The following is a 72,089-nucleotide window of genomic DNA, read 5'->3' as shown; positions in this document are numbered from 1 at the left end:
TTTCTCCAACAATCAGTTCAAACATTCTAGGAGTCTCACCAAAATGTCAAGATCGCCAAGTAAGGATCATTCCAAGAATTCTTCAGAGAGTTTGACTACAGTTTTTCCAACATTGCTTTTGAAGTTCTTCCTGTAGTTTCTCTACAGGATTGTTTGAAAAAATCGCAGCGAAAATTATCCAGATTTCCTTTAAACAAATTAAGTGTTTCGCCCAGGTGTTTCTATAATGATTTCTCTTAATATTCCACAGGAAATTTCATGAGCAATTGAAAAGAATTCAATTGAGAAAATGATATTCAGGGTTTCTCTAAGAAGTTCTCCGCAGAATCTATCTGCATTTTTTTTCTTACATATAATTATTTTTTAGATTTATCTAAAACCCAGAAGCAACATTTCGCATTCCTTCAAAAGTCTCTCAAATTATTTTCAAATATGCCTAACTGAGAAATGTGTAAAGAATTCTAACATTCCTATAAAGCCCTTAGCGGAATAAGTTCAAAGATTTCCCGAGTGATTTGTACAACGATTTCTTAGAAAATTCAATAATTATTTCCCTAAGATTCTCCCAAAAATTTTACCAGAGGTTCATATAAGTATTTTAGAGAGATTATTTTGCAATTCCTTCTTTTTTTTACCAATTCATTTATTTAAGGCTCAATCGCGTTTAACGCTTTACGGAGCCGAGATTCATTTTTGTACTTTTTTACAATTGTTTAGCTTCTTAAGTACCAAGTTTAGTCCAAGTTTAGTTTAGTTTAGAAAAAAAGCAATTCCTTCTTGAACTTCTTAAAAAAATCAGGTTCTGAAAAAAATTCTGAATTCCTGTCGTAAAATTCAAGAATTAAACCGTAGAATTTCTAAAACTTGTTGACAATGTACCTCACAGAAAAGCTCAAGTGGTCCTTAAAGGATTTGCCACAAAAATTCTTATTCTTTTTTCGTTGTTTTTTTTAAATAGAAAATAATTGATGTCAAAACGGAATGTTTACAATTTGTGTCTAAAATCTTGGGTAATATTTTGTGTGAACACCGAAGTGTCTTGATACTATGGTAAACATATTGATGTAGAAAGAACGCATTTTTTCCTATCTTTAGAAATTTCTAACAAACTTTTTTGAAGGGTTCATTATCAATTATTTTGTAGTACTAAAGAAGTTTAACGCGAAAATATTGCTGATATTTTTAAGAACATTACCGAAGATGTATGGTAATTAAATTCGTAATGTAAGATTTTAACTCTTGGGGGAACTTGCATTTAAATCTTAGGGGAAACTTGCATTACTTTGAAAATCTGTTGAGGAATTTCTGATGGACTTTCAGAAATCAGGGATCATACATATGAGGGTTCTGTAATTTTTTAAAACTCCTATAATTTACCTTACCTATTCATAAATCTTTAAAGTACTCCTTTTTGGAGTATGGAAAGATTTTTGTACGAAGTTTCTCAAAGCGTCATGCTGAAAAGACAAAATGTTGAAGCAGGAAGATCAAGGTAGAGGTAAAGTACAGGATAGTTAAAATCTCTTTAATGAATTTACAAAAAAAAAAAAAAAAACAAATTTCTCAAGGAGCTCCATGAAAATCTTCTTTAGAAATTATACCTGAAATCTATCCTTCCTTGACTTCTGGTTTTCTAGAATTCTGACAGAAAACCTCTACAAAATCCGTATACTTCCTCGTATCGCACAAAAATTCAAACCAAGAATATGGATTTTGACAATAATTGGTAAAATTATTACTAGAGAAGTGTTCGAAGGAAGATCGATACAAATTTCTTTATGAATATCTTTCCCTTTTCCCAGTTATATTGTTACATGTTTCTCTACAGATTCCTTTTCCGCTATGCTAGTTTCGGAAGTAGAAGTTTTCCTGTGTTTATCAACAAATTTCTTCTGAAGATTCAAAGGCAAGAGACATTTAAAAAAAATCTTTCCGATTTTTGAATAATATGCTTCAAATCTCTAGAAAAAAAATATAGAAGAATTTTTGACGCAATTAGTGATGTATTTTGGAATCGTTTTTTTAAGTACTATTGATGAACCTTGCGGAAGAAATTGTTATAACATTTTTAAGAAAACTATTTAAGAAATTCACAGAAAATTTTCTAGTGAAACTTTCAGGAAAATATCTCATTATCAGATTTGACAGAATCAATGATTTTTTGGAGGAATTGCCAGGAAACTGAACTTTTGAAAGAGTAAGTAGCATTTTTTGAGTAAATCCGGGAACATATTCTAGAATCAATTTGCTAATGAAAAGTAAACTTAGGAAAAAATAGATGTCCACCAGGAGAAATTCGTTTTGAATGTATGAACAAGTCCCAAAATATATAGACTAATTTCCAAAAGAATTACAAAAGATATGAAGCCACCCCTCAATATTCCTCGAGGAGTTTGATTAAACTCCTCCCCCTGGCCCCCCCCTATTCCTACGCCAATGCCCATAATCATGAAAATCACAGTATATATGTTTAGACTGCGATGTTAGGATTATTGCTATCCTATGATTCTGATAAATTTCTAACATTTTTTAGAATAGACTACAGGCTACGGAAAAAGGAACATCGACTCATGATTGTTTTTATGATTCTTAACTCGAAGAATTTTTCAACACGTTTTCTATCAGTGGCTTACATAATATTGTTATGGCATTTAATTCTACAGCATTCAAAAAAGACCGAAATTTTAGCTTACAAGGATCTCGGGATAGAAATCTTCTAAAAAATACGTTAGCGCCACCTAACGAACCAGACTCAAACCAATTTGATCCATATCAGGAAGATTTCAACCATCTAAAATTGTTTGCCGAAAAACAGGTGACACAGTTTGGAATCAACTTCTAAGATTGCACTGAAACTTCAAAGACACATATCTCGCGAAGAAAGCATCCAACAACAGTGTACTTTTTATGTTGGCTTTGTGCACTAGCAGAAAGCTTAAAATAAGAAGATCAGAAACGTTTGCCAACTATTTCTCCAGTTTTGTGCCTTTGAAAACGTGAATAGGGGCACAAGTCGGCCATTGTGACGGCCATCTTTGGATTCCGAGATGTTTCACCTTAAATTAATTCCCTCATTACGCGTGGTGATGGCTACAGCGTAGCGTCACGCCATTGCCGGGCGTATTGTAGAGCTCCATCTTCGTCGGTCTTGAGCGAAACTTCTCCAGTTGCCCCGAACGTTAAGGGTCGCCAGGTCCTCTTCCACTGTGTACATCCAGCGTATTCGTGGTTTTCCCAGAAGCCGTCGACCTCTACCTGGTTCCCTGCTGAATATTCGCATCTTTGTACACTTGGTACAACTCGTGATGCATGCATATGATTGTGTTTCCAATCATGTAGGGTAGAAGCACCATACGCCAGTAGTAGCCGTAGTGGATTATACACCGTTTTACATAGCCAATCAGCATGAAACCTGTTGTGTTCATTAGATCACATTCATATGATAGAGCTACATTCATTTACTCGTCCAAATTGTTTCAAAACATAAGAAAAACAATTAATTTTTCTTATAATTTTAACTCCCATACACCTAATTTGGCCAGGGCACTCCTAATTTGGCCACACTTATGAGAAATCAATGCAATTGGCCAATTTAGGAACCGAAGTTAAATCTCTGGCCGAAACTGGTTCCGTTGGCCTACACTACCCGTCATAAATACGGACTCACTTAAATAAGGATTGCAACACTCAGCTGAATATTGAATCACCCTGAAAAGTTTAGCATCACCTCAAAACAGGTAATTTCACATTGCTATATCTCGAGATCCTTACCACTTGCAAAGAAGCGATTTGTTTGCAAGTTGAAGCAAAGTTGTTCATGGGATCAAGGACATCCGGAAAGCGAACAGCTTAGTTCGCGATTTTGCCCCTAGGTGGCGCTAGTGAGCTTGTAAAATTGAGCATTTCAAACTAGTTCTAGCTTGTGATCCATAAGAGATAGAAAGGGTCTTCGGCAAAGTTGCTCAGGGGTTCAAGGACATCCGGAAAGGGAACAGTTTAGTTCGCGATTTTGCCGCTAGATGGCGCTAGTGAGACCCGAACTTTCTATCTCTTATGGATCACAAGCTAGAACTAGTTCAAAATGCTCAATTTTACATGCTCACCACCTTGCGGCAAAATCGCGAACTAAACTGTTCGTTTTCCGGATGTCCTTGATCCCATGAACAACTTTGCTAAAGATCGCTTCTTTGCAAGTCGTAAGGATCTCGAGATATAGCAATGTGAATTAACCTGTTTTGAGGTGATGCTAAACTTTTTGAGGGTGATTCATTATTCAGCTGAGTGTTGCAATACTTATTTCAGTGAGTCCGTATTTATGACGGGTAGTGTATATTAATCAACGGGATTTTCAAAGCGAAAAAATGGTTTTAGCTCAGTTTTGATATTTTACACACATAATATGGATTGGAAGCTTACATTTGACATATTTGTAGTATAAATACGGCTTCCTATTTAATTTTTATTGACATTTTCTCTTAGGCTGGCCAAAACCGGTGCTTTTACCCTACCGTAATACGGGGTTATTTTGATAGTTTTTTCGAAGATGCATGCATGCTGTTTCTAATAATTACAATTTACATTTAAAAAATACTGTCATCCCAGCTATCGATTGTAGTTGATAGATTGCCAAAAAATTTATTTTGAATTGATATATAATTTTTCATATATTCGAAAGTTGGTTTTCTGTTTTGGGGTTACTTTGATAATGGAGTATAAATCGAACAAAATTGAGTGAATTACCGTAATTTCGGGTGAAATTGATCATATTTCTTACGGTTTTTCTGCTCTACTTTCTTGAATGTACAGGAAAACAAATACGACGATTAACCTTATTAACTCATGTACCAAAATTTTCTAACAAATGTGATGTTAGAAATCAGGGGATCCCATTTCGGGGTGATATTGATCACTTGTCAAAGTGAATAGTTTTGAAATCAACTTAATATGGGTCTCCTTAATCCGAATATGCGTGCCAAATTTTTAATAAGCCAATATATTTCGAAATAATTAATAATTAACTTTCATGATTACCGCGGAAAACGCCTAAATGTAGGCAATTTCCAAAGGATTTTCTTAACATATAACAAAAATTTAATTATTTCAACAAAACGATCAAGTTTATACAAATTTTGATGGTAAGACCTGTTTTAAGCATCCTCACAAACTTTCAGGCTAACACCATGTCCAAGTCCTTGTTTCGAACTAGAAGTTTATGGATGTCAATGTCAATGTCACCAAACATGGTTCTGGAATTTTACATTATTTTCATGGAAATAAACATTCTTTGATACAAAAATTCACTACACACAATTCGAAACTATTTAAGAAAAACACAGTTCATTTACTACAGGTTGCATTGATTTCGGTGCACTATTTGTAAGAAATAAAATCACGTGACACGGTGATCAATTTCACCCGAATTTACGGTACCCCGTCAAACGGGGTAACTTGCAACAGGGGTGAAACTTGCAACACTTCGACATTGAACCGAATTATCGTTTCGTTCAGCACTGAGTTGAATTATTATGATTTATTCCGCCATTTATTGACCTTAGGTATACAACAGAAGATTTTGGCAAGGGTTTGGGCATTTTTTTCTTTTTTAGTTGGTTTGCTGGAGGTGAAAATCATATTACACGTTGGGTTGTTTGAAATTCATGCTGAAAAACGTTCCTCGTACCACACAAACGGTAGAAATATGCCATTCGAGGCATTTGCTATCAATTACAGTACTTGGTAGTGTACAAATTGACAATATATAAGTTTTGATAATTTGATGCTTAAACACTATAAAAAATCAAAAACGTTTTTGACTACCCTTGTGGGGTAACTTGCAACAGAAATTTTGACCTCAATTGTTTGATATTTCTTGCCATTTGTTATCGACAACACATGAAAAGGCTAAATTGAACATACTATTTGTTCAGTAACATTGAAATTTATGTACCGCAACCAATTCAATACACGTTTGATACTAAATATTGGATAATTTACACGAATCACATTACTATTATATTTGGTTTTATTTCTTCATAAAAATAATGAATAATTTTGAAAATCTGTACTAAAATTAACTTTCTGATCTGCAATTGGGAACTTTCTCCATGAAATATAATGAAAGTTATGTCAAAACACCGACAGAGACCATTTTAAGACCTATATATCAATATGTGATATGTCGAATTAATTTAAATATTTATAAGAAAAATAAGTTAAGTGAAGTATAAGTGCAAGTACCATTGTATTTGTACAAAAGTTGCATTAAAACGTTTTAATGGCATTCCAATAACTGTCAAGACTTATGATATGCTAGAATTTCCCCGAGTGGACACCCTATGCAATGCCAATCGTTTTGGTTTAATACTCATAATTCAATCAATAATAATCAGTTTTCTAAGAGTAGAGTAGCCTGTCCCTGGTTATTGTCATGCTTTTACTTGAGCTTGAAGCTTGAGCTTGATTGGCCGCCCGTGGATGCACTCCAGTATCGCCAGATCAGCTGCACTTACACAAGGAACCAACCGAATGACTGCTTGGGACTAACAGGCATACTCAGTGTATAAGTGCTGGTGATCTTCTCTATTTTTAGGCAACAATGGCACCTGCCTCGTCAGAATGCAGACCAATGAGGGGAAGGGGTAGGAATTGATGATGCATTGAACTGGTACCCACGTAGACCGTATATTCCACTGCATCCACGCCAGTTCATGCGGGAGTGTATGGATTGGGGGAAAGGCATGGCAGAGAGGTTTGCTTTTGTGGTTAGCAGACTGCATATGTATCAGGCGTAAGAAAGGCGTGCGCGTGGAAGTAGGAAGCGTTAGGGAAACGGTTTCTTGTCCGTCTCTGGTTCTAGCGTTTGCTTTGAACGAATAGTTTGAATGTGATATATTTAGAATGAAAGATAGAAGCAAGTGAGAGATATACAACTACAAAGTACGAGGAAAGGGACGGGCCTGGGATTGAACCCATAACCTTTTGCATATGAAGCAGAAGTGGTAGCCATCAGACCACCAACCCCGTCGCCTGGTTATTGTCATGCATTTACTGCAGATAATTTATAAATGATCACGATAACACGATAAAGGTTCAGTTTTTAATAATTTACTTTAGGTAGCACTGTGTGTTGCATGTTACCCCACATCAGGGGTAGCATTAAAAATGTATACTTTTCGTCTCTCCTGATTCCAGAAAACCAAATATTGATAAAATTAATACCGCGTGGTATTCTTTACTTGGCGATTAAGGTATCAGATGGTTTTTGTTTCATCTGTATCTTTAAAATTTCCATCCATATAGCTTTGAAGTTGAAAATTGTTGCAAGTTACCCCGTTTGACGGTACTGTATTTTGTTTTCTTTAAATTTAAAGCGTGTCAAAAAAATGTTCAAGTGATTTTTTTTCACTTAGCTGATATGGGGTAACATTGATCTTCAATTAAAACAACGTCCGATAATATTAACGGACACTTAAGCCTTAACAAGATCACATAAAACCATTTTTTTTATTTATGAATTTAGTCATAAATAAAAAATATGGTTTTATGTGATCTTGTTACCCATTTATGATAAATATTATCATTTCTATATCGTACAAAAATAAATTTGAAAATATTCAACAAAACGAACAAATTCATACAATTTTCGATGACAAAATCTGCATAGCTGATCTCGTTTGGGTATCTGCTCGGACTCCCAGGCTGTCGCAATGTGTAAATTCAGGTTTAGAACTAACAATTTAAGAACAGCTTTCCCGGGAAGCTCACTAGACTGATAAGAGCGACGATGGAAGATTTGCAAAATTGTGTGAAGGGGCGAACATTCCAGTTCGTTTGGATCCCGCCGGGGACTACGACAAGGTGATGGACTTTCGTGCCTGTTGTTCAATATTGCGCTAGAAGTTGTTATGCGGAGAGCCGGGCTTAACAGCCGGGGTATGATTTTTACGAGATCCAGTCAATTTGTTTGCTTCGCGGATGATATGGACATTGTCGGCCGAACATTTGAAAAGGTGGCAGACCTGTATACCCGTCTGAAACGCGAGGCAGCAAAGGTTGGACTGGTGGTGAATGCGGCCAAGACAAAGTACATGTTAGTTAGGTGGGGCCGAGCGCAACAGGGCTCGCGTAGGTAGCATGGTTACGACAGACGGGGATACGTTCGAGGTGGTCGACGAGTTCGTCTACCTTGGATCCTTGCTGACGGCTGACAATAACGTTAGCCGTGAAATACGGAGGCACATCATCAGGGGAAGTCGGGCCTATCATGGCCTCCACAAGAAGCTGCGGTCAAAAAAGATTCACACCCGCACCAAATGTATCATGTAAAAAACGCTCATAAGGCCGGTAGTCCTCTACGGACGATGCTCGAGGAGGACTTGCAAGTACTTGGAGTCTTCGAACGTCGGGTGCTTAGGACGATCTTCAGCGGTGTGCAGGAAAACGGTGTGTGGCGGCGAAAGATGAACCACGAGCACCGAAAGAGGTGCACTTTGCGAAAAAGGACCACGTGATTATTGAGCTGAAATCGAATTCAGGTTAATTTCTGCGTTCATGAGTCCTCTCATGGCGTACGGGTAACGCGCCCTAACTAGAGATCAGGGAATCGTGAGTTCGATTCTCACTGAGAAGACGCGTAACTTTTTCGTAAAAACTTCACATCAGTTTGTCCATTTAATCCAATTGCAAAATATATGTAATGTTTAGCTTTCGGTAGTTGTCAAAATTATAAGCTTCTCATGACGAAGGACAAAATTGTACATTTTTTTAAATATCTTGAGTGTTCAAACGAATATTCTTACGGTTTTTATTGTGGTGTTTATTTGAGGCATCCTTTAGCAGATCATAATGACACTAGACATTAAAACACTGTTTTTGAGGTCAAAACCGGGGTGGCTCATATTACCCCCATTGCCCCTAATAAATAATCATAATAAATATACAGAAAACCTACTGATCATGTTCTTAATCTTCAAAAGCTATGTTGCAAACACATTGATGTTATCCGATCGGCTGGTCAATTAAAACTGAAAGATGATAGGATATTTGAGAGAAAATCAACCCTTTTGGCTGATAGAAGCAATCACTGCTAAAAAAAAATCCAAGAAATCGTACCTCTCCCTCTTTCATACGATTTAATGACTCAAATCATGTTGTTCTACTCACTCTTATTCGAAGCAAAACCTCCCTAATACCAACCTTTTAAAATGAAACCGTTAATCGGAAGGGTGAGTTACCCCTTTCTAATATTGTGTAAACCTAAAAATGCACGGAAGAGCATGAAATACAGAAACCAATTCACCTCAACAATATAATTCCACGTCTTTCCTAATATTTGGCTAGAAATCCTGAATTTGAGCTGATGTTATACTAACACCAAAATAAACATTGCAGCTAACCCTCTTGTAATATGTAAAATAAGTACATGAACAATGTTCTATTTAAATTATCAAAGCTTTTTAATTTCTCCTATGCATAAATTAAAACGAAAAGTTTTTAATTCGTGAAATGAAACAATGAAGGATTTAGCACCCTTTTGTTTTACAAAGATAAATAGGAAGCAAACAATTAGACCGCTAAATGGATGCATATGGTAATGGAGTGTTAATTATCAGAAAAAAATAATGACTAAGGAAAAACAACGGAACCAGGTATAGCCAGGCTTGATAGAAACTCCTCTGCGAGGCAAAGAGGAGGCGATTTTGCCGTTTTTCTGAGGAGAAAAAAATAAACTCAAAATTTTCAACACAGATCCTCAAGCGATTCGAGTGAGAGTGCAGAAAAATGCGAGGATTTTTTCAGACACTCTCTCTCTCTCGTTGCGATGCTCACCATCACTCACACTTCAAACGAACTCTCGAGTCTGCCGCCCGAACAGACAGTCCTCGGGGAGTTGTGAGAGCACCCTTTTTTGATGGAATTTAACTCGGTTTTTTTTTGTGCTGCTTCTTCCTCGCTCATTTTTCGTTGCCTCGCTGCTTAGCTTTTTTTGGCTCCCTCGCAAAGAGGCACTGGCAGCACGCTGCTCTAGAGTATGTCACCGAACTCTGATGATGTTGAGGAGAATTATCAAGCCTGGGTATAGCACACCACGTGTCCGGCGATACTTAACTACTTGGATGGCGTGCAGTTTGACACCTTTTCATGCACGCTTGTCCGCTTCAACGGCTTCTGATCGTTACCTGCCCTGTTTTTTTTTTATTGTGTAATACGTCGCCGAATGATAGAGGGGAGATTAATCGCGGTAGGCTTTGATAAGTGAAAAATTGAAACGTCATCATGCATGCACAGGTTGGTTATACGACCGGAAGTATTTTGTTAAGCAGTAGGCTTTTACCTGTAATTATGAACAATTTTATATTGATGCCATGATTGTCTTCAATAGTCTACCGTAGTGTTCTATTTTAATACTAGAATGATTAATCGAAAGTGCTGAAAGATTTAGTGAGAGTATTCGAAAAATAAAAATTGTTAAATTTAGAAAGATCAAACTCGATCCATCCCACTATTGACTAAGGTGAAAATCCGTCAAACTCGACGCCTGAACCTTGTGGTTTCCAGATGGCCACCCTTTCACTGACCGTAAAGGGCTTTAGTCGTAGTCGTAAACACCCACCCGGGTCGGAGACTAAATTATCGGACAGACAAACAACCACTCGCTCACAATATAATGAGCATGGAGAATGCAGCTGATGCATGCAAAATTGCATGCTTGGGACGAAGACTGGAAAAATATGATTTGCCTTCAAGAAACGCAAGACGTTCGATATTGAAAAATGCATGGTATGACCACTCAGTATAGTTGTACAAGCAAACACGTTACCTACTTCAAATGTAATTATAGGTGACACTGCATTTTAATTATCGCTAATTGAATCCAATTGTATGTGCCATGCTGAATAGATTTTATTTCATGCACCTAAGCAGGCTATGAAAGTCCCTCGGTGTGTCTTCAGCATGAAGGGTTTCGATATTTTACGTTAATTATGGGCTACTAGGATGAGCTGTCCTCTGCATGTTTGACCTTATCAAACGAGATCAATTTTGAATGTACTAAAATTCATCAAGTTGTCAATTGTAGACCATCCCATAAATGCCAATTTTAAATTAACACCCACACAATTGTATTTTCAAAATGAAAAGTACATCCCAAACGAGATTTAGTCATTAGGAATTGATTGTGCGCACCAACGGACAATATTGCAACATAACGACTACAAACCAATCATGGCCAACTGTGCACACAATTGATCTCAACGCCCATAAAATGTGGATGCCATAAACTGTCGGGGGACAAATTCTACAGAGCCTTGCTCGCGTCGGCATTTTCTATTTATTTTGCATGACTTTTTATTATACTGAGGAATTCGGATCTGTCTATCAATGTTTGGCTCCGCAGGCACCGCTCCAAAGAAGTGAGACACGTTTTCCATGCATAGAAGCGTCAAATTTTCACATCCTGTTCTAGCGACGAGGGGGAGCGAAAATATCAGTTTTTTGTACCGAGTTTTCCTCCGTTTCCTTTCCAACCAGACGTGTAGTTGTACAGTCGACTCTCCACATCTCGATATCGAAAGGACAAGGAGAATTCGAGACAAAGAACGATTTTTTTTATGAATACTAGATGCAATCAAAATTGACAATTAGTTTAATACACTCAACTCTCCTTCACTTGATATTCCGTAACTGGATAGCGAGATAGAGAACCAAAGTTAACGATCAACGCTCCGTCATCGTAATCATCGTCATCATCGAAACTTCAAAAGCAGTTTTTCTGTTCAAAACTGAAAATTATTCGATGAAAATGTGTTCACTGTGTTGCGGTTGGAGAATTGAATACAGTGAACACATTTTTTAGTAAATTTTCTTGATTTTGAACGAAAAAACTGCTTTTGAAAATTCCGAAATTGATGACGGATCCTGCCTCCTTAAAGTTGGTTTTTATGGCTATCCCGATTGCATTAGCATTGATTCTGTGTTTTATAACTCAAAACCTCCCTAACTCGAAGGCCCTTTCAATATGTGTTATGGAGTGTTGCCTGTAGTTGAACTTATTAAAACACCATACAACCTATAGTGTACAATACAGTTAACTCTCCCTTACTCGATATTCCGTATCTCGATATCGAGTTAGAGAACCATAGTAAAAGTTGGTTTTCATGGCTAACTCGATGGTCCCTTGTAACGTAGTTGCACTGCTTTTGTGTTCTGTAACTCGATACCTCCCTAACTCGATGGTCCCTTCAATATCGAGTAAAGGAGAGATGACTGTATAATTTTTTTTTTCTTTATTAACGTGAATTTTAACACTTATGGCTAGTTCTTCACTCTGACTGTATAATTTACACAACCTATTTACTTATTGTTGAATTTTTCAGACAAGGTTGTTTTCAATTTTTGATATTAAAATTTATTTTATGAAATGTTAAAAGTTATTTCATGAAAACCGATAATCTTGACATGATTTTTAGATTCAGGAGATCCAAATTGAGTTGTTAGGAAAATTAGAATTCTAAAATCTGCTTTGTGATGACCAATTTCGCCACCATGTACCATTTTCAATTCTTGATTTTAAGACTATTTTTATTATTAACATAACCAAAAGTTGTAAGATAGTGCCCGGATTACGGTACATTTCTTTCTATAATAAATCACTTGGAAAATATGGTACTGTTACAATCAAACCTATGAGCCTATACATGCTATAAAACGTTTGACTTTTACTGTCCGTCCTGTTTTCAAGTTGTCCGTGAGAGAGAGCGAGACAGCACCAACACACGGCGCACAGTAAAAGTCAAAAGAACAGAAGAATGTTTGGCACTTACAGAGGCTCATTGTATTTTTATAGTATTTTTCATCAGGGCTTTTTTCACCAGCATAATAATAAACAAATGAACGTCGTTTCGTGTTCGTAAATTGCTTTGCATCTTTTAAATCTGGTCTAGTAAGCTTTGATAATGGGTATGTCGACACGGAAAAAAGAACGGATATTAAAATCTATTCTTGTTGATCGAGACATGGAGAGTGAAATTGGGAGCAGAATTCGTCGCGATATGCAGAGATATCGAGATTTAGAACTTCGAGATGTACAGAGTCGACTGTATTTGCTAATACACGAGCTGGATATGACCGGTCACCCTCAATCCAGCTCGTCGTCTCATAAATAACTGTCACCTCCCCTGGGGTTGGTTGCATTGATCTGAACCACTGTACCAGACCGGAACGGAAGAGTGACGGGACCGACCGACCGACTCTCCCTGGGGACTATCAAAAAAGGAAAATTCTGTTGGTTTTAGCATAACTTGTTTTCTTATATTACCGAACTAATCTGCGTTGGATCAACGTTGTTGGAAGCGTGAAAAAATGTCTTGAGGAAAAAGCATAATAAGACGAAGAGTTCTTTTCCGGGTTGTGCCAAACGAAAAAGTTCCATGGCTTGCTACAACTAGGTAGGTGCTACATGCTGAGCTAGCACAACTTTCAATTTATATTTTTGTACAATCTGTCCCCTGCACAACTCTATTTCCCGTGACTAACTGGTTGTTACATTTACAGTGGGATTCCGTTTTTGGCAACATAGCCGAAATTTTCAGTTGCCAAAAACGGAACCGTGCCAAAATCGGAACCCATTTTTTTAATTTCAAGAATATCATTTGGACGTTGTTCCATCATCATTATGGAGCCAAAAGATGGCCAGACTTCCAAACGGTCCATTTCGAAGCAAATTTCCGTAGGATATAATTTACATCTTCCGTAGGATACAGTTATACATCTATAGACCGGTGATTGTGATAGGCGTTCCACACACTTTTTATTGCTGAAATATCATCATTTCGAATACATTAAAAAGAGTTATCTTCATTTATGTTTTGTAAGCGTTATAAATATTATTTGTAAACATGGGTCATGTAAAAAAAATAAACGCTTAAGTGACTTTTATTCAAGAACTAGACAATTACTCAAAAAACAGAAATGTATCACATTTTTTTATACGTTTTTACAAAAAAAAAAGTTTCAGGTGTTACAAAACTAAATGATTCTAGTTCAATAAAAGTTGCATAAAAGTTTTCATAGTAAGCGCATGTGACGAGCCTCACGAGATGTCTCATGAGACTCGCGCACTAAGATATATTTTGTACGTATCTGCATTCCGTGTCTCACATATTCTGTGAGCTGCGATATGTAATATCGCATGGCACACTAGCTTATTTAGGTATACATGAGAAATACGACACTCTACTTCCATAAACAACTGAAATCAATTGCTGTTCACAAAAACTATGTTGTTTTAGAACATCATATTAACTAACCCTTCAATAGGATGATATTACTTATAATTGTATTTTAGAAAATGGGCTTGGATATGAGTTCAACAGGAATTCGCAGGATCCTGCAATGAAACTCCAAGCGCCCGATAAGAATCTCCAAACGTCCGTTAAGAGCTACAGAAACCCGCTAGAACTCTGAAGTAGCTCGCTAGGAGTCTACAGAAGTTTGCTTAGAAGTCTACAGGATCTTGCTTAGGAGCCCAATAGAAATTGAAACCTATCGAAGATCTGTTAGGAATTTTGAAGATATCGCCTAGAATTTTAAAATTCCGCTGCGATTTCACTAAAAATTCTCAAGTTTTCGATCGAATCTGTTATCTTGCCAAAGATATTCAAAATACACTTAGAAACCCACAGTATTCCGCTAAAAATTCACAGGCTACCTTAGAAATCTTAGGAGTTTACAATGAATAAACAGATTTCGCACAGCATCCTCAATATACAATCTCAGGATTTCGCAAGAAACCCATAATGTTCGATAGGAATACCCAGATTTTCAGTATTTTCATGAATTCATTGAAAATTCTAAGAAGCCAATTTCAAAAACATAGGATCCCATAAGGATTTTCAAGAATCCAGTTAGAGAACTCTTAGACCCATTCACAGAGAACTCTTAGAACCAAGACACATTTTGATAAGTTCAAGCGGGCCGCATACTTGATTAAAATCTTGATAACTCTAGCCTGAGCAACATTGGTATAGAATGTTGGATCATTTCTTAAAACGGCGTACAGAGTATGTATCATATTCTTCGCACGGTTTAGTGACCTTAGGGACGATTCAAGTATGACGTCCATAATTTCTAAAGGTTTCTAAATCAACAACACCACCCCAATAAAATGGAGTTTAGACTTGTTGACACACATTTGTCATGGTGGCACTATGCGGCGTATAGAAGAAGCGGTTTGGTCGTTTATTTCTCTAGGTGTTAGCAAAGTTATGGATTATATGTTGATACTTCTAAAATGTACTTGAATACAAATGTACTTGAAATACGCAATTTATTTTATGAGATTCCATAAATTGTTGAGAGACAAGATGTTTGCTTGATTTGCTTCTACTGATATCTAAATATGCGATGCATGCAATTCCACAATAAAAAAATAGTGATATGAATTTAAAGACTATTTTTTTCTTGTGTCAATGCTGCTTTGTTCAAACGAGCTGTTCCAAATCTGAAGATAACTGACTTTTATAACTGAATCACCTACCGGCATACTCAAATGGGCTGGTCATACAGCGTGCATGCCTAAGGAAAGATGCTGTAACTCTAGTTGAGATACTCATAGAGATTAATTACCTCATGAAACGTTGCGACCACACGACCATCTATAATCAAATAAGCGCATAGTATACTCCTAAAAGTTGGTGAGATTTTGGGGAATGTTGGTAAAAATTGAGCTCTGATATGCGGTAAGCGTGAAGCTGGCTTGCAGTGCTGGAAAAGTTCGCATCACGAAGCAGCTCAGTGTATACTCAGTGTATACCAACGCATAACAAACATCACAGACTCGGGATCTGGCTAGGTGAGAGTAAGTCCGCACATGTCTGCTCGGGAGAACATGTCATAAGAAGTAGCAACGAGCTCGGGAGCGTTTACTCGCGAGTAACCGAGCAAGGTGTGATTTATTATGGTTTTGACAGACAAATTAATTGTATAACCATCATATCGACAGTAAACTACTAGTTTGTAGTCAAAAGTCCTTGAAAACCATAAATCTCGGAGGGGAAGCAGCTTTTTTCCCAAAAGCACAATATGACTCTGAGCAGCTCCGAACACGTTCGCGAATCAGTTTTAGCTTCAGTTACTCGGGAGCCGACAGATCCGAGTAAGCCAGCGCTCTGACGCTCGGGAGCGTTTGGTTTTGTTTTTGTTCCAGTTCAGAAGAAGTGTTCGCCACTTTCCATCACTGCTGGCTTGTTTTTCAAATGACTGAAACAATTGACGCAATGATATTTTCAAAAAATTCTAATTTGGATGATATTTAAAAATGTTGCCAAAAACGGGGGGTGCCAAAAATGGAGCATACCAAAAACGGAGCATGCCAAAAACGGAATACCACTGTATCTAAAACGTGGCAGGTGTATGTATCCGGAAAAACTTCAATCAACAGTTTTTAAGCAGCAAACTGATTGCAGTAGCATTGATGAAGTTTTAATATGAACATTCGAATCAAAGTAGAAACTTCGTAATCGATGAAAATAGATGGTAAATTTGTATTAAAATTTGACTGGGTAAACAAATCCTACAAGAATAATGCTCTCTGGATTTGTGCTCTTGAAAATTGAAGGTTTGGCTTCAATTTATCTTCACCAATGGTTCAATCAGGTTTTTTTAATATTAGCACAAGGAATCATACAGAGCTTCATGCATTTTATTTTAGCATTTGCTTATAGAATGCCTGAGAATATTTTTTCTATATAATTCTTGAATGATTTCTCCAGGTTCTTCCATGACTTTATAAGAATCTTTATAGGAAGTATTTCTTCAGCCAATCCAGAGATTATTGGAAGAATTTTCCAAACAAATATTCAAAGAAATGTCTCCATTAATTTCTGCAAAGATCAATTGAAGAATTAAAAACAAATAATAAATAAAAAATATTGTGGATATTCCACCAGGGATAATTTCAGGAATTTCCTAAAAAGTTCAGTGTTCCTTTGAATTTTGTCAAGAATATATCCATAAGTCAATGACTTGCTGTTTTCTCTTGAAAAAGATGTCACTCCATCAATATTCATGAAAGCTCTTTTAGAAATATATTTCATCAGCAATTCGTCAAACATTTTTTAATGTTTGCTGCAGTAATTCCATCTGATATGTTTATTGGAAACCCTGAAAAATTACGAATTCTAACAAGAATTTTTCTACGAATAAGTAATAAGTAAGGGTCACCAAGTGGCTCGGTAGCTTAGTTGGTAAAGCGCTCGTCTAGCATACAAGAGTCCTGGGTTCAAATCACAGCCGAGCACGTGGATTTTTTTTCATAATTTCACCCATAATTTGTCCATCTTTACCACGCGTAATGAGTTAATTAATTTAATAACCATGCGGATTGGATTACCGAACAGCTCAATATAAGCGTCAATTTAAGTATCTTTCGTTAATATGACAGGACAACAATTTCAATCACTTAAGTACAGTCGTCCCACCGCTATGGATCAATGTTTAATGAAGTTCAGAATTATTCAACACATAGTGTTGGAATGTCATTTTTATAACTCAGCTTGTCATCATTTTGGTCGTTTTAACGATTAAAATATCGAAACTAACAGAAAAACAATGTTTCCAAGAAATTTGATTGAAAACTATTTTTACCATCAGTGGCAGTGCTGGTAAATGTAATTAACATCACGGGACTTCGACAATTATATATTGTGATATCTTCCATCCCCATAGAAAAAGTAATGGTAATTTTTTTTAAATGAGCAGTTGACCATATTAGCGTTTGCAAAAGTTTTTGATATTTGACAGTACTTTCATTGAGTATCATTCATTGAGAAAATTGAAAACATTTCAGCTATTTTATTAAGGAAAAATTGAGAACTCGCTGAGGTACACATATTTTGGATTGTCATTGAAATGAGTCTGCATTAAAATAAAGAATTTATTTTTATACTAGTTTTAATACACTTGCACTTTAAAAATTTAATTATCTAAAATTGTTCTATTAAGAAAAAATAAGAATAGAAGAACAAAGCCAATTATGATTCGAAGAAGATAATAATAAATTGATATCAAATAACGACACTAAATACTGCGAAAACTTGATAAATGCGGAATTTTGAACTTTGCTCGAGTTATCTATTCAGCATTGCAAAACATTATGATAGAAATTTGCACATTTTTTTTCGAGAAGCTGCAATTAATAATTGTAGGGTACTATGAACGATTATATGAATATGGATTTCAGATAAGGTGATTCAAAAAGGAACGCAAAAAGTTTATAAACTTCCACCTTTTGAATTCTTGCCTGATTTCTATTTTGATCATATGATTGTTAGGCAGATATGGGAAATTCAAGCTTTTGTTCAATTTTCTCCACGCCGATATACGCCGCTGTCGCCGCTGTCGCCGCTGTCGCCGCTGCCGAAAATTGTCAATGGCGTGACGCCGATGGCGCCGCCGTCGCCGCCATAAAAATGCTCTGACGCCGCCGCCGACCAAAAATATTTCGGCGCACAGGTCTACTACGGACATGAAACGTGGACGATGCTCGAGGAGGATGGCCACGAACCGAGTATTGTGGCGTGAAATGTTTGATCCAGTGTTATCTGTTTAAGCTAAGTATGCTGTTTCGCTCAAGAAAAGTAAAGAAATTCCTTGACTGAAAGGGTCAAGAAATTTCCTACAGAGAGCCCCCTTTGAAGTGACATTTCTTCTCAACTGTGTACTGCGATCAGAAAAAAGTGATTTTCTTGACCATTTCTTGGGAGAAATTTTCCACGCATCGAGATAGGCGATTCCTTTTCTTGTCAGTAGCAAACCGGCCTTTAAGTGTTAACTAAATAAATGAAATGAAGCAGGTGAAATCAACTCACCTGTACAAATTCTGAACTGTTACGGCAAATGAAATGTAATATTTTGTTAACACAATATTAATAAATGCTTAATTTAGTTTTACCAAATTAGGATGATGCTGAAGAACAGCAGGCTCTGTCCCAGTTGGAACGTAACACCAAAAGAAAGAAACATAATTAAACATGACATAATTTGTACAAGGTGCCTATCGTTTAGCATTCATCAGAATGGATATAGGAAGTATTTAAAATAGTTGTACCTCATGGTCGGCAGTACCGTAATGTTCGAGTTTATGGACAGTATTCTCGACCCATTGTTGAATGGTACAATGAAGAAGTTCAATAGTTCATAAATATCGATCCAATACGGTTCTTCCAAGCCGGCGCATCTGCACACTCAATTACTGCCCTCGATTCTCGGCTGTCCCGCATCTTCTTTCGATCGAGCGGGGATTATTTGATGTATTTGGCGATCGGAATTTTATTATGTTAAACCCGCACACAGCCGGGACGACAAATTATCCCTTCTTCGGCAGTCAGTATGCAAACTATTCGCCCGTCACAATGCCCTACTGACTCTGAGTCTGCTCTGGGTGGCGGCGTCCCGATTCGTTCCCGTTGATCGTGCAATGGCAGACAGTTGGAATCGCTACCGTAAACCAGGGGTAAACTGATCGCTATTTAACAAAGTAACTCCGTTTTAGGGTACTAGCTTTTTTACAGTATTGCTTCTATGCTCAAAAACTGTGAATATTTGTATGGTAAGCATACCTTATAAAAATATAATAGTTGAGTGTCTGTGATCTCAACAAGTCATTCAGCATCCTTGAAATTAATCGCTATTTGGTACTGATCAATTTCGCCCCACTGATCAATGTGACCCCGGATTACGGTATCACCACCAATGGGGCCCCAGCAGCAGCTCCAATTGTTGCTCCCCAGGCTAGCAAATTGGCCAATTTTGTCCGACGTGGAAGTTAATAAGAGGCGACATTTTTCGCATCTTTCTTGCGCTTCCCTATAGCTACTTTCGCCGCAAATGTTTTCTCATTTATCAACAAACACGATAAAATCAGAAAAAGTTGAACTTCAAAAAATAGAAATATATAAAAATTGGTTGGTTGAATAAATAAAATGGATAATGTTAATTAATGATAAAATAAATCGTTTTTGCCACATCACATTTAAAGGACAACGTACTGTTAAAAATAATGCGAGCAATTTTGATAATGCATGATAATTGAATAACAAAATTTCTGTTTATCATTTAAGCAAAACGAATTCAGTTAAACACTCCCTTACTTATTATCTCGATATCGATTTGATATCATTTTGTCTCTCGATATCGAGTTAGAGAACCATACCAAATAGTATTAGTATAACACTACACATCAGAACTGAACTTTAACAGTATTTCTAGAACGAATCTAACCTCGTCAGATATTTTCTTTTTGAACGTATAAACGACTAGAAACCCACCATAGAAAAATGGTAAGCAATTGGTTTCACATGTTACAGTTATTCTATCGATATGCTTTTGACCACATAAGCATATTAAAACCATTAGAACCAAAGAATCAAGTTCAGTTGAAACACAATGTTCATTAGCCACCACACAAATAAGCAAAAAAATGCAGTTTGCTGGAAATGCAATCGCACGTTTTGGTCTCCCAAAAATATGTGTGTGCTTCTTGAGCTGTCGTTCCAGCAAAGAATGAAGTGGAACAGAAACAGATAGGGTGTCAAATTCCTTTAGTGGAATGCGCAAAATGTTGTTGGAATATTTGTCGGCGATCGGCTAGCCGAAAAAGGCACTATATACAATTTGTTTTATAGGTTTTTGGTGTAATCACTCATTGTGAAAGGCTGGTGATCACGTTTCACATGATAACATATGAGGAAATACAGTACTTTTAGCATTGAAAACCTGTGCGACAATGATTTCGATCACAGATTGTTTTAAGCGTTACATCTTTTTATTTGTACCGGATATCAATTTCTCAATCAGATTCTTTATCTTTAAATCTCTGAATCTGAGTCTTCATATCTGAATTCCTGAATCTCTGAATCTGAATCTCTGAATCTGAATCTCTGAATCTGAATCTCTGAATCTGAATCTCTGAATCTGAATCTCTGAATCTGAATCTCTGAATCTGAATCTCTGAATCTGAATCTCTGAATCTGAATCTCTGAATCTGAATCTCTGAATCTGAATCTCTGAATCTGAATCTCTGAATCTGAATCTCTGAATCTGAATCTCTGAATCTGAATCTCTGAATCTGAATCTCTGAATCTGAATCTCTGAATCTGAATCTCTGAATCTGAATCTCTGAATCTGAATCTCTGAATCTGAATCTCTGAATCTGAATCTCTGAATCTGAATCTCTAAATCTGAATCTCTAAATCACCTAATCGAAATCTGAATATCTGAATATGTGAATCTGAATATTTAAATTTGAATCTATGAATCTGAATCTACCGATATGGAACAATCTAGACCAGACATGTAGAGTCGTGAAAAAAGATGAATTTCACCCGAAAATTACAAAATTCTGCAGGCTAGGCTGTTCAAAAAGAGACAACTTAAGTTCTCATCCAATATCCACTGTCGCACATCGTAAAATTAGTCTAATTCGGGTACCATAAAATACAAATTGAATACTGAAAACAGGTGCACGGTCCTCAGTTGCACCATCTTCGGAAGTAGCACCTGAACGGAACGACCTAAAAACGGTGATAAATTACAGAACAAACAAAAACAAGCATCTTCTTGCGCCAGGCCATTCACCACCTTAACCTTGTCTGCCAATTAAAATTTCATTCCACCTATAATAAGAAACCCTACTCGATTAATTAACGACTTTCTATCCTTTACCTACATGTGGCTTGCTTAGCAACGCTACTTGTTAGAATTGATAAATTTCTAATCATTTTCGTCGCATTAAATTCACCACCGTGGTCAATAAATTTAATAGGACCAGGTTAGTGATGCGTTACCTCGTGTTACTAGTTATAGGAAAAACATGATTCAAATTACAGTTGCACATTTTTTTATATACTTTTCGAACTAAAACCTTGTTGAATGGTTGTACTCCTGATGTAAGTAAGATGAATCGTAGATTGCTGTGATGCAATTCAAAATGATTTGTACCGTAAATATGCACGCCTACTGCGCTGGCAAGTCAATTTTATTAGGTGTCCTATTTTCTCGTACCGAATTATGCCTAGTCGATAGAGCTTTCTCTTTCTCCATAATGCAACACCACACCATTAGAACATTCAAATATGTTCTGCAGATTCGTGTTATTTGCAAAATGACACCATTACGCTTATGCGAATATGGAAAAAAATAAAAGTTGAAAGCACCTCGATGCAGAGCGCCATTTCTACCATACCCTAAATTTAGCAAGGCTTGCTTTATAAATGTTCATTTTTTGCAGTAAATAGCTTCATTTTTAACATTTTTCTGTAAACTGCTGTATATGCAGTCGAGAAAAAAGTAATTTGTGTAGAATTAAATATATTTAGATCCATTTTTTCAAGCACATTTTGGAATTTCTAGAGTACACAGCTTACTTAGCTTAATCTTAAGGGAAACGAAAAAATCAATTATGTACACAAGCATAAATATAAAAAATAATAATATTTGGACCAGCAATACAACAAACCGCAGATTTTTATTCCCTCTGCCATTTCTTGCGTATTCCACCCCTATCGAAAGAGATCTTTTTTTTCTTCTTCCTACAACCATTTTAAGAGGGTGCGTATCTTCCCGCTGAGCCCGAAGCCCGAAGATGGTTCCAAGTGATTCTGCGGTCATGCCGTTTGAATAATAACTGTTTCGAGGTTATTTGATTGCCGATTGCCGCTGGTACCAGGGTTGATGGGCACTGCCGTTTTTTAGACATTACGGTTATCATTATTGCACTTCACGAGTCCCCTCTCTCCTGAGGACGACACCACATACAGTGGTCCATGAATACGTCAGGCTCTTCTGGGTATGCCCTTTTTATCCGAGAGGAGAAATAGAAAAAATGTCGCTGATGGGGTAATCAATTTCTTTAAATGCGTAGCATTAGAAGCACGTGACTTGGACGCAGCATGGAGTGGTTATAGACGGGTGCCAGTTGGAGATATTTCGGCTTTTTATTATTATTCTGGTAATGATAGAACATTAGCGATAATTGGATACGCAGTTCGCTTATGTTTATCGGGCACTTGAAACGACAGGCTATCGGAATGCAAAGGATTATGGATATTGGATAATTTAACTCGGCTTGTACGACATTTAATCTGATTTTGCAGATGGAATTTACTATGTAAATCGTCTGACCATAGTTAACCATGATCAAGCTATCATCATAGCAGGCTGACGAACAAAAAGGGCCTAGGATTACAGTAAACTTTCCATAACTCGATATTGAAGGGACCATCGAGTTTTGGAGGTATCGAGCTATAGAACACAAAACAAGTGCAAATACGATACAAGGGACCATCGAGGCAGCCATGAAATCCAACTTTTACGATGGTTCTCTAACTCGATATCCAGATACGGAATATCAAATAAGGGAAAGTTAACTGTAGTTATTTTCGCCACCTCCAAGAACATGGCAAATCATTGCACCTACCTTCAACATAGCCTTGTGTATAACCATAGAAGACACAAATCACAAATCGACCAAGATGGATGACAATTCTCCGATAAAACCGACGCCACAACCGTTTTCAAAAATGCGGAAGTTCTACCAAAAGCTTCTTGACGGACGGACGCGAAGTGATCGAAAGATGGAAGTAGTAATACGATGAACACAAGAATGATGCAAAGAACGGCACAAAAACGGAAAAAACAGGCACAAAAACGGGACCATTACCGAAGTAGTGAGAGCAAGGAGAAGTGAGTATGAAAGCGCTCTCCAAGACACCACTTTCAGAACCGTAAACCGGGGGCAAATTGATCATTATTTCACAACTTTTTGTAATGTTATTCGTTGGAATTCAAATATTGTCAAATTTATTTCGGTAAAATCAGTACTCCATTGATCTCTAGCAGTTTATGTAATCGGGTTTTTGTGAAATAAAATTTTACATATCATAAAATTAGTTTTAATATCAAAAATTGAAAATTACACAATGGGGCGAAATTGATCACTATATAATAAAGCAAATTTTAGAATGTAAAATTTCCCCATATACTAAATTTGGGTCTCCTGAATCCGAAAATGATGTCAAAATTCTTACAACTCGTATATATCATCATTTGATTGCAAAATTAAACTTTGTAAATCTGCATAATACGCCTAAATGTATACAATTTCTCTTGAAATAAGCACGTTACTCAACAATAAACGGTTTTATACGCAAAAAACTATTCTTGTAATGCTATACGATTTTAAAATGAGTTCATCACTTCACACTGAAGCTTACACAACATTTTTAACACTCATAGTTTGCATGCAGGCTTAGCACCAGCAGATTGTTTAGTACCGACATTTCCAACAGTATTGCTAACACCTTCAAAAACTGTGAATATTTCTATGCAAAACTGACCATAACAAAAATAAAATAGTTTAAAATCATCATGAGACGTCTATAAACTAGAAAACATTGAATGTCTGTTATGCCAATGAAGTATTAACCATCCTTGAAAGGAAATGCTATTTGGTGCCGACTTGATCAAATTCACCCCAGTGATCAATTTGCCCCCGGATTACGGTATCTAAAACCTTTAGCAAATGAGTTCGTGGAGAGTTATCAAACAAGTTTTATCGACGACCACTCAAACGGATCAGATCTTTTGAAACATTTCTCTTGGATTTTTTTCTGAATTAACACTAAAACAATTACTGCTTCAAGAATCTTAAGATTTGTTACAGTTCACTAAAATTCTTTTATAGATTCATCCTGAAATTGCTTCAAAAATTTCTTTACAAACTTCTTTAAAATACATCAGCAATTTCTTCAGGAGCTCTTATTGGAATTTCTTGAAACTTACATTGATTTCTCAAGGCAAGCTTGTTTAGAAGCTCCTTCGAAAAATTCTTCTCGAATTACTTTTGATGTGTTCTGGCAGCCCTGCCGCCCCGATGAGAAGTGAGCCGTGAGTGACAGTTGATAGTGAGAGGTGAGAAAGAAAGAGAAGGGGAGATGACAGATGTCTTAAAACTGTCATCAGTAAAGTAGATGTAAATAAAAACAAAAACAGGAAGAAATAAAGGTGACTGAAAGGATTGAATAGTGCGCGAATTAGTTGAACGATAAATTACCGGTAGAAATACTAGAAAATAGGCGAGAGTTGTTAGTGGAAAAAAGGTGTTGGATGATTGCAGGACGTTTCGAGGTTATTACAGCCTACTCAACGTAATACAAACCTTCTGGACAATTTACTGGACAGACGAGAAACGAAGCAACAAGACCATCAGTACAGACTGTAGGACAGAGAGACAACATACGCACGAACATTGAGTAAGACGATCGGGTTTGAACATTGTACCACTGGAAGAATTAAGTTTAAAAAAAGACATAGCTAATCGCTTGGGACAGGAAAGCCAACAGAGACGAAGGCAAACTAAAATTTTTGATCTACCCGTAAAAAGGTTGAATTGCAAAAACCGTTTGTTTTAGCCGATTTGATCCGAACAAAATCAAGCGGTTGGTATCACGGTGAAGCAACTGTGCGACCATTTAGAAGCTGCACGACTGACCGACCACCTCAGTAACCCGATGCTGGTGCAGGAGTTAGTAGACAAGCTGCCGCCAAGCTACAAGCTGGACTGGGTCCGGTACAAACGGGGCAGAGTGGACAGTCCGCTGAGGATGTTCACGAACTTTGCCACTGACATTGTGTCCGACGTCTCCGAAGTGGCGGAATTCACCACACTGTCGATGAACGACCGGGTGCGGCCTGGGAAGGAGAATAATCGGAAGAAGGAGTTCGTGCATGTGCACGAGTCTGAGCCGAAGCGAAGTGAAGTGAATCGTAGCGAGGTGGCCAGCTGGCCTTGCTGGATTTGCAGGCGAACCGATCATCTGATTCGGAACTGCGAGGAATTCAGGCGAATGAACATCGCAGAGCGTCTGCGAGAAGTCGAGAGGCAGAAACTCTGTGGAGTCTGCCTCAACAAGCATAATGGGAACCGCTGTCTTTCCAAAATCCGGTGTGTGATGCGGAATTGTCAGGGAGCTCATCATCCTCTGCTGCACCGGGTAGAAGAATCAGTGCAGCTGCAGAAAGCGAAATCGGACTGCACGGTGATTTTCCGGATGATGCCGGTAACGCTCTACGTCGGCAAGCGACAGTACGATACCGTCGCATTCCTGGACGAAGGATCGTCTGCGACTTTGGTGGACGACGTGGTTGCAAAGCGGCTGAAGGCAGAAGGTACACTCGAGCCGTTGATCGTCACGTGGACCGGCAACATCAACCGGTTTGAGAACGAGTCTCGGAGTGTCGAGATGATGATGTCAGCGAAGGGTTCGAGGGAGAAGTTTCCGCTGTTCAACACACGAACGGTGTCTGAGCTGCAGCTTCCGAAGCAGAATGTTCGGTACGCAGAAGTGGTGCAGCGGTACAAGCATCTAGCCGGGGTGCCGACAAAGGACTTTCCGTACGGGGTACCAACGATTCTCATCGGTTTGGACAACCTTCATTTGTTCGCTCCGTTGGAGTCACGTGTAGGGAAACCGAACGAACCAATCGCTGTACGCTCGAAGATGGGCTGGACGATCTACGGTTCCGAGAAGCGAAAGCCCACGGTGCAGACGTACTTGAATCTGTACTCCGTCGCACCGGTGAGCAACCAGGAGCTTCACGACCTGATGCGGCACCAGTACGTGTTAGACGAAACAGCGTGTTCGTCGTTCGCTGTTCCAGAACCGGCGGAAGAGAAGCGGGCTCGAGAAATCCTTGAGACGACGACAAAGCGGATAGGCGATCGTTTTGAAACGGGATTGCTGTGGCGCAAGGACGAGAAAAGATTTCCCGATAGCTACCCAATGGCCGTTCGACGGATGAAAGCCCTCGACCGTAAACTGGAACGCAGTCCAGCGCTGAAGGTGAACGTGTGTCGGCAAATTGAGGAGTACCAGACGAAGGGGTACGCACACAAAGCAACCGACGCCGAGTTAACGGAGACGCCACAAGCTGCTGTGTGGTATCTGCCGCTGAATGTTGTGGTTAATCCACGGAAACCGGGCAAGGTACGCCTGGTCTGGGATGCTGCAGCGTCGGTGAATGGAGTCTCCCTGAATTCGGAGTTGCTCAAGGGTCCGGATATGCTAGTTCCCCTCCCGCGGGTAATTTGCAATTTCCGAGAGCGTCCGGTCGCCTTTGGTGGGGACATACAGGAGATGTACCACCAAATCCGCATCAGAACGGAGGATAAGCAGGTGCAGCGATTCATTTTCCGAGGCAACAGCGACGATGCTCCGCAGGTGTACGTTATGGACGTAGCGACTTTCGGCTCCACGTGCTCGCCGAGTTCAGCACAGTTCGTGAAGAACTTAAACGCCGAGCAGTTTTCGGATCAGTACCCGGAGGCTACGGTAGCGATCGTCAAGCGGCATTATGTCGACGACTACTATGACAGCGTGGACACAGTAGAAGAAGCGGTTCAGCGAGCGAACGAGGTGAAATATGTCCACTCCCGCGGAGGTTTCCATATCAGGAACTGGGTGTCCAATTCAGGCGTGTTCCTGGAGAACCTTGGAGAGCGGAGTAGCGAGTCGTCGGTGCATTTCAGCCTGGACAAGAGTACCGAGTACGAGCGTGTGCTGGGAATCGTATGGGATACGGTTGAAGACGTTTTCTGCTTCGCCAGCGCATCGAAGTCGGAGTACGCTGAAGTCCTCAGCGGTGATAAACGTCCGACGAAGCGAATCGTGCTTAGCATCGTGATGGCGCAGTTTGATCCGGTGGGGTACCTAGCGCCAGTCAACATACTAGGAAAGATGCTGATTCAGGACCTCTGGCGGACAGGGTGTCAATGGGACGAAGTTGTGGATGAAGCATCGTTCGGCAAGTGGAAACGGTGGACGGACATTCTGGCAGACGTTCGAGCTTTCAAGCTGCCACGCAGCTATTTCGGCAGTGCGCGATCGGAAGAGGTCCAGGATGTGCAGTTGCATATATTTGCGGATGCGAGCGAGACGGCGTATGGATGCGTGGCATACTTTCGAGCCGTAGTACGCGGTGAGGTGATGTGTGCGCTCGTGATGAGCCGAGCAAAGGTGGCACCGTTGAAGCAGCTGTCGATTCCGCGCCTGGAACTTCTAGCAGCCGTGCTCGGCGCACGGATGTCACAGACGGTGTACAAAAACCACAATTTCCACATTACGAAGGTGGTCTTTTGGATCGACGCAGAGGTGGTGTTGTCGTGGATTCGGTCCGATCAGCGCCGCTACAAGCAGTTCGTCGGTTTTCGTATCGGAGAGATCCTGAGCCTAACAAGGCTGGCTGACTGGCGATGGGTGCCGACGAAATTGAACGTGGCAGACCAGCTGACGAAGTGGGGTAAGAACCCGGAAATAGACCCGAACAGCGCGTGGGTAAGAGGACAGCAGTTCCTGTACGAGAGGGAGGAGGAATGGCCGAAGAAGAGTTTGCCACCGGCGAACACAATGGAGGAGTTGCGGGTTCACCTACTGCTGCATGATGTGAAGGTTCCAGCGGTACTAGTGGACGCGACCAGATTTTCGAAGTGGACGGTCCTGGTTCGAACGATGGCGTGTGTGATCCGATTCGTTTCGAATTGTAGGCGGAAAAGGGAGAGGCTGCCGATTGAGACGCTGCGGGCAACGAGAAGTCAGCTGAAGGTGCTGATACCAAACGCGGGAGCTTCAGTTCGCGTGCCACTGAAGCAAGACGAGTATGAGAAGGCGGAGCGCTGCTTGCTGAGGATTGCGCAGTCGGAGAGTTTCGTCGACGAACTGAAGGTGTTTTCGAGGAACAAAATTCGACCGGCAAGCCAGTGGATGGCGATCGAGAAGTCCAGTCCGCTGTACAAGCTGACGCCGCTAGTTGACGAGCATGGCCTGATTCGAATGGAAGGGCGAGTGGAGCGTGCGGAGTTTCTACCGTTCGATTTGCGGTTTCCGGTGATTCTTCCGAACGACCACCGGATCACGAGGCTGATAATTCAGCATTACCACGAGAGGAGCGGCCACGGATACCGCCAGGCGGTGAAGAACGAGCTGCGACAGCTGTACTACATTCCCCATGTAGACGCGGTGGTAAGGAAGGTGTCGGCATCCTGCATGTGGTGCAAGGTGCATCGTTGTCGTCCTGAAGCTCCGAGGATGGCCCCGCTTCCAGTGCAGCGAGTAACGCCAAATCTACGTGCATTCAGCTATGTTGGCGTAGATTACCTGGGACCGTACGATGTAACAGTAGGACGTAGGTCGGAAAAGAGGTGGATCGCGATGTTTACCTGCATGGTGACACGCGCGGTACATTTGGAGGTGGCGCACGGGCTGACAACGCAATCGTGTTTGATGGCGATACACCGGTTCATCGGCCGTCGGGGCTGGCCGATCGAGTTCTTCTCGGACAACGGGACGAATCTGCGAGGAGCCAGCAAGGAAGTAGTGGAGGCTGCGCAGGGCATCAGAGATGACTGCGCAGACCTATTGACGAACGCGAGAACGAAGTGGACGTTCAACCCTCCGGCCGCACCGCACATGGGAGGCGTCTGGGAGCGGTTGGTCCGCTCGGTGAAGGAGGCGCTTCGGGCGCTCGAAGACGGAAGACGGTTGACCGACGAGATTCTGCAGACGGCCATCGTTGAAGCGGAGGACATCATCAACACCCGTCCGTTGACGTACGTGTCGCAGCAGTCCGATGAAGCAGAAGCACTCACTCCGAACCATTTTCTGAGGGGCGTTTCACCGAACCAGCCATGCGTGGCGCTACCACCTCCCCATCCAGCGGTGGCCTTGCGGGACGCGTTCCAGCGTTCGCAACAATTGGCTAGCGTGATGTGGGAACGGTGGATAAAGGAGTACGTGCCGTTGTTGAACCAGAGGACGAAATGGTTCGGCGAAGCCAGACCGCTACGGGCAGGAGATCTGGTGTACGTAGTCGAGGGTGCCAACCGGAAGTGCTGGGTCCGTGGAGTAGTAGAGGAAGCCATCAAGTCTGGCGACGGAAGGGTCCGTCAAGCGTGGGTGCGTACCAGCACCGGAAGGTACAAGCGAGCGACAGTAAAGCTGGCCAGAATGGAAGTACAGGATGGTAACCCTGAGCCGGATGTGGCTTCCGGGACAGAGTTACGGGCCGGGGAATGTTCTGGCAGCCCTGCCGCCCCGATGAGAAGTGAGCCGTGAGTGACAGTTGATAGTGAGAGGTGAGAAAGAAAGAGAAGGGGAGATGACAGATGTCTTAAAACTGTCATCAGTAAAGTAGATGTAAATAAAAACAAAAACAGGAAGAAATAAAGGTGACTGAAAGGATTGAATAGTGTTATTACAGCCTACTCAACGTAATACAAACCTTCTGGACAATTTACTGGACAGACGAGAAACGAAGCAACAAGACCATCAGTACAGACTGTAGGACAGAGAGACAACATACGCACGAACATTGAGTAAGACGATCGGGTTTGAACATTGTACCACTGGAAGAATTAAGTTTAAAAAAAGACATAGCTAATCGCTTGGGACAGGAAAGCCAACAGAGACGAAGGCAAACTAAAATTTTTGATCTACCCGTAAAAGGTTGAATTGCAAAAACCTTTTGTTTTAGCCGATTTGATCCGAACATGATGTTTCTCCAGAAACATCGACAAAGTTTTTCCAAGAGTATTTTCAGGAAATATCATGGAACTTCCAGGCTTCTTTTGGCTTCCATTATGAAGTCCTCCAAATATTCTACATGTGATTCTCCTGAAAACTAATCCAGAGATTACTTCAAATATTGCATAATTCTAGAGTAACTAAACGTAAAATTCAAGTAGAACAATGAACATGTCAAAATGTAGAAAAATACTTGAAAGGAAGATGTTCACACTGTCATACATAGTCCAGAATTTGTGTGTGTGTGTGTGTGTGTGTGTATACAATTCACCTCCCACTGACCGGCAGTGCTTTTATGGAAGAAAATTGTATGCATGTATTTTTGATACCCTTCGATATCTTTATATCTGCAGACAATTTTAGCCCGGGAGATGAAAGGTGATAGCTCTACTGAAATTCCAACGACCCATTTCAAGAATGGCAGTAAATACACACACATTCTGAGGTCATTTTCATATACAGTAAGCCCCGCATAAAAACACCCAGATATCAAATGGATATATGAAATGTTTTTACACTTCCCGAATCGAAAATTAAATTTTCGACCCTGGCACGTATTTAGTTTCAAATGGTAATAGGTGGTAATGGTAATGGTAATAGAACGATTTTACCTGGATGTAATGCTCTTTTTTTCCGCGCCACACTGAGCTTACCGCCAAATACTATACACTTTTTCACTACACTACGCGCATAACATGATCGCTTCACCCGCCCCCGCAGGAGCAAGCGTCACGGTCAAAGGATCACACACTACTAAATTATCACGCCACTTTTCTCCCCCTCCACTGCACTGCGCGCGTAACAAGATTAATCCTGTCTGACCGCTTCACCCGCCCGCGCAGGAGCAAGCGTCACGGTCAAAGGATCACACACTACTAAATTATCACGCCACTTTTCTCCCCCTCCACTGCACTACGCGCGTAACAAGATTAATCCTGTCTGACCGCTTCACCCGCCCGCGCAGGAGCAAGCGTCACGGTCAAAGGATCACACACTACTAAATTATCACGCCATTTTTCTCCCCCTCCACTGCACTACGCGCGTAACAAGATTAATCCTGTCTGACCGCTTCACCCGCCCGCGCAGGAGCAAGCGTCACGGTCAAAGGATCACACACTACTAAATTATCACGCCACTTTTCTCCCCCTCCACTGCACTGCGCGCGTAACAAGATTAATCCTGTCTGACCGCTTCACCCGCCCGCGCAGGAGCAAGCGTCACGGTCAAAGGATCACACACTACTAAATTATCACGCCACTTTTCTCCCCCTCCACTGCACTACGCGCGTAACAAGATTAATCCTGTCTGACCGCTTCACCCGCCCGCGCAGGAGCAAGCGTCACGGTCAAAGGATCACACACTACTAAATTATCACGCCACTTTTCTCCCCCTCCACTGCACTACGCGCGTAACAAGATTAATCCTGTCTGACCGCTTCACCCGCCCGCGCAGGAGCAAGCGTCACGGTCAAAGGATCACACACTACTAAATTATCACGTCACTTTTCTCCCCCTCCACTGCACTACGCGCGTAACAAGATTAATCCTGTCTGACCGCTTCACCCGCCCGCGCAGGAGCAAGCGTCACGGTCAAAGGATCACACACTACTAAATTATCACGCCACTTTTCTCCCCCTCCACTGCACTGCGCGCGTAACAAGATTAATCCTGTCTGACCGCTTCACCCGCCCGCGCAGGAGCAAGCGTCACGGTCAAAGGATCACACACTACTAAATTATCACGCCACTTTTCTCCCCCTCCACTGCACTACGCGCGTAACAAGATTAATCCTGTCTGACCGCTTCACCCGCCCGCGCAGGAGCAAGCGTCACGGTCAAAGGATCACACACTACTAAATTATCACGCCACTTTTCTCCCCCTCCACTGCACTACGCGCGTAACAAGATTAATCCTGTCTGACCGCTTCACCCGCCCGCGCAGGAGCAAGCGTCACGGTCAAAGGATCACACACTACTAAATTATCACGCCACTTTTCTCCCCCTCCACTGCACTACGCGCGTAACAAGATTAATCCTGTCTGACCGCTTCACCCGCCCGCGCAGGAGCAAGCGTCACGGTCAAAGGATCACACACTACTAAATTATCACGCCACTTTTCTCCCCCTCCACTGCACTACGCGCGTAACAAGATTAATCCTGTCTGACCGCTTCACCCGCCCGCGCAGGAGCAAGCGTCACGGTCAAAGGATCACACACTACTAAATTATCACGCCACTTTTCTCCCCCTCCACTGCACTACGCGCGTAACAAGATTAATCCTGTCTGACCGCTTCACCCGCCCGCGCAGGAGCAAGCGTCACGGTCAAAGGATCACACACTACTAAATTATCACGCCACTTTTCTCCCCCTCCACTGCACTACGCGCGTAACAAGATTAATCCTGTCTGACCGCTTCACCCGCCCGCGCAGGAGCAAGCGTCACGGTCAAAGGATCACACACTACTAAATTATCACGCCACTTTTCTCCCCCTCCACTGCACTGCGCGCGTAACAAGATTAATCCTGTCTGACCGCTTCACCCGCCCGCGCAGGAGCAAGCGTCACGGTCAAAGGATCACACACTACTAAATTATCACGCCACTTTTCTCCCCCTCCACTGCACTGCGCGCGTAACAAGATTAATCCTGTCTGACCGCTTCACCCGCCCGCGCAGGAGCAAGCGTCACGGTCAAAGGATCACACACTACTAAATTATCACGCCACTTTTCTCCCCCTCCACTGCACTACGCGCGTAACAAGATTAATCCTGTCTGACCGCTTCACCCGCCCGCGCAGGAGCAAGCGTCACGGTCAAAGGATCACACACTACTAAATTATCACGCCACTTTTCTCCCCCTCCACTGCACTACGCGCGTAACAAGATTAATCCTGTCTGACCGCTTCACCCGCCCGCGCAGGAGCAAGCGTCACGGTCAAAGGATCACACACTACTAAATTATCACGCCACTTTTCTCCCCCTCCACTGCACTACGCGCGTAACAAGATTAATCCTGTCTGACCGCTTCACCCGCCCGCGCAGGAGCAAGCGTCACGGTCAAAGGATCACACACTACTAAATTATCACGCCACTTTTCTCCCCCTCCACTGCACTACGCGCGTAACAAGATTAATCCTGTCTGACCGCTTCACCCGCCCGCGCAGGAGCAAGCGTCACGGTCAAAGGATCACACACTACTAAATTATCACGCCACTTTTCTCCCCCTCCACTGCACTACGCGCGTAACAAGATTAATCCTGTCTGACCGCTTCACCCGCCCGCGCAGGAGCAAGCGTCACGGTCAAAGGATCACACACTACTAAATTATCACGCCACTTTTCTCCCCCTCCACTGCACTACGCGCGTAACAAGATTAATCCTGTCTGACCGCTTCACCCGCCCGCGCAGGAGCAAGCGTCACGGTCAAAGGATCACACACTACTAAATTATCACGCCACTTTTCTCCCCCTCCACTGCACTACGCGCGTAACAAGATTAATCCTGTCTGACCGCTTCACCCGCCCGCGCAGGAGCAAGCGTCACGGTCAAAGGATCACACACTACTAAATTATCACGCCACTTTTCTCCCCCTCCACTGCACTACGCGCGTAACAAGATTAATCCTGTCTGACCGCTTCACCCGCCCGCGCAGGAGCAAGCGTCACGGTCAAAGGATCACACACTACTAAATTATCACGCCACTTTTCCCCCCCCTGCCCCCCGATTCCGCACCGCCACCCCCCGCGGAGCAGCTCCGTCAGATCACCCTCATATCACGCCACTTTCTCCCCCTCCACTGCACTACGCGCGTAACAAGATTAATCCTGTCTGACCGCTTCACCCGCCCGCGCAGGAGCAAGCGTCACGGTCAAAGGATCACACACTACTAAATTATCACGCCACTTTTCTCCCCCTCCACTGCACTACGCGCGTAACAAGATTAATCCTGTCTGACCGCTTCACCCGCCCGCGCAGGAGCAAAACCCCCCCCCGCGCAGGCAAGCGTCACGGTCAAAGGATCACACACTACTCATACATAGTCCAGAATTTGTACGACGAAAATAGTTTTGCTTTATTAACGTGGATTTTAACACATTTGGCTAGTTCTTCACTCGAAATTAGTTCAATTATGGAGCACTATGTTTTACTCTTTTGGACACCCCAATACATATTGGACCCTCAATATTATGGCCGTAGTGATGAAAGAGATGAAATTATGTACAATTGCAATAAAGTTGTGGCCTTCAAATATTTGTTAGATTTCAGAAAATGGTTCTGAATCTGTAGAATATTTTCACCTCTAATTTAGGTCTACAATAAGGAAGCTCATTCAAAACATGAACCCGTCTAGCGTCACTCAATGTGTATTTTGATTTTGTACTACACTAACACAATTATACACCAATAATTTCCTCACTTCTTCTATATCACATTGCTTTCCCAGTGCCCTTCCTATTTTGGCCACATGTCAAACAATTTCTTGTTGTCAAAATCAATCAGTTGTTTTAATCAGAACTTTTATCAACGTAATAATGACCATGAGTTAAATTTACCTATTTGGAACATGATAAGCCTCAAAGGGCCAACATAAACATTGAGATTTACAGGATTGGTAATTGACCCATGATTCATTTGAGGAATACAAATTCAAAGGGGTATAAGCGACAGTTTAGTTGTTTTTGAATTTAGTATGCTGAAAAAATCTACTGTTTCCACCATTTCCATTTACTGCTTTCCAACGATATTTTTAAGCGATTTTTGCATCAAACAGAAAAGCAAAATACTTTATAGAAGATTGGCTTGTGGTTTTTGGCTCATGAAAAAACTTCGATTTTCTTAAAACTAGGTTTTTATCACTTACACCTTTTTGCGTGTATTCTCTCTCCTGCATGTAACTGATTCTTGTTTATCCATTTCCGTGGTCCCAAATAATAAGTTAATCGTGTTGATCAATGATACATTTCATCATAATAGTTTCGTAGATTTTTCAACAAGAAAAACTTTGAACCGTAAAATAATGTGTTTTTAAGTCGAATGGTGAGCAGGGAATGTCTGAAAACTCAGTGCAGTGCCAAAAACAAGCGTGCCACTCAGAAATTGATTGTGCGTCTCCCATTCTTTGCGAGTAAACTCAAAGCAAGGCGCAGGAGACAATTTGTTTTTGTGCGAGACAAAGCAAAGCACAATCTCTACTCTTTCAGTCTCTTTCGTGAAAGCACAAAATCCACTCTAGAATATTTTCAGCAAAGTATGCTTTGAAAGCGGACAAGCTTAATAAGTGCTTTGCAATATCTTATTGTTGTGGATCTTGACATATTTGGTAAAGTCAGAAACATAAGGTGGTGACGAATTATGTTCAACGTGTTTAAGAATTTTGACAGTCACATATTAATGAAATGAATTCAAGTGAATTTGTTTACGCGTGTACGAAACGCAAAGAGAGAAAATGAGACAACTCGATACCATGCATCCCAAAGCACATTGCGAGTCAGCACAGCCAGGGTGCAGTCCAGAGAAAAATTCTCCTGCACGTTTCTTTCGAATTTTGGGTGCTATCTCGCAGCAGCGCGTGTAGCACCGAAAGAGATTTGAGTCGTACCCCATCCCTGATGGTGAGGTTGCCAAAAAAATTGGGTGAAATTGATCATTTTTCACAATTTGTGTGCTTGGTTCATATGTATAATGTTTTTAATTTCAGCAAACTAAATGGTGGAAAAAGTACGACGATTAATTTAAAACACTTATGTACACAAAATTTATATCAAAAGTTATTTGTTTGCTGAAAATTAACTTTAAAATAAAAATTCTACGACCTTCTTTTTGTTGTTAAATTCGTTACCCATTGTAGTTATGATCGTTTGCTTCAAATGCACTTCTATATACTAAATTATGGGTTCCCAAATCCAAGTATGCTTGCAGAATTATTAGTTTTTCAATATTTATTGAAATGTTTGATAATTGAGATTCAAGAATACGCTACGACTGTTTTTCCTGTCTTAAGCCTTAACTCTTAAATCCTAAATTTAGGAGTTTTCCAATGGAGCTTCTAAACATCTGTTGACAAATATCGTGAACTTCAACTGAATGAAAAAAAAAATCAACTTTAAGTAACGAAATATGCATCAGGGATCTCTCTTAAGCATCTGCTCAAACTTTCAGATTGTAATCATGTGTGAATTCGTATTCAGAATTACAGCATCAGACACGTAAAATGCACCATAGCCGTTTTCCCATTCAAAACGTTCAACTTATCTATATCTTCGCCGTTTCTCAACCGATTCTTTTAATTTAATTGTGACGAACTACAATTTTTGATGGAAAAAGTGGTGTTAAAACTATTGATTCAAAAGTTACAGATAATTTGAAGTTTTACAAAATAAATGCGCCAAGACAAAAAGTGTGGTGGCAAAACAACATGCGTCGAGTCAATCTGGTGTCAGCACAGCACATTGGTTTATTAAGTAATAAGGAACAAATGCGCTGAAGACATCACACTAATTCGGCGAGTAGTTTGTCTGCTACAATAATATTTGTCGTCGTGCATTTCTTTTTTTTTTTGCCAAAATTCAACTTTTCTGTAACTTCAATAGTTTTCACACAACTTTTTCAATAGTTATCAAAAATTGAGGTAATTTGTAGCTCGGCAAAAGAAATGAAAAGAATCAGTTGAGAAACGGCGGAGTTAAAACTCTCTGAAATTGTCCATTTTGTATGAAAAACGGCTATGGTACATTTGATATGTCCGATACTGTATAAATTTGTTTTGAGATTATTCCGATATTCCTTGGGGAACCGACACTTCCCATACAAAACATCATTGGCTGGCATATTGTTTAAAGTCAATTTAAACAAAAAAAAAAATAAAAAATTAAATATGGGCTACAAAATGTATTATGGAGCTTCCCTGAAAAAAAAACTCTTCTAAATATGAAAATATGAATTTCAAAATGTTTGCAGCTTTCAAGACGTCTACACGGTCAGAGTGATACAAGAATGCTCATTGATAAAAAAAAAACGGTAGCATCATTTCTTCACAACAGATTCTTATAAAAAAAATTGTTTTGAAAAGTGAACAATTGAACACGAGGAAAATTTATTGCCTGAGATATGGGCTTAAGCTATGGAACCGCATTATTATTATTATTTATGTTTGTAAAATCGAACTTAACTTGGAAACTTATTTATTGAACGCGTCTTCCCTATGGCGGCTTCGGAGAGAATGGTAGTCGGGCCTATTCAAAGGGGTATCTTTTTAATGTAATGGCTCTAGTCCTGACTACCGTTAGCGCGCAAAATGAAAACTCGTCTAAAGCCTAGCTGAATATAACGTAATTAATACGAACTGATTTGAGTTCTAACTACAATAAAACGGTGCACCAAACAATGTTTATTTGAGTGGTTTCCGCCTTTGGCAAGTTCGTCACTAAATGGAATTTTGGAATATTTCCGGAATCAAATGACCAACGATCAAAATCGACATAAATTCTAAAATAGATTTTTTTGCACTTGTGAAAAAATATTGAAAAAAGTTATTGAAAGTATTGAAGTATTGAAAAAGTTATCGCGATTTAATTTAATTTATCTTCGGGGTAAGTAAATGAGATTGCTGCGCAGTGGTTCAGATTTGAAAATTATGGCGAAATACTTTCTCAAGTCGAGTCTACTTCACTTCTGAAGACAGTTACATTTGAGGTCGAAATACGCGTATCTGTCAAAGGATACAAACTCTAGTTGAATTAAATGGTACAGTATTAATTTTGGTTTTTCATTCATTTATAGGTATTCCACTAAACAGCTCAATATTTTACTATTTTGAGTCAGGCATGTTTTGAAAAAGGATTTCTGCTCACCAAATTGTTGGGTTTCATGGAATAAAATTGTAACAAAACTGCTATTTTCCACAAATTTAAAGAATTTCATCTTGAAGAAAAAAATGTTTAGGCAAACCTTAGTTAGAGGAAACTGCTCTAACCGATTTCTTAGTCTTGAATGCGCATTTGAGCAACTTGTGAGCAAATTTTTCAAAGATACAAACATTTGGTAACACTTGAAACTTGATAAACTATAAATCGTTAATCGTTGAGACTGACTACGCTATTATAGCATAAGTTACATCGGTAATGGTACTCAATTTGGAAGAAATGAAATCGTGTAACATTATGTATAATTTCACCCTATTGATCATTTTACCCGATCTCGCTTACGGTTGTGGAACTTGCGTTCGGTACTCAAATTATTGTGGATTATACAGAATTTCCTTGGAAAATTGCCTATGCTAGAGTAAATTCCGTGCTATTTTTGTTTCTGATCTAAAAAACAGTTTGTTTTTCATAACTAGATTTCAGCACAACGAGTTTTAAAAGCAACGATATTTCAGTACGACATTCATCTAGACATTCATCGATATCGAGTTAGAGGACCATAGTAAAAATTGATTTTCATGGCTACCTCGATGGTCCCTTTAATCGCATTTGCACTGGCTCTGTGTTCAAGAGTAGTTAGGGAGGTACTCGATGGTCACTTCAATATCGAGGTATAGAGAGTTAACTGTACATTCTTGCATATATGATCAATGTTACTCAAAATCATTAAACTCAATAACATGCAATCGATCGATTGAGAAATCACCAAAGTTTCAACACAAATCACAAGAAAAATGACCACACATTATGCACAGCGCCCTGTTTCGCATGTTTACGCATACGATTTCGCTTTCGGCAGAGTCCCCCTCGCATGTGACAAATTCAGCATTCACCCTGCGTAAGAAATAGTCATCACCATAATCATTCGAAGGATGGCCCTTGACCCGGTTCGGTGCTAGTCCAACATGTGCGCTGGCAGTCGCAGAATTAATGAATCTCTGACATTATGTAGATTTCGGAAAATCAAAATTTTCCGAACGCGTCACTTTCTTCAAAATACGGGACAACATGTGTCTGCACATTCTGCGTCGAATCGATAAGAAAAATGTATTATTCTAATCTTCGGATCTTCCTTTATTTCATGCATGCTTATAACCCCTGGAAATAAATTGGAATCGGAATCCTTACGACTATCAGCTCAAACTACTGCGTTGCACATGGAGCACACAGGAAATGTACTGCCCATAAAAGCATAACCGTCCCATATTGATTTTCGAATCAACACGTTTTTACTTTAAGGGGCCTTCCTTAGCCGAGTGTTTTGAGTCCGCGGCTATAAAGCAAAGCCATGCTGAAGGTGTCTGAGTTCGATTCCTGGTCGGTACAGGATCTTTTTGTAATGGAAATTTCCTTTAGTTCCCTAGGCATAAAGTATCATCGTACCTGCCACACGATATACGAATGCGGAAATGGCAACTTTGACAAAGAAAGCTCTCAGGTAATAACTGTGGAAGTGCTCATTGAACACTAAACTAAGGAGCAGGCTTTGTCCCAGTGAGGACGTAATGCCAAGATGAAGAAGAAAAAGAAGAACGTTTTTAGTTTACTATACTTCACTTTACTGTGCGTTCGAAAGTTAATACCCTTTGTTGGAAAATGTAGCGGAAAATATGAAGTTAGTGCATTATTTTCAAGTTAAGAAAATTGTAATCTATGCGGTGCTTTGATAGTGCGTTACCCACCACATACTAAACGAAATATCATAATTTCTGTTAATCGGTTAAGCAAAACGAATGCAAAGCTAAAGAACATTAGTATAACACTTCATGTAAGAGCTGTTTTCAGCCTAGTTATCATAGAATTATAATATGGTTTCAAATCTCTTAGCGAAAAGCATTTTCACAAACTGGGACCATTTTTGTAATCTAAGTCAGAAATTTCCATAAAACGTTAAACGCCTAGAGGTATGCAACGCCCTATAAATTTTACGGGATTCATTCACTTTTGTTCGATTATCAAAGTTACCCCAAAGCAGGAAATCGACTTTCTATTATATGAAAAATTATATATCCATACAAAATTAATCTTATGGCAATCTATCAACTGCAATCGATAGCTAGGATGCCAGTACTACTACTAAATATAAATTATAATTTTTTGAAACAGTATGCATAAATATTCAAGTTTTCTTCGAAAAAACTATCAAAGTTATCCCATTTTACGGTACTTATAAATGAATATCGAACTTTGAACGTTATTTTCTCAATGTCTACTTTTCCTATATAGGACGGTAATGCTTTTACGAGCCGTGTAGGTGTACCTACACATGAGATGCTGAACCCGGAGGGCTGTTCGCTCCCCTCGTCGATTTTTCCCGTTTAATTAAATGCCCGTGTACGTGTACGTTGTTGTGAATATTTAATTTATAACTTTCTTCCTTGAGCTAGGGACACTTTTTTCCGTTTGTGCTGAATCACAACTAGCGCTTTTCTTGAGGATACACGCCATGCTCACCAGGAGAACTATCGAGGTTTCCATGGTGACATACCGTAGAGCACTTAGCCAACTGTGCTGCTTGGATCAGGTATGTGCATATTTCCCCCTCATTTGTAGTTCATTGAAAGACGCATTTTGGTGAATCAAGCATCTTTTATTCCTATTCCTGTGACGTCGTCGTAAAGTAAATGATTCTTAGACGTTAAACACTGTTTTCCTTTCCAAAACAGAGATTGTATCTGGGAGACTAGTATGTATTTATGCTGATTCAAAATATTTTTTGTGTTGTCTAAGAAAAATTATGATAACTGTCATTATGCTTTCTTATACAAAATAGTATAGAAAGTACAGTTTTCATGTATATGACTCATGTAAAATATGATTTGACGAAAATTTTATGTCATTGGAATTAAAAAATACGTCATTCTTGTAAAATTATGTTAAATGTGACGGAAAGTTCTTATGATCCGAGCTATACTCAATGCAATATGACGAAAAGTACGTCATTTGTAACTTAAATTTATGTTGTTCTACTTGCTTTAACATATCGAGCACACATGACGGACATTTTATTTGATTTTTTATAAGTGTGTATAGTAAAATTTGATTTTCATGGCTACCTCGATGGTCCCTTGGATCGCAGTTGCACTAGATTTGTGTTATATAACTCGTTGCCTCCTTAGCGCGATGGTACCCGAGTTACGGTGTTATCTTGAGCAAGATAATAAGAAAAAACTTTTTAAACAATAATTATGAAACAACATATAAGGACTGTTCATTTTATAAAGTGGACAACTTGTGCATGCTGTATCTTTTTAATTTATCAATGAAATTTCGATCGTTTTTCTGCTCATCGGTAGACTAGTACTGAACTGGGAGAGAGAAACCAATACAAAATTTCTGTACGTCATAGTGAGCCGAGATTCCGCTGTCACGAACTGTCACTGTGAGCCCAGATCTCAAACATTGGACTAACATGGAAAAAGCGCGTAACTGATTAAAACACATTTTCGCATTTCATCAAAAGTGACAAAAATCGAATTAAAATCAATTCATGCACACAATGCAAGTAATGTCACGTGAGCACCTTTCAATCTGATTGAATATGGAGCATTGGAAAACGCATCGTTTTACTTTTTCCAATGAAATATTTAGTGCATAGAAAACTGTGGCCCTTTTTCCATGTTTGTCAGGAAAGATCGAAAGTACACAACAAAAGAAAACTAGCGATTTTCCCCAAGCCTGCCTTGATTGTGGTTGGCAAGCTGGAGTTATCTTGCAGCTCTAACAAACGTTGTTCTATATTTCGTGTAGTATCTGTGCCTCCCTCCCAGGTACTGAACAATGATGTGATAATAAAAATTATCCAAAATAATTAAATTTCACACGAATATGGAACAACGATTAGAACGGTCGATTTTTGGAGGTTATCAAAATCAATGATTGTTAGAAGTTGGCTGGAAAATTCGACATTTTATAATTTTTATTTTCAAAAAAGGCTTGTTTGTCGAAAGCATAATTAATCAGAAACCTGATGGAAAATATCAAGTTATTTTTGGAGCAACAATTTTACAGATAAAATTAAATCATTTTTCTCCTATATTTTTAAGAGAAAAATATTTTAAATTTGAAGGGAACTGATATGAGAAGAATTTTTTGGTTTAAAGTACGTCCTGACGAAAGTGCTAATATAGTATTATTGTGAAAAATAACGTACGCTTTCATAGAGTTACTTATTTAGTCCCCACGTCACATTTGAACCACAATAGAAACACAAATGCTTTATTCTTAGAAGACCTTTCAAAGTACATTGACAATCTTCAAAACTGGCATCACTGTTGTAATAAAATCTATTTTATTTTCCACGTATTGTTTTCATTATATATTATTCTGAGATTACCAATTGGAATATTCGAAGAAAATCGTTTACAATTTGCTGTAGATCGATAAATATGCGTACAAGATTATAAAAGTATGAGACTTTTTAGTAAAACTACCATAAAGAGTTAAATTTATACTTAAGACTGTGGTTTAAACTCGCGATTTAGCTCTCGTTTATACAAATATAGTTTGTTTAGTAATCCAAACTAGTTTTGAACACGCTTTTTACTTTTCCCTTTTGATGGGAGTGAAAGGATGGGGTATCAGCAAATTTGGCCAGAAATGGATAAATCACGAAAGTTACCTAATGTCAGAGATAGGCGGAATGTTATTGATTTTTATAAAGCTATTAGCTATGAAGAATAGTAAAGGATACAAACATACAGTTTGTTCATAAAAATGAGGGTTTTTGCTATGCAAAAAATAATGTTTAACTTTGACGAACAGCTTTTCTTAGAAGTTTTAGGAAAAACTATTTAGCTCTTCAACCAAAAGCATTTTCTTAGGTCTTATATTTTCATAGCATTGAATACTAGTTGAACGATGCACAAAAGACCGATTATGATTTTATCAATAAATAAAAGGGATATTGCATAAACAAAGTGTCCACTTTATAAAATGATCAGTCCTTATCCGTGGTAGACAAACCCAAAAATGTCGCCTGTAATTCATCACAGATAATAAATGCAATAAAGATTATCTGGTGTTCAGTAAGTCCACCAATAATCTATCCAGCCTATCAAACATCTTTCTAGAATCCGTTAGGAAACTTGAAAACAAAAGTTATCTTGCAATAATCAAACTAAAATCAGATAGTTGAGAATAATTCATTTTCATTTTAAGAAATTTTCGAAAGAAGGTAAGTTGAAGACATCTGCATAATAAGGCGAAAATTGTTGTAGAGGCTTTTCGTTACTAAGCAGTTGATTCACAAATTGGATACCGATGGCGAGCCGTAGCGCCGACTGCCGAGCAGCTCATGAGACGAGTATCCCCGAGAGCACATCACCTAGCGCGCCTTTTTGAATTTTCGTGAGCCTCCGTCTAGCGCAGCAGACTAGGATTCTGATGACCTGAGAGACGGTTTGGTTGGAGGCTCGTCAGTACATTTATGAGCTCCTGAGAAATGTGTAACTCTATTCGTGGGTTGATTGACTCACATTGGTATAAAAACTGATAAATGCTACTCATTTTGCCCATTGTAAAAGCAATCTAAAGTTACGTCAGTTGACATGAAAACTGTGCTCGGAGAAGGAAGAGGAGCAGAAGAAGTAGAAGAAAAAGGAGAAGGTGAAGGAGAAGGAGAAGGAGAAAGAGAAAGAAGTGTTAGATTGTAAATATAAAATGAAAGTAAAAGAAAATATAAAGAAGACCAGATCCCGAATCATTTTTGTATTACACTGTGCAGAAATCTGTTGTGGGACTGTTATTTCTCATTATGGGATAATTTTCCTTGGGCATTTTTCCACAAATCTTCAGTTGGCGCTAGAACAAGGACCGCCACCTTACTCGTAACAATTATAACGCAACTTTACTACATTATTTAAATGCGTTTCGCTGCATATCTATAACATTCGTTTACTCATTCAGTCGGAAGACTCCAAACGCACTACTTTAAATTCCCATTAATATTTTCCCAATTATAGCCAATAATGGGAAGCCCATTCTCGATCATAACTAATCCCCAAGTGGTACTGCTAAACAGGCAATGCCTGTTAAACAGTCAGATATATATTATCCTCGCGCTCATTCGCTATAATTAATTCAATTAACACCCAGCCGTCTTTCTTCTTTCACTGGGGGTTGACCACTAGAGACAGAATGAACACTAATCAAATGCCGAAGAAAACAGAAAAGTAAACGTAAATAGGCAATAAATGCATATAAATTATGTTTCGGGTAAATTTAGTTGCTTTCTTCACCTGTCTCTGCCCAACTGCGGATAGTTTTATAAATCAAGTACAGTGGCAGGTTGAAGTTTGAGCTAATCTCATGAATATGGCTTTCGTTAAATATAAGTGTAATGAATTCATATTTTAATGAGTGGCTTTTTCGAAAGAAGAATCCGAATGGGAGAATTTTTATCAACATTTTGTTCGGTTGAGGCAAATCGTTCGGTTTCGCATTTTGGGCTAGAAACAACGTTCATTCACTTCTTGTTATATTGGTCTTCTTCTTATTATTAATATTATTCTTGGCATTATGTCTCCACTGGGACAGAGTCTGCTTCTCAGCTAAGTGTTCAATGCGCACTTCCACAGTTATTAACTAAGAGCTTTATTTGCCTAAGTTGACATTTTTGCATTCGTATATCGTGTGGCAGGTACGATGATACTTTATGCCCAGGGAAGTCAAGGAAATTTCCAATACGAAAAGATCCTGGACTAACCGGGAATCGAACCCATACACCTTCAGCATGGCTTTGCTTTGTAGTCGCGGACTTAACCACTCGACTAAGGAAAGCCGGTTGTTACACTGGTATTCTTATTCTATCTGTAAGTATACTTATAAGGATATTGTGTGCAAGCGTCAATTTCATTCAAATTTACGGTATTCCAAATTTAGGAGAATCAGTTTGATTATCTAAAAATCACTCAATTAAAAATGGTAATTAAATCTTCAAGAAAAGTTTTTATTTCTATGATGTCACAAAAAAGTCCGGAATTTAACTTCAAGCATATGAAAATTAACAATGAATTTTTCAACATTCGTATTAATTTCAATATTCATAGCATTAGTTTATTATTTAAATATTGTTAATTTTACTCCACATCGACCGATTCTTTTTTTCAAATGTGCATAATTTACTAGTAGAGGCAATAAAAACATCACGACCACCAGCTTTCATTGCACTTTAAGCCTCTGTTTAGCAATCGTCTGCTGTATTCTCCTCACGGTTTTCCAACAAATGGCGCGTAGGTGGCAACCAGATTCCATAATTTAATTTTTCCCCACACTAGAGCACTGCATCCCCATATCTGGTGGGAATAATTGCTCTTGAGAAGTAAAATTATCAGTATTTCATGTGCTGGAGATGTGCTGAATATGGAAGTCGGCCCTCCTTGGATGACAAAAGGGAGTAAACTTCTGCGATAACGACATCATAAATCTAATTAATTTTTCACGTCTGTGAATGCGAGGACGCTGGAATCAATTCGTGCATTGAGCCAGAGAACAAAAGTTTTTATGGCCACGCTTATGACACTTGGGCACATTGTTGTAATTAAAGGCAATCGTTAAGGTATGGTCATACAGTTTTCTACGATTGCAATGGTGGTATGGTAAGAAAAATTTTTTTCTTCGATGTTCAAATTATTGAAACTTTTCAAAAACTATACCCAGTTAGAGAACCATAGCAAATTTGATTTTCATGATTGTCCCTTGAATGGAAGTTGAACTGATTTTGTGTTGCATAATTCAATACCTCCCTATCTTGATGGTACCTTCAATATCGAGTTATGGAGAGGTGACTGTACTAACTAGACAGAACAAGGATATGCCTCAACTCAACACTAGAAAAAACTAAGAAGCAATCATATTGTTTTTTATGCCACAAGTAATTACTGAAACGCTTCTTAACGCACATAGCACATGATTTAGCGACATTTCATTCCTCGAACGTGTGACAATTCGCTGGACCAGTTCTCATCACGCCAATTACCAGCTTAGCGTAATTAAATCCAAACGATTTCTCCTTCACATAAATTAATTATGATAAAATTGCCAGTATTTCTTCGCCGAGCTTCTTATTAAAATAAAATATAAATAATTACGCTTGCAACACACTCTTCTTGGTTTCCCGCGTACCACCATCCCAGCAAGCCACCGCAGCGGACGTGATCTCAATTCTACTCATTCATCAAAGCAACCCGAGCGCTCTGCCCAGCCAGTCCCCCGGCCATGTTGGATCCTCAAACGACTCGATCGTCCACTTTGACAATACTTTGAAGATAATTAACAATTCAACAAGTTTTTCTCGCTCAACTGGACAGCAAACCAACTGTCGTCTTACGCCAGCCATGTCACCATGCCATAATTTGCTTTGCTTTGCGTTTTTCCATGCCAACTCAACACAGCATCATCCATGGGAACGATAGACATTAGGGTCCATAGTCATCGCCTGCTCCGATCGGTTTCAAGTACATTACAGCGCATTGGTTGCTTAGGGCTCGTCCGGTGGAGATTCGATCGATAGCAGTTTTTGCATTTTAATTTATGATTCAACTAACTATTCATCGAGTCAGTGTCGTTCGGACAAATTTGTTGTAAAAACTGTAGATATTCTTATGTGCACAGTGCACACATAACCATTCACTCATAGTCCTTCAAATTCATCATCGATGAAGTGCTCATAAACGGAAACGCGATTCTACACAAATCTGTGTTGTTTCAATAATAGACACCCCATATAGACCTCTCCCAGAATTTTCATCGAAGCTCTACTCCACTACACCTTCCTCTATCTCTACATGCAACCATGTACCTCGTTTTGCTTTTGAATCATTGATGAGGCCTATCTTCGATATCTCTCTATTCAGATACATGAAGGCATCCCCCACGGCCCTGCGATAAATTACGTCTGCAAATTGATAGTTAGCAAAATCGCTACCCAAGCAGTACATGCAATATCTTTCAAAATGATGTTTCCCAAATAATGGTTCAATCAAGTTTTATTGAAGACACACTCAACTTTTCTTGTACCAGTTCAGTTGCATTTTTAACTAGGAATATCTTCAAGATTTTCCCTTGACAGGGATTCCTCAAGAATTTACTAAAGGAATTCTTCAAAGTTATTTGCCTTAAGTAGTTGTTGGTTACTATCCTTAGAATTTCTCCAAAAATACTTCTGGAGCTTCTCCATTGATTGTAATTTGTTTTGGAATCTCCCATCTATATTGCTCCAGAAAATTCCTTTTCGGATTATTCTAGGAATTACTCGCTTATCACGAACTCAAAGAGAACGAGATGTTATCAGTCGGTTTTCCCTCGAGCACGAGCATTAACACCGACCATGTCAGACAAAAAGAAACACCAAAGAATTAGAATAATCACCATCTGAAGGACACATTCGTCCCCTCTTTCACCACTGCCTCCGTTGAAGTTGTCACTTCTCAGAAAAACTCCATTAGCATATGGCCAAGTGCGTATCCTTCCTCAGCTGTGGTGCGCAGGCGCAACATTTTCAGGCGGAATTCGCTTGTTATTCCGGACGTGAGTCGGTCCACCCTTCGGTATCATTCATGCAAATTTGCCCCCTTGCTGGAATCAGGCACCCAATACGGAGGACAACACGGCCTCAGTCCACTATGGTAGGGATTAACATTTGATTATATATTATTTCCATGCAAAATCGATACATCAGAGCCGTAAAGCATGCATTTTATTTCGGCCCATCAATTAGAGCTAATAACATTCTTTTCCGTTTCGTTCCGTTGGTCTGTAACGAGTTGAGCGTGCTGAGATTTATTTGACTTTGTTTCTTTGCCACTAACATCATCATCGGAATTGGGAAGAATCTTTCTTGGCAATATGGGCTAAACATTGAAATTTATAAAGTTCTACTTCGTGTGATGTTTGTTCATTTGTAATCTAGTAGTCACTCAAACCATAGTTCACTGTGCACAATCACTGATCTCGTTCTTCAGCATCATAGTAGCTTAAAAACATACATTCAAAATTTCATCCCATCGTAGTAAGCAACTCTTTTCGAATCGCGTCGCTTATCCCCTTTGCCGTCGCATATTAATTGAATCGTGACTTTGCAAAAAAAAAGAGAATATACTATGATCAATTAATTCGTTTTTATTCCAATATAGGCATGATTATGCTCATTATTCAGCGGTTTTTCCCTAGGGAGAGGAGCATTTTTGTCTTGTTTTTTGTAGTTTGCCGACAAACGGGAAGCGGTATTTTGTATGCTCGCTTTATTCATTCATAATCAAATTGATCGTGAAGCGCAAGATTATTGCTGTGTGATCGCGATACTTTTTCTTTGCTCTGCAGAATGATGGTTGTTATAAAATGTAGAATAAATTATAATTGATAAAAGAAGTCAACTCCCTATATCGCGATTTACTTGAGTCCAACAAATTAGGGATACAAAATTAGTCCAATTCCGGTTGAAACTATGGACTTTTACTATGGTTCTATGACTCGATATTGAGATACGGAATATCGAGTTGCAGAAAGTTGATGATAGTAAATAAAAAAATAACTGTAAAAAATAATCTGTATCCGCTACACATCATTGACATCATTGACAATATTGTTGCAATAGGTCGAAAATAGATCAGCACTAAATTTCCGGAAGTAGACTAATTGTTGCATCTTGCAGAATTGACATTCTAGAAAATCGAGTCCAAAGGTCAAAATCAGTTCTGCTTTCATTGTAAAGATTTTATGACCAAATATGTGCTAACAACCTTGGATTTTTAATACGAACATTAAACTTTGTTTTTGGAAGACTTTGTAAAAGCGCATATTGATTTTCTATTGCAGTGGGACGCCAATGCGTTCATATTTTTAATGGGAAAATCCGAGTCACATTTTTCCAACTTCTTTGGAATGAATCTTTTATTTGTATGGTTTACCCCTGGGAGGGAGAAACCGATACAAAATTTCTGTACGTCAAGATGAGCCGAGATTTCTGCTGTCACGAACTGTCCCCCAAATCCCCCTCTTGGTTGCGCCACTGGGCTCAATACTTCTCCATACTATTTTTTATATTGTTTTTTTTTTTTACTTTTTGTCTTTTACCCAGGGCTGTGCATTTTCAAAAGCATTTTGTGAAACACGAAGGCTTGGTTGTGTCGTCTCGATGGTGACAAACAACTGCGTCGCTTCGTTCTTCGTTCCACACTCATTCGTTTCGTTATCCGAATTGAAAGCAACGAACAAGAAAGGTGAAATGAAAGAGTAAGAATTTCGTTTCATTTAATTTCGCTGAAATTTATCAAAATGTTTCAAATTGCATTTTACCTATTTTTTGCAATGTAATTATGTAACTTGTTGAGTAATTAATTAAGATAGAGAAACTATGCGGACCACCACGTCGTTCATTTGAATTAAACAGCTCCTACAGTTAGGGACTACCGATTGAAACACCAGCTCGCTGCGATGAGGCTCCGATTTATGACGCGCGACGCACAAGCAGCACAAAAGAGATGAGAGACTACGCTTGCTGCGATGAAAGGAAAGGTTCGTCGGATTGAAACGAAACAGTAGAGTTTCAACTGAAAGGCAAGCTTGAGTCAGTCAGTTGGGGACTGAAAATGATTTCAATGAAATGAAAATGTACGGCCCTGCTTTTACCTCCAACCAGAGGTGCTTCCACATTCAAAACTATGGGTTGAACAAACGTTAGCAAATTGATTGTGCTACTTTTCCTCGAATGTCGTTTCCCCGAATGTCGGGTCCCCGAACGCCAGTTCCCAGAATGACCCGTTTCCCCGAATAGCCCGTTTCCCCGAAAGTGGGTGCAGTTCAAATAGGTGCTAGAATTGTTTTTAGTGGCAGGTTGGTGAATTAGAAAGAACGATAAGCAACCAAAAGAAGGAGGTATTTGATCATTCTCGTCTATACACATGTTGCCAAAAATGCTGAGGACGGTAAAACTCGTAAGAACCGCCAATCAAATAAAGAAGGGTGCATATCAGATGACCAGTACGTTCACCACCCTGAAATGTATGAAGATATGACAAATATGAGTGCCAAAATCCATTTCGGGGAAATGAGCTATTCGGGGAAACGGGACATTCGGGGAACTGGCATTCGGGGAACTGGCGTTCGGGGAAACGACATTCGGGGAACCGACATTCGGGGAAAAGTAGCACAACCTAGCAAATTATATATGTCCAAGGGAGTCCAGAACTTTTTTTTTTTCTAATTTATGGAATTCATGACAGAAAATTACAAGTGACTGTTTTCATGTCAGTCATTACCACAAGACTGAGAAAGCTTCAAGATCATTGCAATGGGACGGGACCGGTATTGTACGCATGACCTTCTGCTTAGTATACCGAATCGGTAGCAATTCATAATTGATCACGTCATACGATTAGCAGGACAAACTTTATTTCGCGTGAAATAACAAGACTTTATGGATTGATGTTGCATAGATCACTGTTAAAACTGCTTCAGCAAATAATTTTCCTACCCCAACGCCTTATATTCCGCTTACTGTGATCGATCTCATATCAATACATATGTTTTTAATTTTAAAGGACTTTACATACAGTTATTTCGGTTTTCTAGCAAATATCTCTTTTTTCACTTTTTTTACCATATAAATTTTGGTTTATGGTGAATACATCTTTAAGCGTGGATATTTATGAATACTTGGTATGTTACACTTACAGAATAATTAATTTTGAACATTTTTGCTGAAGGCACCAAAGAGCTATTTCGATTATTTTTCTAATCATGGACGACTTTCGTTTAAAAACATATTATTTTAAAAATTTTGGTAATATTTTCAAACAAAAACGTCCCTACAGTTTGTTTTTTACCAAAAACAGAGGAAAAAATGAATTTTTCTAATGGCGACAAAAAATTAAAAATCCGTTTGTTTTATCTTTCAGAGATATCGGCATTTCAAAAGAACCATTTTTCGAAGAAAATCTCTGATAACTCTGTAACCATTAGAGATAGAACAGTAGATTCTTCGGCAAAAAGTTGAGCAACCAAAAGTTCTAACAGTACTCGGAACAAAGTTTTTTCGAAAAATCATCGTATAAAAAGATTGTCAGTACCACCCTAACTTATTTGTTTAAAAAAATCATAACTCACGAACCATAAGTGACAGAAATTTGGGTTCTTCGACAAAGTTGCTCCAAATTGGTTGTTTTGAAACATTGTAGAACATTTTATAGACCTAAATGTGTCAGCAAAAAAGTTTATCTTCTGATCTCGTAAACCATGCGGGCCACCCTAATTTCACATCACTCGAAAAAAAAAATGTCTGAAAAATATGGAGAAATTTTGCCGAAGACACCATATATCTACAATTGACGGTTTAGGCGCAACCATGTGTGGCAAGCCTCGTTGGATAAATGTACAGCTCGTGCTGAAAAAATCATCATTTTGCAACTTGTTGCATAAATAACTAATATTGTTCTTCAATGTTCATTTTCGTTTTTAACTTGAATTGTAATTTAGTACGAAGCTGGTTACATACATGTTATGAAATTATTTTATTACAGAAAACAACGAATGTGTCGTATACCATTGTTCAAACAAACGACCGTTATATAAAACGAAAAACGTTTTCAGTGCAATATACGAGTGTAATAGTAATAACATTATCAAATTTGTAGGAGGTATAGCCCCAGGCCGTTATATGAGGGTTGACTCGCACTTGAAGTCATGTTATTTTCCCAAGATTTTACCCAATTCATTTATTTGAAGAAGCAAGACCGTCGTCAGTGTCGTGTACTATACTCGACGGCTTAACAGTTAAGGTCGAAATACGCGTATCTGTCAAAGGATACAAACTCTAGTAAAATTAAATTGGGGTGTCATTTGACCGAATGCCATTTGGCCGAATGCCGTTTGGCCGAACGCCATTTGGCCAAAAGGGTCATTCGGCCGAATGCCATTTGGCCGAATGCCGTTTGGCCGAATGCCGTTTAGCCGAAATAGGAAACAATAGTGAATTGCAGTTAGCATGTTATTGTAGTGAGTTTCGAAGCTGAATTTCAAAGAACTTATTCAACTTATTTTTAGAGAAGGTTAATCATCATTGATATATACATAATTGGCTCTTTGATGTTAGTTCAACAAACATTCAGTGCTGATAGAAGAACATCCTAAATGTAAGCAAATATTCACTTTTCTGCTAGCGGTAATAGCTGCCAGCAGAAGTTTTTTGAGGGAATTATACAAAAACAAGCACACTCATATTTCATTGATAGACATAAAACGCTAAAAATCAAAACAAAACCAGAAAACGTAACAGTTGAAATAGAATCTGTAGCAGAACAGAGTGTCTGTTTAAAATTAAACCTTTTCAATAAATAGAAACCCACTGGATTCGTCTAAAGTGTTGATTTTCATGAACAGCCAGCTTTTGACAGTAACTGAAACGACTTACTGTTTTGTCTCAAATTCCGAACAGACTCATATTCCGAACACCCGCTCTTTGTATGGCAATTTGGTTGAAATGTTTCACTGAAATATGTCATCAAATTACTAGGAAATGGCAGTCAATTGCAATTCAATTTAAACATATTCCAATCTATTTTAGACCTCGGGAGTAGTGATGATTCACTAGTTCGAGGCTAGTAAAACCAGCTCAGATAAATTTATTTAGCAAATTATTCATTTTAATACGATTTATTCGTGCTGTTCGGAATTTGAATCAAGGTGTTCGGAATATGAGACAGAATGAACACAGTGTTCGGCATTTGAATCAAAATGTTGTTCCATACTTTTTCATAAAAAACAATACTAAACATGTTAAAATTTAAATTTTATACCGGAACACTCAACAGCTAACAATCAGACTTGACGAAATAATTGAAATTTTCACAGATATCATCTAATTTATGTCTATGAGATGCATTTGAAGTCACGTTTGGCTTTAAGTGTTCGGAATATGAGTCAAAACGGTATTAGTCCTGCTGCAGTACTGGATTGCATCCCTCGAATCGGATTAAGTAAATTATTTCATAATTCTAGTAATCGCAAATTTGGGCTTCTTTTTTTTACAACGGAGAAACTGTGAGTTTTTTCCACGTAATTGTTCACCGAGTCAATCGGTTTACTGCTATACGCAAGCAACGGTGCAGAGCTCTGTTCACACGTTGCAATCCTAATACTGGAGGAGAATCAGAAAGAACAGCCTATGATCAAAAGAAGAAAAAATCTCTTATGAAAATTTAAGCAAGTGCGATGCAAACAATTTTTGTATTAGTATAACAACAAAGAACTACCGATGATTTAGAGAAGGTAAAAATCCCAAAGAAAATATAAGCTGCCCAGTATAACTCAAAAGAATAGCCTATGCTTAAAAGAAGGAAAAACTTTTAATGAAATCATTAAAAAACTGGAACCCTATCATACCGTTGGTAGCCACAGATGAAACAACTATGAGCTAACTTTGAGTCTTGATGCAATGAGTGGAGTTCACAACTTAGTCCTAAATCACGGAACAATTTTATCATTCTCTTGGAGCACTCATATAGTGACAAATATGACGTCCGATGTGATGGTCAATTAATTAGCTGATTAATTATTGGGTAACACCTATGAATCTTACACATAAGTAATGTAGTAATTTGATTTTTTTTGTTCGTAATTCGGCCAAACGACCCGTTCGGCCAAATGGCATTCGGCCAATTGGCGTTCGGCCAAACGGCATTCGGCCAAACGGCATTCGGCCAAACGGCGTTCGGCCAAACGGAGTTCGGCCAAATGGCCGGACACCTTAAATTGTGTAGTACTAAATTCGGTTTTTCATTTATTCATAGGTTTTCCACTAAATAGCTAGAAGATTTATAATCAAAGCCCCATGAATATTTTTCAGTGTCAGCCCAACTAACAATCAGAGCCACAAACAAGCATGCATGTTTAATTATTGTTCAATAATGATAATGACAGCTGAATAAAAATTTTGCTCTATAAAAAGCTCCTTAAAAAAGCACCTTAACACAAACTTAGGTCAATGTTCAACGTTATGCATTAGAATGAACAAAAGTTGAATCGCCACTTATTAAACGTTTCCAAAGATTCTCATTCGACTAGTCAATATTGTTTTACGAATGAGCTGAACAAGACATGTTTCCCCCAATGAAAAAGCTAATATTCCACTAAACAAATGTATATGTATACAAGGATATTCAGAAGACGAACTAACGTTTTACTTACATCGCACTTCAGCTATTTCCACATGTTTAACAAAAGCATGAATAAGAGCTGAATAAGTATCTTATACAATCCTAATTCAGCTTCGGTATATTATAAGAACAGTTGATCCAATAGAGGCCAACATGACGATTAACAAACACATTGTTCAGTAATAAATAAGCCTAGTAAAAGCGATCACACTATAGCTAAATTTCATAAAATGGACAAAATATCCGAAATGCGTGTTGAGTTCCGAATGCATTTCAAAGCTTATAACTTATGCTTTCTCAAACTTTTTGAATAGGCGTTCAGAAAATAAACATGGTCAGCCTCCAGAAATGTAGGATTGTTTTGAAAAATAAACATTTGAGCTAAGCATTCCTAGTAGGAGCGAAGTACTGACAAACAAAGCGTGATATTGACTTGATTGACATAAAAGATCTGAAGACAACATCAAAATTTTGTTTGATTTTTGTATGTAGTTAATTTTAGATATCGTTTCCAGATCTTTCACATATTATATCTCTCAGGTTATTATCACTTTCTGCTATCCATATTATAATTAGCTATTGCTAAGCTTTTTTCGCCTGCTCGGGATGTTGTTCCGTTCAAGAAAAGTGGACATTTCTTTGACAGAATTGATTAAATAAATATCTATAGCGAGCTACATTTAAAATGACATTTCTTCCCAACTGAATAGTGCGATCTAAGAAAAATGATTTACTTGGCCATTTCTGGAAAAAAATCCCACGCGTCAAGATATTCGAACATTTTTCTATTCAGGCGCATAGTCTTCAGAACACTTCAAATAATTTAAATATATTCATAATAGGTTTATGAAAAATACAAATCAATAATATAATTAATAAATACAAATATAATTTATAAAATAAATGAATTTCAATTGAAGTAAATGAATCATTAAAATTGAAGTTTTGAACAAACTCAAAATTATTATGAAATTAGATTAAGGTGAAGATGCATCGAAGCCAAATCTCAAATTTTCAAGAGCACAAATCTAGAGAACCAAACATCCGTTCAAGCTGAAAACTTAATCGATTGGTCACCACCAGCGTGTGACCAATCGATTAGGTTTTCAGCTCGAACCACTGCTTAGTCTGGTTCTCTAGATTTGTGCTCTTGTAAATTTGAGGCTTGGCTTCGATGCATATTCACCTTAATCATTTCAGACTGATTTCACTTTGCGTAAATACACATTATTTTTGACAATCATTGACATAAATTCTCTCACTGTGCGCTAAAAATAGCCGACTGAACTCAGCTTGGATCAGCACTAAACAGCAGCTGAATAATATGCTTGTTCAGTTGTTGATTAGCGTACCATGTGTTGATTAGACGATGTCGAATAGAAGCTCAAACAAGATCAATATTCAGCTATGAGAGGTTTATATTTTGCACTGGACAATTCATTCATCAATTCTAGGATGGCGCAAATGGCAAGGCATACCGCTGACGATTGGAAGGTCTCGAGTTCGAATCCAGTGTCCAGGCGATTTTTAAATATGGTTGTCATATCAAGATAATTGTGTCCACTACATTCTAATTGAAGCGCCTGAAAAATATTTTTTTGTTTTTTATTTGTTTTTAATTATTTTTGGACCAGTCGTATAAAAGCTGAACTAAATGCTTGTAAAACGTTTTAAAAGCTGAAAAATAAAGTTGGAATTCGACGACATGCTTTAAAGTTTCTCCAAATTTGTGTGAACAACGCCTGAACAAAGGTTGGCCATGAAAATTATTAAAATGTTATTAAACATGATGCTGAATAAAACTGCCATAATGGTGTTTCTTAAATGAGTGGATGTTAGTTCGGAGTTACTCGTATGCACTAATTTTTTTTTACCAAGTTTCAGAAGAAAAACAAAGTTATGTTCATGAACATCTATAACTGCACTATACTTGCTATCTGGAATGCCGTAATATGATTTTATTTACAAATTTTTAATATTGGAAAAAAAACTGAAAAATATTTGAGTTTAAGGGTTAAAATAAAATCTTTCATTAAAATTGAACTATGGATTAAACTAGTCATCCGAAGATCCAGCTTACTTTACATAGGAAACATTGACTTCACTAAAACATATTATTAACAGGAGGCAACTATGTTGTATATCATCTTTTCTTGTTTTGCTGCATCTAAACCACACCATTCAAACCGGATCAGTAGGCACTGATTTATAACTCTGGAAGCAAGAAACGATGAGATCTACAGCTTAGCAATCGGCTCTCCTGATTTTATAAGGTGCGAGATGTAGCCCGGCGCAAGTCACAAGAGGTGGTATATCGCCGCGTTGTTCTACCAGATGATCCCCAAATAAATAAATAAAAACACCTCTTTACCCGATGACCATAGGGAGGCGCCCCAGTTGGGAACTGAAGCCATGAAATTCGACGTGAAGAACTGTCAAAATATTTATTACTTCTTTGGGCCTATCTCCTTCCATTCTTCGTTTGTGCCGAGTCATATTTTCATTATGTTCGGAAGGTCCTTTATCTCTGGGAAAAGCGCGCCTACTATGAATGAGCCTCACACTGCCGGAGCCACGGATATAAATCATAATTTAAATTAAGTGACTTTTTATTACCTTATCTCCCGGCGATCGACGAAAAAGATTCACGGAAACCTTTTCGGGGTCGTCGGCTCACCGCAAAAGGGCCGCACAGATTATACAAATTGTTCGCTTCAAATTAAACAATAAATTGAATCATTAAACTGCAATATTTGCACTGCTTGTCCCGCAGTCGCTCTCGGCAACAATCTTTCACGGTTGCCATTTCAATGAAAACAAAACCATTTGTTTTGCCTTTTCCTCTGCCGTAGAAATTGTTTTATGGAAAACAAGTCTACGTTTTCAATTAAACTATACTTTTTTATTATCTTTATGAAGTTACATGGAGTACACATCGATTTGATAGAAGATTAAAGTTTTATTTCTTACAAGTGATGTAAACCATCATCAATATCATCTGCAAAATGCAAGATTTCTAGTTCAGTAATCGGTGAGGTAATAACCATGGTGATTTTTTTTTATGGAATATTAGTAAATTGAAAATATTCAATTTCCCATAGGGTAGATTTACTCTAAGCACGGCTGACTTTTTATGGCCGTTTTGCTGTGAATCGTTGCAAAATATTATTTTATTGCTCGACTTAGAACACGATACACTGAAAACGCCTTTACAGTTGAGGTCGAAATACGCGTATCTGTCAAAGGATACAAACTTCAGCGGAATCATATGGTATAGAACTAAATCTGGTTTTTCGTTTATTTATAGGCATTCCACTAAACAGCTCGATGATTTATTATTCTAGAAGTTGATCTACAGTCAACCTTCCATAACTCAATATTGAAGGGTTTCATAGAGTTAGGGTGATATCACAGCTACAGAACAGAAAACCAGTGCAACTGCGATCCAAGGGATCATCGAGTTAGCCATGATAACCAACTTTTACTATGGTTTTCTAACTCGAAATTGAGATACGAAACATCGAGTAAGGGAAAGTTGACTGTATTACCTTACTAGCCAGTGACATGCTCGTCTTTCGTCTATGGTAATATGGATTGCTTTGACTTGATATCATGGATTACTTTGACCAACACACATTGATCATATTATCATCGCCTGCTATACCGAACGATGATGCATTTTCGCGTGCATCGTTTGAGTTAATTTTCCTACAATTTTTCCCACAAAATAATCGATCCCGACTTCGCGATTAAAAATAATATACACTCATTCTTCTTTTTATCCGACTTTTTCCTTGATTAAAGCCAACAGATTTCTTTGTCTTCTGTTAACCCCTTTCATAATCGGATAATGTTCACCGGCTTGCTTTCGGTGATACAATATTAAATATTTTCGCTTAACAGAACCAAAGACTGCCTCACCATCCGCTTCAGATATGCAGATTATTATTATTTCTTGATCATTATTTCGAGGTTAAACACACGATCCTTTCTCTGGATCGTCCCCGTCGTCAATACACACGTCGTCCTCCAAAATCGTGTTCAGTGTTAACATTTTTTTTGAATTAACGCTCGTTACCAGCGAATCACTTTGAAACTCTCTTTCCTCGCGAACGGGAAGCAAGCGAGATTCGAGATAGTCGTGCTTCTACACACAACCGATAGGACACTCCGGGTAAAAGGTTGATTAAAGTTCTGATATTGTTCCCATCCGCGTGGTTCAAGTTTTATCACAATATCATGATCCCATTGTTAAAATTTAAATTTTCCCACCATAGTCGACGAGGCTTCGCGGTTGCCATGGTTGTCGTCGTCGTCGTCTTCGCCAGACACGTTGGCTTTTTTGTGGTTGCTGCGATCGCGTTGACGAAAAATAAGACACAAAAAGCTGTTCGAGATTAATCACACGAGTTGGTTTTCTCGATGTTTTTGTTTTGGAACTGAACGTCTTTGGCAGGGGACGTGCAAAGTTTGTAATTGATGGAATTAATCCATAGTCACAAGAGGTCATAAGTAATGAAAATATGTTTTTCATATTTTCGATAGTAAGCATATGCTACATACAGTATTGGACAAAACATTTGCAATTTTTTCCATTTTCCATACAGAGTGGATCATTTTGTATGCTGTATCCTAGTTTTTTATGTACAATTTAATGAAATTTTCACAGATATTACTTGAATTTTAACCTATTTTTTTTCTAATCACGAGTTTAAAAGCAATAAAGATTTTACTAAAGTAAATTTTCTGAAGGTAAAAAAACAAACGAACAAAACTTTTAATCTGAAAATCTAAAACTGTCTTCAGCAAACTTGTTCGTCTAGTCAAGATGAACTTATCATGAAGTTAGAAAGCAGGAAAAGATAGTCACAAAAGCTGATAAGGGAAAAATTACAATTAAAATTTTACCAGAAGAATATGCACACTATTAGTTATCAGCATTCATTGGAGATGTAAACATACGAGCCGTTATCAGTCTTACATTATAGTACTGCGAAAATTTTTTGCCCACAAAACAACATTGTTCAGTTCAAAGATATGAACCCGTGCGAGCCGAAAATTGAATCCAATAAATGTTGAATGATTCTACTATTACGGATACATCGTCAGCATAAGCAGTTATTCTCTTAATACTTCCATCATCCATTTCCCTTCATCGAATCATTGGCTGTTCTTTATAACGGTCAATTCAATGACTGTAAGAAAGGAACCTTCTTCCAACAATATGCTGTTTTGTGGATTCTTGCTGTTCTAATAGTTATTGGAATTTCAAATTTTTAGACCCCCTCCCCCCCTTTGTCACACTTTTTGTATGAGTCCTCTGAAAATTTTGTAAGAGAAAGATGGATTAGGAAAGTTTAAAGAATGATTTATTTTGTATGAAATTTGTGAAATAACTTTTGAGGTAGTTCCCAAATCCGAGACTCGAACATGTGGAGAAAAATCCTACAATCTGACTCGAGTTGAATCAATGAGCTTACACTTCAAATGTTTTACATACCAAAGTAGGCTGAGTCGATATCGGCATATGAAACTTGAGAATCAAGTTGAGATATTTAATTGATTATTGTCGCCATTCAGTGCCTACTCGATCACCATGAGTGAAGCTAAATACCGTACGCAGCTGGGTTTCAATTGGAACGTTGATAATGATCTCGTGGTGTCTCATAATTATGGCCCTGAGGGATCGATCCCTTACGATCGTTAACGCATGAGTGAAACACTTTATTGCTTCGCAAATGGCCACCAAGTAAACGTAGAATGGTTTCGTCGTGCCTTCCGAATTTACATAAACAAGGAGAAAAAGGAGACGGTGGTGCGGAATAAACATATATTTAGAGAGAAATGTAATTAACACTCAATGATCTTCTTTGAGACTTTTATCATGCAGCATCGCGAGCTTTTGATTAACTGGTGACAGTTTTGAAGGTAACGAGAATGTGATATTTTAAGCATCACCAGTCATTTATCGGTAATTCTATTTTGAAATTAACAAAATATTACAAAATTGGCTTCGTTCACATCGAGGCTTGTTTATCAGTCGTAACATGTTAACAGAATCCTAATTTTCGATATTTTTGGAATTGATATTGATTATTCAAACATCTCAAAAGCCATGCGTAACATCATTCATGCGTAGATATTTCCGGGATGTAGCGAGGCATCTTGCCCTGCTGGGGCATATTACACCGAGTTTCCTTACATTTATACTTTTTCTTGTGTCTTCTATGTTGGAAATTCGGACAAGAATGGAGATTTTTTTTCATAATTTCACAAGTTGTTAGTGCGTCCATTTTCCAACTCCTGGATACACATTTTGACATAAGTTTTTATTTAGTTGAAGAAAATTGCAAATTTTGTCATAATCCAGGTAAGGAGAGCAGTAGAATCAGTTATACATCATTATTTTATTTTTTTTTTTCAAAAAACATAACAAGTTATAATTTTTTTTAAAAATTACAGTCAATTTTCCCTTACTAAATACAGTGGGATTTCGTTTTTGGCAACAAAGTCGACATTTTCAGTTGCCAAAAACGGAACTGTGCCAAAGTCGGTACTCATTTTTTAAATTTTATTTTTAAACTGTTGGTTTTTAAAACATTATTAGAATGTTAGTACATCATCCTTTTGAAATTATATGGCATCGACATTTCGGAATGATTCACTTCGAAGCAGATTTCTGTAGGGTTGGAATATGCTATGAATCTATATCCCCGTAATATTAATTGTGCCAAACGTTGTAGATACTTTTTAACGCTTAAATGTCTTTATTGCTTTCACATAAGCATTGTTTACAATATTTGTATGTCTGGGTCATGTAAAATCTATAATCGCAAAAGTGACCTGTATTCAAGAACTGGACATTTCCTGTGAAAGAATATAAAACAAAACAATGTATTACTTAATTCTTACAAACATATACTTACAAATTAAAAGTGCTGGTTGTTAAAAAACTGCATGAGTTCTTTAATTTCATGCACATTAAAAATGATTTCAACTTTTAGGTTGTAGCGTAAAATATGACGAAATTCGATAAGTTTAGAAGTTCTCCTTTATTTTATGCTTCTGATAAAGTAAAGCATCTCATAACGAATGATTGACTGCAGTCAAAAAGGCAAACATAAACAACTACATCTCATCATCCATGAATGCGGCTCGTAATTTTGAAGAATACACTAACAAGCTTCTGGGCCCAGATAGCCGTAGCGGTAAACGCGCAGCTATTCAGCATGACCATGCTGAGGGTCGTGGGTGCGAATCCCACTGGTCGAGGATCTTTTCGTAAAGGAAATTTTCTCGATTCCCAGGGCATAGAAGTATGTTCGTACCTGCCACACGATATACACACATGCAAAAATGGTCAATCGGCAAAGAAAGCTCTCAGTTAATAACTGTGGAAGTGCTCATAAGAACACTAATCTTAGAAGCAGGCTTTGTCCTAGTTGGGACGTAACGCCAGAAAGAAGAAGAAGAAGAAGAACAAGCTTCTGAGTTTTATTTGAGATTGATATATGTTATGAACCAAACTTATGAAATTAACATAAGCATAAGCATAAGCATTGATGATCGTACAATTCGTAGTTGCTACTCCGTGATTGACCGGTATACAGTGATACCTCCATGAGTCGATGTTCCATGACTCGATATCGACTCATGGAACCATACTAAAAACAAAATTTCATGATTACTATGATGGTCCCTAGAAGCAGCTCTCCAAAGAATTGCTGTTCCATTGCTCGATATTTCCATGAGTCGATGGTCCCTTCAATATCGACTCATGGAGGTTTTACTGTAATAAAAATTGTACAGGGAACCAACAGATGTAGCTTGAGAGTAACATACCACCTTCAATGTACATTTTCGAGGACTCCAAACTCAGTAATATCAATAACGGCGCCGGCCACGTTCTTACGCCCATCGGGGAAGTCCATTGCTACTAGAGATCGAGATCACCTCTACATCTCCATGGTTTTCACAGGAAGGAGTTTTGTGGAAGGGATCAAAAACTAATTGATCAGGATTCACCTTGGTAAGCGATGAGATTCATGTAGCCTATTTTGTAAATCGAGCATATTCGTGTGCCTGTAATCGCTGTCGATCAAAGTAAGCATGCATATTTCAGATGTCACCCGTCGACTCCCATAGTAATCCAGTCACATAGAGTGACAACTGTCGAGATACTCGAGTAACAGAGCCGTGTCGAGCGATTTTTTTGGTCGACAGTGACTCTAGTCGAGTCATTTTGATCGACTCGACATATAAAATAGACCCCTAAATAAAATATCCATCATTGCGTCGACAATTATAATGTCGAACTAATCAAAAATTATTATTTGGTAATTGCAGCAAATAACTAAAATAATAAGTACGTGCAGCTCATTTTTTTTTATAAAACTTTAATAAGCGCTTATGCCGGCACTTACAGTGACGAGCCATCCATAGTTTGTTTAACAAATTAATGAATTTTTGCCACGATGCAAATGAGTGTTTTCACAAGCATGAAACGAACTCACCAGTTGACAACAGTGTTGGGAAACTCGTGAGTACTCACTGAAAACTGCAAACTCACTCGCGAGTATGAGTTGTACAGCTTGAACTCTCGCGTGAGTATACTCAGTCGTGAGTTTCAGTTGTACAGCTCATACTCGTGAGTGAGTTTTCGACTAACATTTACTCACTCGTGAGTTATTTTACTCACTTGAAATATTGTAAATATTCTAAAAGCTTGCGAATGGCTCAAATAAATAATAAGTAAGGCTATTCTTGAGGTGACCTTATTCAAATGATAACACGAAAATTTTATTCTGAAAACTATTTGATGCACGCAAAACGTTATTATAATATGAATTCTGTAATTAATGTTTGGTGTTTCGCTGCGCATATTGCATCGTAAATGCTCTTTTCTTCTGACGTTACACCTCTACTGGGCCAGATTCTGCTTTTTTAACTTAATGTACTTATGATATGAGCATTTCCACATTTATCAACTATGAGCTTTATTTATTTGCCAATTGACTATTTTTTTATTCTCTACTTCACGATATGCAGCACTACTGCAATAATAAAAACCTGAGACAGAGACTCGACAAAACGTATCTGAGTTTCGTGCCAAAACTAATAAGCCGCTGATTGGTCTGCCAAACAGCGTTGCCAGCAATATTTTGTGCGATAACTTCAGCACCAGCTTTTAAATTTTAATTTTTTTTCCGGTTTTCTGACAACACATAGATCATAAAAGAGGAGCAGAAATCTAACAATAGGGTAGGTGTACCAGTTATGGACATAGTGGTTCCCTATTTCGCCATACGTGATTACTTTAATGTCTTCAAATTTTGAAAACTTTTGTGTATTGTAGTAGTTAGATTTAAGATATATCTTGATGTTAAAACATTCAAAAAGATTTAAAATGTAAAATTTATCAAAATTTCACATATGGCCACATAGGGAACCACTATGGCCATAACTGGTACACTTTCCCTAAGTCGGGTGCCACATGTCTTAGATAGAATCGAACAAAAGAAGTTAAAAAAATATTTCAGAAAATTATTTTTAATTTATTTTTCATTCACTATGGGACTAGATTAATCGTTGAAAATGATACATTTTCAAATGTCTGTCCCTTAAACAGCGCTATTGAAAATTCTATATTGAAAAATTATGCAAACTTGCTATTACCACATAACAGTAATGACCAAACAATAATCAGAGGCCCGTATAATAGTTTAACGAGGATAAACTTATCATTCAGTATCTATATAGAAACCAAGCAAAATATAATAAATTCCGAACATTTTTCTGATCAGAAATCTTTATTCGGCAACGTTGCATACAAGTTTTCTAGAACAAACTTGCAAATTACATAAGGTTTGCTGAAATTATTCAAAAGCGAAATTACATATGAAATGGGCAAGATGTCAATCGCAAACCAAATTTATGTGAGGTACCGCGGGGCAAGTGGGTAAATGGGGTAAGTGAAAATAATCTGTATATTTTACTGAATATATGTATTCATGTTTCCAACTCATGCGTAAACCTTTGAGGCCATTCAGAGCATTACGATAGATAAGAGATTCCTGCGATTTTTCAACAATTAATGCATGATAGAGTGAAAGACTGTCTACCTGTCAACTATTACTCCGTTACAAGTTGGCGGCATGCAATCTTGTATTGATGTGTTCAGTAGAAAAAAGTTGCAGAAAATAATTCTCTGCACCACATCTAAGTTGTACTCTCTGACAGTTTTAAACTGAAAATAAAAGTTTTGGGATTAATTCGTCCTGACATAAAAATAACTAAATTAAAACACCATCAATTTTCTAATCACGTGGGGCAAGTTAAAAGTTTCTCATTAGAGATTGAATTTGTGTTTTCTTTTTAGGTAGCTATTAGTAAACAATGTCGCAATTATCATAGAAAATCGGAACGTGCTTCAAATTCAAGAAACACAATACTCAAAGCGATAAAAGCTATTACTAATCATCGAACTTCTCTAAAAGAGGTTGCCAGACGATATTGATGTGTCTACTTCGGACAGCCGATTGAAAGGAAAACGTTGATTGAAAAGTTCAAATACCTATAAATGAACGCACGGGAATCTAATGGAATGTAAATGTAAAGCTAGTCCAAAACATAAAAATGGGGTATGGGTCTATCCACACAAAAAAGAATCCGAATACTATTGAAGGATGCCGTTCCAAAAAATAATTTCTCCCGAAGAGTTATCTTATGTCATATCCGACTTTCTTAGAAACAAATAACGACCGGTGAAAATTCTACAGAGCCGAAACTGAACAGAAAAAAATTGAATTGACAAGAATAAAATTTTCTTTGTTTACATGTTACTTACCTAAGGAACAGGACGCCTTAACTAATGTTGAAGTTAATAGAAATCGTGAATATAACTAAATTTCAATTTCTTGTTCAAAAACTTGTGAAGCAAGTGAAAAGTGACATTTTGCAAAAACTTTTTCTGTATTTTATTTTCATTTTTACATAAAAATCAATTTTAGCATACTGTTTATATTTGGTGGGAGTCAAGTTGAAAAATAAAGACGACCTCATTTATTTCCATTTAAAGTCTTTAGAATTTGAAGAATCTCAACTATACGATTTCCATTACCCACTTGCCCCACGGTACCTTCCAGTTTTACTAATATTTCAATTCAACTTTGAATATCAATAACATAAACGCGTTCAGAAAAAGTTACAGTATTTATTTTATGCAACTAAACGAAATAAATTTGTCTGGAAAGTATTTGAACACAACCGGATTTTCGCCATTATAACTTGTTTATCCATTTTGAAAAACTGGCTCTGTATTCGGTAAAGTTTGAACAACCATACTACAGTCAAACCTCCATGAGTCGATATTGAAGGGACCATCGACTCATGGAAATATCGAGTCATGGAACAGCTACTCTTCGGAAAGCTGTTTGAAGGGACCATCATAGTAACCATGATTTTATGTTTTTAGTATGGTTCCATGAGTCGATATCGAGTAATGGAACATCGACTCATGGAGGGATGACTGTATAAAACTGCATATCACAATACACACTGAAGTCGACAGCAGCTGTAAACACTTTGAATTAAGGTACCGCGGGGCAAGCGGGAACGAAAAAAACGATAGTTCAAACAAATTGTTCAATAAAATTTTCAAATGTCAATATTTTTCAAATTCAACAACACAATCACGTTTTGGCAACATATTTGCTGATGTGTGCATGAAACTAATCGAATAATTTCGAAATTGTGAAAACCTTGGAAGAAAGTTTTAGAATGAGCCATTGGACGCAGTTACCTCGCTAAACGGGGCAAGTGGGACACATCCAGTTTCATGCGTCAATCCACATCAGTAAGTCAACCATTACAATAATAGGATTGATAAGTCATAGATTTTTAATTTTAAGTACATTTTTGATGTCCATAAAAAATCAACCATAAAATACGTTACGTTTTAGGAAGAAACCCTTTATTCAATAGTATGTCATCTCACATTTAATATTAACTGAAAATTCCTCAATAAAAGCGTAAAGAGGAATTAAACATATTCAAAGTATATCATTTATAAGTTGTTAATTAAAATGTAGCACATAAACAATCAATATAAATATGTTTTGTTATTATTTATATGCATGGCAGAAAACCACCTTATGGAGTGGAATTGTTTTCCATCACTATTTAATTTGGTAGAAATAACAAATAAAGTTCAAATAAAATAGAAAAGTAATCGTTCTCATGATAATCGTTCAAATTTCTGCTGTGTGTTTGTTCAATTTTGAAGTCGTATTTCAAAAATAAAAAAATAATTAAAAAATAAAGAATCATAACACTTTTCTTCTCCCTCTTATGCAATTACGTAATTTGAGGTTGATCTTTTTTTGATAAAAATCATTTGTTTGAATGTTTTAGTGCTACTCTCTAGGAAAATGTATGAAACGTGTACGAAAAGTTTTGATTCTGGTTATTGTTTTGAAAGGTCCCACTTACTCCAGGTACAAATATATTTTGGGGTAAGATAGACCATCGAAAATTTCATATGAAATGAAAACAAAATACTGGTTTATCGTTAGCAGCTTGTAATAATACTTAAAATTATAGCTTACTGAAGGAAATTCGATTTAAAACACATTTATTTTTTGCGAGTCAATGCAAGACGTGAAACGTGTCACAATTTATCATGCAAGTTGAAAATGGCGCTGAGCTGACAAATTTTACATGAACCACATGGTAATAAAAATAACAAAATATTTAGTACTAAATACATTCCTTGTCATTGTATCTCCAACTTTCTAGAAGAATACCCCTATGAAAAACTTTTCCTGGTTAAGCTATGACGAAACGCCCCACTTATCCCGGATTCTCACTTGCCCCGGGGTACCTTATTTACATTTGCAGTGTTCCACCTAGTATAGAACATACTAATGTACAATTTTATTTTGCTATGGAAATTGGTTACTCACCATACTCACAAAGAGTAACTTGCTCACTCACCGAGAGTAATGACGTCATACTCTCGCGTGAGTTAGAGTAAGGAATGAGTGACTCACAGCGTGAGTATTACTCGCAAACGAGTACGAGAGTGAGTATTTTTTTACTCGCGAGCACGAGTTTCCCAACACTGGTTGACAATCCATCCTCAACTGAAGGTACAATTTCGGCATCAACACGCTAAAGCTGGAAACCACAACATAAAATGGGTGATACAGGAATGCTTATCACCGCTGACAGCAAATCCGCCCAATTGAATTCCACAGCGAATCGTCTCAGAAACGTCGTTTTCAGCAATCTTGAACAAATTATATTAAACGATCTAAATTCGACAATTCTTGAAATCCTCGAAAATTTTCTCTCTTGAAACGAGAAAAAACTGTCAGATGCAGAAAAAACAGCTTCTTGCCTTGTCAAGGTCTACTACCTATCTCCTGAACCAACCTTATGAAATTAACGGACATTTATAGGATCTTGTTATGGAACCTCAAGAGCCTGATATGAATCTGCGGGAAAGGAAACTATGGAAACACGCTAGTACTCTGAAGCATCTAGCTAGGAATCCGCAAAATCCCGCCTTGGATTTTGTTGCAATATTGAAAATACTCACATGTCCAATGATAATTTTCAAAAGTTGATTATGTTTAGGCTGTCACTAGCACTTTCCGAATTCCTCTGAACATTTCTCCAGAAATACTCAAAATAGAAATCCACATTATCCCGCTAGGTATTCATAGAAGAGAAATCCTAAGAGAATGCAATCTTAAGAGTTTATTAAGAATCACCAGGTTTTGGACATAGTCCCCACCCAATAACCAATTATACATTCTCAGGATCCCGCAAGAAACCCTCAGTGTCCGCTTCTGCAGACTTTTTCTAGAATCCGTTGAAATTTCTGAGAAGTCTCCTAAACTTAATGATTGTTTTATGAGACCCGTTTCCTTGATTTAAAATCTTGTTAGAATGTTGGGAAAGTAGCTCTAAATATACATTATGGGCTTCATGGACGTGCGGTTAAGTGTCAACAAGCAGTTGAGCGTATCGTGTCATGAGGTGTGGGTTCAATTCTCGCTTCAGCCAGTGGAACTTTACGTCAGGAAAGTTTCTCGGCTGTGCCACTGGAGCATGTTTGTTTGTTGTCTAGTGTTAAGTTACAGTCTGTGCAGCTATATGGCTGAAGACGGTGTCCGTGTCTTTTAAATAGTTGACGCAGAAAGATCAATATATACACTAATACCACAGACAAAAAGTTTAAACACTTTCAATCGTATTTATCGCATGCTTCAATTATTTTTTTGAGAATAAAGTGTAATTTGGGCTGCTTTCGATTTATTTTTTGTCATGGTGGAAGTATTGGAATGCTTACCTTTTTTATGGATTATGGATATTTTGGCACTTCTGCAATTCACTAGAATAACGCAATTTATTTTATAAAACTTCTTAAAAGTTATGATACACAACATTTTGTTTTATTTGTTTCTATTACTGCGGTGTTTTTACAAAAACAAATCTGAAGAAAAATGGTTTTATTCAATGTATCCACCCACCGACAGACTCAAGTGGGCTGGTCACTCAGTATGAATGCCTAAGAAAAGAGTTTGTTCTCTAGTTGAGATACTGGTGGAGTTTAATGGCCTCATGAAACGTTGCGAATACATGACCAATGCCTATCCCGAAGTAAATAGGCGCGTATGCGAGGAGTGCCTTTAGTAGTTGGTGTGATTTGGGGGAATATCAACGAAAATGGAGCTCTGGAATGTAGTCCTTGTGGAGTTGATCTGCTATTCAAATGATCAATGCAACAGGTGCAGTAATATTTACAAAAATTTACAAATTTTGATGGTATTCAAAAATGTTGCCAAAAACGGATCCATTTTGTTGCCAAAAACGGAGCATGCTAATAACGGAGCATACCAAAAACGGAATCCCACTGTATTCCGTATCTCGATATCGAGTTAGAGAACCATAGTAGAAGTTGGTTTTCATGGTTAACTCGGTGATTCCTTGGATTGAAGCTGCACTTGTTTTGTGCTGAGAGAGAGGAGACAGCTGGCATAGATTGCGAGCTCCCAAAAGTCAAGGGAACCAGGCATCAACTGGAAAACCGCACATTCGAAGGGCAGAAGGTGAAAAACCATCAACATTCAAGTAAACGTAATTAAAATTTCTAGGTGTTTTTCGATAATTTCACATTGAATAGAAGTAGGTATGTTAATTTATGTTAACCAACACATATTTTGCTAGAAACAATCGTGATAATATCATAGCAAAATCTGTAACAATTCTGGTGTGATTCGGTTGTCGGGTTGTTAGCCTAAGTTGTCGGATCCGTGATATTCAAATGGCTGCCAAGTCTCTTCCACCGAAATCCTGTTCCATGCCTTTTTCCCAGAGAACAGCCAAACATGTTTAAATAACCACAAATTGCGCATCCTTCATGTTTTAAAATTCAAATGAGGGTGAAAAAATTAAACCAATCACAGCAACGAAGCATCACCAAGGCAATGTCATCGTACACGAATTTCAACCCAACAAATCAACAAACGCCATGGAAAGGGGTGAGATGATTGCGCTTTTTTATGTAAATCAGCGCCTGCTTTTTGCCTTGTGTAGTTTCCCGGATGGAAACACAGACGATGTATATGTTAGTTGGAAATGTTTTCAGCCAATCAGGGTAGCCTCTGTTGAATGAGGTAAATAGAGGAAGATTATCTTCAGAGGAACACGTTAGAGTTTTACACTTGTGTCATTTCAATCAAATATAAGAACAATATTCTTGATGGGTGAACATTTTTGCAGGATCGTCCGTTGGAACTGCAACGGTTATGACAAATTCACTGTTTAAATCAGTTTTGGATCCAAGCAGGCTATGGATTCACCACGATTAACTAAATAGGTGCACTTAGAGAACCAGTTTAAGGCAGCTGAAAAAAACTTCAGTATTCGATTGCTGAAGTTTCATCAAAGACAAATTAAAGACCTCCATGTCCCTTGCAGTTGCCCAAAATTTTATGGCTCATAAGGTAATCTAGAATGCCGTGAAAAGTGTACTGAAATCTGTCAAACTTGGGTACCTTTTGTACTACCGAGGGACGAAATGCAGTACTAGAAGTGGTACCCAATCTGAGCCCGAGTGTGACGGACCTGGTTTCATGCTCGCTACAAAAATAAACGCGTCATTTATGAACAACGCTATACAGCCAGGAAAGGGTCGGCACGTGTTTCGTCAACCCTAGCGTAAGGAATACGGACGCTACCACTGAGATTGAGGAATATTCTGTGGTTGATCTTAGTTTTACCGAAGCAAACTCGGGATCCGCAAAAGGTTGACGACGATTTTATGTACTTTCGATCTCCTCCCTGTTCTGGGTGTCATGGTTGAATTCAAGTTCAAAGCTTGCTTCGATTCGGCAAGGGGTTGGAATGCATTGAAAGCGAAAGATGTGAATTCGATTCCTTATTGTATGATTTCTTTTCTTGTTTGTAGAATAATGGTTAATCGGCACAAGCGAGATATAAAAAAATCAATAGCATACTGGAAGAGTTGCTTTGACGAAAGAGATATTATATAAAAGGTTGAATTTATCCGTGAAAGTTTTAGAAAACGAAGAATAGAATTAAGCTGATGCCATCCGGAGGGCTCTGTCAAATGATAATGCAGCTTTGGTCGGAGACTTCAGGCGACAAAAATGTACAGTGGCAAGGGTTGGTATTTATTTTTTAATCGTAATCGAAATATGTAGATACAGGCGCAACTTTACATTCTGTTTTTTCTATATCGGTTTCAAACTCCCGACGAAAATGAATATCTTGGCTATTACGATTATCTGTTCAATTTTTTTTACTGATTTCGGATTTTGTGTCTCGAAATTTCTCGACGATCTTCGCGATATCGAGATATGGGAAGTCGACTGTATCAAGCTGCTACATTGAAAGTGAACTCCGAAGGAAGTGATTTTATTTTCCAAATTAGGGTTTAAAATAAATAACGAAATCGAAAGCAAAGAAGGAAATGCAAGATGTTTCATTTAATTTCGCTTTTGAATTTTTCGCATTGTATCCTTTCCCTTTAGGTTTTCTTGACTGACATTGAATTGCGAAAGAATTACTGAACCTGTATTGAGTGAGGATTTGGATCAAGCAAAATTGCTTAATGCGCTTTTATCCACGTTTTTCATGGATTATTGAATCTACGGTGAAATAATGAGCGACAAGACATCTAAGTTCAGAATAATTAAGTTGTAAACATTCTTAGTACACCGATTATAAGCTGTAAGGGACGATTCAAATATGACGTCCATCGTTTTTCGGGATTTCTAGACCCCCCTCCCCCATCTCTCACGCTTTTCCAATATCTTATACACGTACTGTCAAACTTTCGTAGAACCCCCCCTTCCC

Source organism: Aedes aegypti, chromosome 2 (genome assembly GCF_002204515.2).
Source record: "Aedes aegypti strain LVP_AGWG chromosome 2, AaegL5.0 Primary Assembly, whole genome shotgun sequence".
In the NCBI taxonomy this organism is placed as follows: domain Eukaryota; kingdom Metazoa; phylum Arthropoda; class Insecta; order Diptera; family Culicidae; genus Aedes; species Aedes aegypti.
Note: the sequence above shows the minus strand (reverse complement) of the source record.